Below are 52,722 nucleotides of genomic sequence, written 5' to 3'. Positions count from 1 at the left end.
GTTATGCTTTACTGTGTTACATGCTATGCTAAACAAACTAATGCTATGTTACGCAGTGCTAAGCAATGCTACACGCTATGTTTTCTTTAATGTCACATCATGCTATGTTCTTATTAAGCTATGTTGTTATTATGCTATGTTGTTATGCTATGCTATGTTATTATGCTATGCTATGCTAAACAAACTAATGCTATGTTATGCAATGCTACACGCTATGTTTTCTTTAATGTCACATCATGCTATGTTATTATCATGCTATGTTGTTATCATGCTATCTTATTATGCTATGTTGTTATCATGCTATGTTGTTATTATGCTATGTTATCATGCTATGTTGTTATCATGCTATGCTAAACAAACTAATGCAATGCTTAGCAATGCTACACGCTATGTTTTCTTTAATGTTACATCATTATATCATGCTATGTTGTTATCATGCTATGTTATCATGCTATGTTGTTATCATGCTATGCTATGCTAAACAAACTAATGCTATGTTGTTATCATGCTACAGTATGTTGTTATCATGCTATGTTGTTATTATGCTATGTTGTTATCATGCTATGTTGTGCGGTTATGTTATTTATCTGTGTTGTTTTTTTGTTGTCGTGCTATGAAATGTTATGTCACATTATATTTATGTTATGTAATGTTGTTATATTATCCATGTTGTTGCTGTTATATTTTCATGTTGTTTTGTGTTATGTTATATTATATTCTTTACCTATCATTTACCTATGCATGTTATCTTATTGTTATTTTATGTTATGTTATGTTACATCACATTATGTTATGTTGTGTTGTTATTTCAGGTTATGTTTTTACGTACATGTTCATCCATGTTATGTATATTATGTTACATCACATTATGTTATGTTGTGTTGCATTATGTTACGTTATATTACTTTCTTATGTATGTATTGTGTTTTGTTATTTTGTTATTTTATGTTATGTTACATTACGTTACATGATGTCTTGTTATACTATGCTACTGTATGTTCTGTTATTTCAGGTTATGTTTTTACGTAAGCGTTCATTCATGTTCTTATGTATGTATTTTATGTACGTAGTGTTACATTATGTCATGTTACGTAACGTTATGTCATGTGACACCATCTTATGTTACATTACGTTGCATTGTGTTGTGTTATATTACGTTCTTACACATGAGTCTGTGTAATCCTATTTTGTTATGCTATGTTGTGTTACGGTATGCTACATTATGTTATGTTACTTTATGTTACATTACATGATGTCATGTTATACTATGCTATGTTGTTATTTCGGGTTTTGTTTTTACGTACATGTTCATACGTCTTCTTATATATGTATTTTATGTATGTTGAGTTACATCACGTTGTAATATTATGTAACATTGGTACGTTAAGTTGTGTTGTGTAGCATTATGTTACGTTATGTTATGTTCTTATGTATCGTGTTATGTTATTTTGTTATTTTATGTTATGTTACATGATGTCATGTTATTTCAGGTCACGTTGTTATATATGTATCTATGTTCTTATGTTATATTGTGTTACATTACATCATATTACGTTATGTGACGTTACGTTATGTTATGATAGGCTACGTTATGTTACGTTATGTTAAGTTGTGTTGTGTTGCATTTTGTTACGTTAGGCTATGTTATGTTGTGTTACGTTATGTTACATTACGTTATGTTATGTTATGTTATGTTATGTTCTTATGCATGTATCTGTGTTATTAGGGCCCGAACAACGACGGTGTGAAAGCCCTCTTGTTCCTAAAGATGTTATTCGTCTTCTGGCTGGAATATTGCTCTTTTGGCAGCCAGGTAACTCATGGCACTGTGCACACACACGAAAAATGTAATATTTTATGGGTTGTGCAAAAAGGTGGGACAAAACGTCTCGACAGTATGACCTACAAAATTCCTGGGGGGGTCGGGGGGGCGGGGGGGTAGTCTCACAGCGAATTTCATTGTCTTGCCATGGAATTTCAAGTCTTATCACTTGACTCCACATAGTCCAGTCTTTTCCAAATTCACTATGCTTGTTAAGAATCCCAACCTGCTGAAAAAACAGCTTTGACCAGCCCGACCAGTCTTGCTGGGCTTAGCTGGTTTGGTTAGCTGGTCTAAAGGGGTTTTGGACACTTTAGCTGGTCAGGCTGGTTGACCAGCCTTGTTGAGCAGCCTTGGTCCAGTCTTTTCACTAAATTCACTAAGCTTGTTAAGAGTCCCGGTCTGAAGATATGCACAGGCCCATATTCAGTAACAGCCATAGCGCCACCTACTTGCAGCAGTGAGCAACTTTAACAGACCAAATGTCTCATCATAAGAGTCCCGTCCTGAACACATCTATGCTTCAATATTGTCTCTTAGTCATAGCACCACCTACTGGACACAGGAAGTCAGTCTCGTGACACACATCAGCCTGTTTACATGACATGCACATGGTGTGTCTTCCACATCATACGCTACAACAGCCGTGTGAGTAGTGAGTTACTTAATGGGTTTACTCTAGCACCACATAGTAGACACAGGAAGTGTTATGTCTGAAGACTTCTATGTTCCCGTGATGCGAGCCCTCCGACTGCGCCACAGCCCGACATGTGTGCCTGTTCATCGCTGCTTGCAGCTTTAATTATTATTGTTGTTATGAAGTGATAAGACTTGGTAGTATACTTACTTGAAAATGTGCAGCTGATTTTAGAATTTTGTTCATGATATCGTTCCTTAGATGATAGTGTTCATTTATTTTTATTTAAGAGGTCAATTTATATTTAAGTTATGTTATGTTATTCATTCATATTAAGAGGATTTTCCATTTTACCATTAAGATTACATTTAGACTGTGAAAGACAGTGTAAAGCACATTACTTATAGAGGATATCAGCTTGCATCAAACTATGAATTCAGCTGCATGCAGAATGTTGCATGATTTCTTTTTTTTGCTGATATCCAATATGCTGAGAGTGAAAGTGGAATATAACACAATATGCCTCTAAGTTCACCTCAATAGTTCAAGCACTTTATTCAAAACTCAAACACTTTTCAAAACCTTAAAAAGCATAACCTTACTCTAACCCTTAACTTGACTACCTGTTGCCAGGAATTTCAGTCATCCAACGATGATAAAATCCAATCTAAAAAACAGTTTCAATGTTCAAATTGACACGTTGTTATTGTTTGAACACGTACTGGAAAAAAACATGATGGTATCTTTGCATGCCAAATCATAGAGTGACAAATGAATGAGGAAACTGTCAGTCAGTGGAATGTGTCACGATATATCTTCTTTTTAAAGGTTTAGTTTTGGGGCTTTTCATGCCTTTATTTTAGTAAGTAACTGGCAGAGAGGCTGACAGGAATCAGGGAGAGAGAGAGAGAGAGAGAGAGAGGAATGACCTGCAGCATCGGTGCCTGGCCAGATTCGAACCAGGGAAGCTGCGATTATGTGGCGCTCTAACCACTTGACCACCGGGGTGTGCCACGATACAGCTTTGATGATCATCCAAACCAAATAGTTTTCACTGCCAAGTATCTTTTGTACTTTTTGTCCTTTGGAAATTTTAAGAGATGTCAAATAAGAATGAGGATATTAGTTTTTAATTTAAAGTATTGTTGTATTTTGAAGAAACAATTCCAAAATATATATAATCATTAATCCCAGTAAACCTGTGGAAAATGTGACACTTTCCAATAGTATCTTTAACTTTCTCATACAGTACAACTTAAAGTTCCAAACTAAGGATGAATGATATGAGATCTTTTTGCTGATATCCAATATGTTGGTATTTTCCAGCTCATTTTCACAGATATTTGATACCAATGCAGATACCAATATGCACATATATTTTTTTTCCCACCAGGCTGAGGAGACTTTACTGATTGTATACTATCCAGTACAAATCAGTATGTTGTTACTCTGTATGCTCTGGTTGTTTTTCACTTTATTACAAAAATACTTAAACATAATTAAACAAAATAATGCTTAATGTCCAAAAGTGTAGAATAAAGAATATTAAATAATTTACTGTTCCATACTGGTCTTTTGTTGTGTAACCATTTTTGTCTCTTCTTCTGTATAAAACTTGCACAATCCCGATTGCTCTGTGTGTGTGTGTGTGTGTGTGTGTGTGTGTGTGTGTGTGTGTGTGTGTGTGTGTGCGTACGTGTGTGTGTGTGAAGTCCTTTGTAGTGTAGTGTTTCTCGTCTGTCCAGTTTACATGCATATGATCCATGACTGTCAAAATAGTTTAATAATCCACTTACTCAGACGTGCAGAACAATAATAATGTCCACCCAGAGTTTCACCCATTTACCCATTTACCTAGCTTTAGCATGCTAACAGTCTAGAGGCATAGGACCTATATCAATAATTATATATAAATAAATCATATTTTTACCAACACCTTAGAAATGATGCATTCCAAGTTCACTTCAAATTGTATCCAGTGCACACTTTTTTAATCATGGCGCCCTGGATGGTGCAAACCACTGCAGGGTACAATCCTAATCCCTCCTAGCCCTCCTCTTCAGGGGCCAAGCCCCATGTGCATGCATATGTGTTTCAAGCACTTTAACTTAATCCTTTAACTTGGCTACCTGTTACCAAGAAGTTCAATCATCGGGCGTTACCCACCAATGATAAAATCTAAGGAGCAGCAATTAAAAAACAAAAACCAGTTTCAGTGTCTTTATGATTTATTGCTTTAACACATACTTTAAAACACATAACAACATATTTGCAAGTCAGGTCATAGTGATCTTTGATGATCATCCAAACCAAATAGTTTTCACTGCCAAGTATCTTTTGTACTTTTTGTCCTTTGGAAACTTTAAGAATGAGGATATTATGTCATGGCAATTAAAACATTGATGAACCTGCCAAGTGGATCTTTGTTGAACACACCAAGAACTCAACAAACAAGCTGCTCTCAGTGTATTGCATGTAACACTTGTTGTCTTTGATCAATTGTTGCTTTATCTCCTATAATAATACAGTTGTTGAAAGACAAGTGCTTCATGCAGAGCAATGAGTTTCAGTGTTCACAACCAAATGCGTATGTGTTAACTAAATTTCAGTTTCACTTTATTCAAAACTCTAGCACTTTTCAAAGTTTAAATAGCATAATATACAAGTTAAATCAAAGTGTTTCAATGTTAAATTGAGTAAATCCTTTAACTCTTTCATACTGTTCATATTCTGACTCATAATTAGTCTCTACACCAATTCACATTCATAAATTCCCCATCAGTCATTAATATATGTTTGTCCTTCTATTTGATTCATCTTATGGAAAGAGAAAATGTTATGATCCAGGAGAACACTTAATTTTTTCTTCTTCTATTTTTGTATACTGGGCATTAGGATTATGTTTTACAGTGTTTTTTTTACAGCTCTCAAATGCAAAGAAATGGGTCAAATGTGACCCTGAACAGTATGTAAGGGTTAACTTGACTACCTGTTGCCAAGAAGTTCAATCAAGTTAGAGTGGAATGTGTCACAATAACCCTCGTCCCTCATGGCCTCCTCTTGAAGTGGCTAAGCTTATAACTACTGGCAAATGGTAAGTACAAGACGCACCATCTAGAGCTGTGAGTTCACATCTGTGCCACAGGATTTACCATGGCTTCCCCATTAGCAGGTATATCATTGTCAGGAACCATGTACTTTCCATGTATTCCTCCTTTATGTGCGCTACAAGACAACGGATCAGGGGACTAAGCAAAGCACAAAGGAGAGCTTTGGGCCACAATCGCTGAGCGAAGGCATCCACTCCCAGTAGAGAGTCATTTTGTGTGTTAATGGAGAACCATAACACACACTGTGTATCTCCTTGTAAGGCAAACAGATCCACCTCCACTCTCCTGAATTTGTGTGGGATTCAATCTCCACACTTATGTGGGACCTCCCAAATGACATTCAGCCCATTTCTGTTGGGAGCCAACAGCCAAGCTGAGAGAATACTGCCTGATTCAGATGCACCATTGTTGTCATGTTGTCTATCCTCAGCACCACATGCTTGTCTATCAGCAGTGGGGCAAAGTCTTTCAGCACCATGAACAGCTCCAGCAGTTTATATGGAAAGATGGCAACTCTCACTACCCCTCGGTGTAAAATTCATGATACAGGTCTGGTTTCTGGCAAGTTTGCAAATACATATTCAATGTAGTTAATATTTTGCAGTCATGCTCTTTATGTGCATGCGTATGTGCATACGAATGAGAAAAGAGTGCACGTACACAACTATTTGTAACATGATTGATTGATTGATTTTTTTTTATTAACAGCACCAGTGCCCAGCCCAAATGGTACAATGTACAATGTAAGCCATTGTAACAATGTATTTTTCCTTCCAAAGATAAATCAAACCAACACCCTTGATTGGTGTAAAACATTTGCGTGTCAAAAATGACCATGTTCTGGGAGAAAACCAGTTTGTGCAAATAAAGACACAATGAGACTTTGTCTCAGGGCTGGGGTGTGGACATTCAGAAAAAGGATAAAAGAGTGAAAGAGCAGTTTCGTCCTTGCAGACACCCGAAGAAGAAGAGTCTGATGAAGAGCTGAAGCATCACCAGAGAAACCCTGAAATCAAGTATCTCCTCTAGAGGTAGGTGAACCTGCACACTCCTCTTTTTAAATCTTAGATGAATTGGTTAAAGTGGGCTGCTCCTCTCTAGACTCAATTTGCTGTAGCTGCTGGCTCTGTCTAAACCACCTGAAGTTGTGCCCTGTTCCTTATTTGGGGTATTTCAGAATCTCGATGTGTCATTTAGTTAATTCTTTAGTTTATTGTTTAGACAGCGCTTTATTATTTTATCTAATCTAATGTTCTTGTAATATTTTTAATACCTGAAAACAATACAGGGTGAGTTCTAGTTTGGATGGATTTCTGTTAATTTTTTTATTTCAAATTATTTGGCCGAGTTAGCCAAAATGCTAGTTTTCATCAGTGTTCCCTTTGTTAGGCATCCAAAGATAAAAAAATAAGACAATATACAATAGTTAAGAACATACTACATTATGATAAAAACTGAAAATCAATTGGCATAAATAAATACACTTGTACACACAGTTAATTGTTTCAGATTTCCATTTTTATCTTTGAAAAGATTTAAAATTATGGAAGTGTATCTGCACCTTCAAACAACTGGCAATGCATTCTGTCCAGAAGTGTCCCTCACTTTCAAGTGTCCTCTGGAAACACATTGTTTGCAGTGTGATTCTGTAATGTGTTGCATTAAGACATGTGTGTTGTCTTCTTTAACAGGTCTGTGTCCTCCATGTTGTCCATAATGGGGATGCCTGGGGGTTTATTGTTGATCCTCATTTTGCAGATTAATACAGGAAGCACCTCAGGTAAACCATCTGACATCTTATCATCTTGAGTTACACATCATGACACATATTCACTGTGTAATTTTTTAATTTACATAGATTCGTTACATTTCTCCTACTTTTGTGTCACACATGAATTTACTTCTAATCTAGATGTCTTCAACATAATTTCACACATACTATTATTATGTACTGTTTTTTATATTATTTTGAAAACTAGAATTTAATATGTTCAATGAGCCTGAGAAATGATTTGTTACTTATTGAAAAGGCCTTCATGAATCAGTGTAAATTTACTCTCAGAATACACAAAAATAACACAAAACAGCGTGCATCAAACTATTCTGTTGCTTTTCACAGGGGCAGTTGTCTGTGGACATAATGTTTGTCCCTTAGGTATGGACTGCATTAATGGGATTAGTTGTGCCGACCCCTGTGACCACTACACTGCACTACATGATGAGTGGCGTTCAACTAATTATACAGTGTATCAGGGCAACCACTGTGACAGAAATGTTAACTGGCAAGGCTGGTATCGCCTGTTCCTGGGGCAAACCAGTGCTCATATTCCAGAGAGATGTGTGGCTGATCGCAGATGTGGAACCTATGCTCCTATGTGGATAACAGAACCTCATCCCACACAGTCAAATGAAATTGTAAGTCGCACTGTGTGCCCTTCCTGGAGCGGCAACTGCTGCTATGTTCGCTCATACATCATCCAGGTCAAGCTCTGCTATGGAAACTATTATGTCTACAAACTTGTGAAGCCATCAATTTGCAATCTTGCATACTGTGCAGGTATTGTTCAATTTTCAAACATCTTTTCACTGATGCAAAATAATCAATCTGCTCACCTAGTCCATTCATTTAAGTGTTTAACTATTTATGACTTATTTCATTGTTTCAGAGGTTAACCGAACAGAGCCTGCAGTTGCTTCAACCACATCTGATCCAAGACCACAAAGCTCCACCATCACTCATCCTCCCACCAGCACAGGTATTGTTCAATTTGAAACATCTTTTCACTGATGTAAAAATGTAATTTGCTGGTTTATGGAGGTTATATTATATACTATTTTATTCTTTAGTCCAGCATCTTCCACACCAGCCATCACAACTCATTTGTGGCCGTGATAAACTTCAAGTAGGCCTGGATTTGGCTAGCATGACGTCCTCTGGCTTGAATCCGTTCACTGGCAACCTGGCAGCCCGCAACTGCTCCTCAGTCAGAGTACTTGATGGTGTAGTTTGGTACGAAGTGGAGGCCCAGGCAGGACCCTGTGGAAACACACTGACGGTAAAGTAAAACCTGACCTAACCTGACATATCATTGTCCTCTCTGCTGTGTTATGTACTGTATATGTTGTTCAGGTTTAAACCCAGAGAGCTAGCATAGTACTAGCTCCCAAATTAACATGAGCTGGTTGGAGATACAGCAGAAGGTGAACTGCTACAAAAGTGTGTAGAGACATTGCAACTTTAAGAAAATGAAGCATCGTATTAGTTCATGCAGGACACGGAAGTCATACGCCCCAGCTGTAATCAGGTGACAGCCGCTGATTGAATCAGCATACCTTATCAGTCACACACCAATCACAGCCATTCTCACAACAAGGCAGACCATTTAAATATGACTCACCTACACTGATCTTGCAAGGGTCTATCTGAAATTCATGTCTTGCTTTCAGGCCACTTTGCATTGCGCTTCCTGTTTTGGCTCAGCATGCTGCTGGCTAATCCAGGGAGCATTAAAGTGGAGCATTCAGCACCAAGCAAAACTGTATTTCCATTTTTTCGCAATCAATGGTTTGATCTATGACAAGAGTGTTCCTGACTGATATACAATTACTTAACATTTGTAGCCTTCATGTCTGCCAATGTTGTACTTGCACATCTTGTGGTGCATATGGACACAGTCAGTAATGTAAGCTGGGGTCATCGAGTGTTTCAGGTTTTTCAACATCAGACACCATTGTCCAGACATCAAACAAAAGGTTGGGTGGACTGTGGAGGACAAAAAATAATGATTTTTGAGTAAGCTGGGGAAGATTTTGGGACATCAAGCATGTTATTTCTGAAAGACGAGATAATAAATTATGCATCACTGGTGTATGGGGCATAAATGGTGAAATAATGGTACTGAATATGTTTGTGATACCTATATGTTAGTCTATCCTAATATTACAATAATTAAGACCGGTTTTCATGTCAGCAGGTTTTACCAATAGCACACCCAATCACTCAACTGACTCATAATTTATCATCTTCTGTTCTTCAGACCAACAACACACATGCCATCTACTCCAACACTTTATTCATCTATCCAATGGACAACACATCCTTCGCTGTTCCTGTGAGTCTTCCCTTCTCCTGTGCCTATCCTTTGGACACAAGCACCAGCCTGAATGTGTCCATCAGACCATTCCTGGAGTGAGTAGTCTTTTATTAAAGGGCACTATGGCATCATTCACCATCTACAGTTGTAATAATAGAAAAGTGTGACATGATTGTACACATTTTCAAATTATGTTGACATGGCATCACAAAACTTCAGGCAAACCTGGTGAAAGTAGGTCTTCTAACAGTGCTGCAGTGGCCTCTAGTGGTGACCATAAATAGACTATACTGCTGCACGTAATAAATACAAGGCTGTAAATCGTGTTTTCTTGACAGACTGGCAGGTGGCATTTCAGGCTCAGGTGCCAAAGCCAGAGCCTCCATGTTTCTGTTCCGCAACTCCACCTACACAGAGACTTATCCAGCAGGCCAAGTCACCCTGCCGGTGGGCTCGCCGCTGTACGTGGGGGTCTCTGTGGATGAGAGGGATACAAACTTTGCAGCTGTTCTGAAGGACTGCTACGCCACTCACTCTTCAAACCCTGACGATCCCGTGCGATACTCTCTCATCCAGAACAAGTACGTCTCTGTCAGCAGTAGGGTTGCAAAAGGCTGGGAAATTTCTGAAACTTTCCATGGAAATTATGGGAAAATATGGGAATTATTTTGGAATTAATTGGAAATTTGGGGTAAACTTTATGTTGTCTTTGGGTTCAAATGTGTGGATTCAATAGTCCAGGGTTGTAAAAATCTTTGTGTGTATGTGATGGAGGAATGCACAGTGCATGTAGGCGGTGTGGCCCTGCAGTAAGTAATGTGCTATGTCCATGTGATTGAAGAATAGGGTAGATATTCACCTGTATTTGCATTAAATCTGGTTGTTTTATGCAAGGTTATGCTACACGATGATTACATTTAAGTTTGCAGTTATAGGCTAACATGCAACTCTGTAAATGTCCAGTTTATTTCCTTTAATTCCCATATATTCCCGTTAAATCCCATATATTCCCTATGTAAAGTATAATGAAAATGGGGAAAACATTGACTGTTTAGCAATGTGAAATGACTCGTTCCATCCTCTCCACCAGGTGTCCCACTGACCGCCGACAGGTGTCTGTGGTTGAGAGTGGCTCATCTCGAAGGGCTCGTTTCTCTGCCCTGTTCTTCCTGCCGCAGGGTGAATACAGAGACGTTTTCCTTCACTGCAGCCTCAGATTGTGTGACCAGAGGAGCTCCTCATGTGTTCCAGTGAGTAACACGTCACTTTATCGATAGCGATGTCAATCAATAATCAGGCGGGGAGCTCCAGTCCTCTGAAATGAGGCCAACACGGAAGTAACTTAGAGCTGCATTCTATCAAAAGGCCACCAGGGGGCGACCGTCTCTATACAAGTCAATGGAGAATTCACCAACTTCTCACTTGATTTCTAACCTCAGTAAACATTTTCAAAATGTGTTTATGGTCTCAATCGCTATTTTAAAGCCTTCTTCAATGCAGTCTGGTGTTCATTTGTGACATTTTGGCCGCCCTGATTTTATATTTGACGATAAAGCAGGGTATGCATTAGGGCGTGGCTACGTCGTGATTGACAGGTTGATTGATTCACAGGTTCAGGAGGGCCGACAGATAGACTGTAAGTAGCCATGAACTTGTTCCACACCGACAGTTTTCTCCGATACTATTGGCCTCAAAACACCAGTTTTGTCCATTATATATACAGTCTATGTCAATAATCAATGTTGCTCAAACACTGGGTTTTAATGGTAATGTTTATTTTTTCCCTTTCTCACCACGAAGTCTTGCACAAGAAGAGCACGTCGTTCCCTTTCAACCTCTGCCCCTATGAAGCCACTTACTATTGGACCAATCATGTGTGAGTAAAAATTACAATCTGGTCTCATCTGATGTCTCAACACAATAAATTTAATAACCCAGTTTTCTCTTTTTCTTCATTTTTAGGGGACAAGTCACCGGAGTGAGCTGGTTACATACAGCAACAACACACAAACGTGTTGTACTGTGATATTATTTTGTTTCAAGATGTTTTTTTAATTCATATTAATCAATCATTATCTCACAATACTTTAATTATTATTCTATTCTACAATCTATTAGAATAAAAAAACTGAAGGTGCGTGACAAATCAAGATATTTTTTTTTATTCGTATTAATCAATCATTAAATCTCACCATACTTCTATATTATAATTCAATTCTACAATCTATTAGTATCAAATGAAGAGACATGACAAATCAAAATTGTTTTTTAATTCATATTGATTAATAGGGTTAGGGTTAGTTTATTATTCTATAATTTTCTACATCTATAAGAATTAAAAAAGGAAGGTACATGATCATTAATAATACTTTTCTGTTACTCTGTGTTTATTTTCAGTACAGCCAAATCTGTGAAGCATAACATGATAATTGTGTGGGAAAAATTAATATTAAAAGCAACATTTTTGCATCACTAGTGCTTTGACTCTATTATTTTATGTCATCTTCTTTAAGGGTTATTTATAATAAGTTTTCCATAATAATAAAAACTATGGTGTGTAGTTATCAATACTTTTCTTTTCTTTTTAAAGTTTTTCTTGCATTTGTTTACGATGCATTTCCCCTCTTTTATCTTTCTAAACAATAGCATGGATTCTTCTTTAGATCCAGTAACTGATCTTCCATACTGCCGTTTTTCTGCACGTAACTCCTCCCGCAACTTTGAGAAAACCCCAACAATATATAGGCTACATCAAAACGTGCGGCTCAATTGGGGGAGGGGTGCTATGACTTTTGGTGTTGAAATTTCAATTTTCCCCAAAGTTATTCCCAAAAAACTGGGAGATTTCTCCATTGGAAATGAATGGATTTTTTTTTTTAAACCACAAAAATTCACCTTTTTTCAGATTCACCTAACTCTCTCATACCTGCACGTAGAAACGTGATTCAAACTTTAAATACCAAACTATTTTCACATAACATGTAAACTTTTCAAACTATGAGCAGTCAAACGAGGAGTGGAAATCACTTTTTCGTCAAAGTTAGAGTGGAAGCGGCAGTTAGCTTGAGTGAAAGAAGCAGTAAAAAACAACATTAATTTTTGTTTTTAACTCGAGCTCACGGCCAAACCGTAAAAAGGAGACAAATAATTTTTTGTCAAAATGTAGACATAGGTGTTGGGATTCATAAAATCTGACCTTCGCAGGCAGGATCTGCACAAAATTTAAACGGGGGGGCCGAGACCGGCTGCAATACCTGTCTCACTCCCGATTGACCCTAATGTAATCGTCTTCTTTTTTCAAAAGAATCTCACTCTGTCTTCACACTGAGCTTACTCGCTCATTTTAAGGAATATTTGAATAAAATAAACACTGTCAGAATATGCCGGCTTCTGTGTCTCTCACAGTGTTTTCGGTTTTTGGACAGGAGTTACGGTTTTCTCACATTTTGAAATTGTTCGGGACCTTGTCAGAAGCTAAATTCTTCAGAATTTTGAGAATTTTTTCCAAGCAGATTCTCAAATCGCCATAGCAACCGCAGGGCCTTAGCTGCCCTTAGCAACCGTAGAGCCTTAGCTGACCTTAGCAACCTGTCGCTGGGCAGAAACTGATCTACCTTTTTGTGATTGGCTAACTCTACCTGTCTGTCTGTTTTGCCAGTTAACTGAGCTAATTCATTTGAATGGAGTGATTAATTCATGTTTACTGTGGACAAAATAAATAGTTGTGTACTGTTTTGTATTGTAGTTGTATGATTTGTGGTATATAAAAAGATTCAACATTTATCAATAGAAGATGAACAAAATGTATATAATATAATTTCATACAACTAAGTAATTTAAAATATAAAGTATGATAAAATCTACTCTCTAAATGATTTGAAGATTTACTTAATAATTTCATAACAGTGATGTTCCTGTCTGTGGAAAAAATGAAGTAGACTTTAATTAATAAGTTTAAATAAATATTATTTATGCTTAAATTTGATTAACATTAACTTAATATTTTCAGGGATGTTAAGTTGAAAATAAAGTACATTCATGAAGAAAATTGTGTACTCGTCCCGGCAGTGGCCCCGTGGCACTCAAAATTTCCCTGGAATTTTCTAGTTGTTATTATAATTATAATAATAATGATAAAACTTCCTCAAGGAAGGAAAGGAGAAAGGAAGGAAGGAAGGGAGGGAGGAAGACGGACGGAAAGGAGGGAGGAAGGAATGAAGGAAAGGAGGGAGGAAGGAAGGGAGGAAAGGAGGGAGGAAGGAATGATGGAAGGGAGGAAAAAGGAAGGAAAGGGGGAAGGAAGGGAGGAAGGAAAGGAGAGAGGAAAGAAGGGAGCGGGGGCGTGGCCTCACAGCGAATTTCAGTGTCTTGCCATGGAATGTCACTGCCACTGTCTTATCACTTGACTCCACATAGTTCAGTCTTTTCCAAATTCACTATGCTTGTTAAGAGTCCCGGTCTGAAGATATGTACAGGCCCATATTCAGTAGCAGCCATAGCGCCACCTACCTGCAGCAGTAAGCAACTTTAACAGACATGTTCCCATCTGCACCAAATGTCTCATCATAAGAGTCCCGTCCTGAACACATCTATGCTTCAATATTGTCTCTTAGTCATAGCACCACCTACTGGACACAGGAAGTCAGCCTCGTGACACACATTAGCCCATTTACATGACATGCACATGGTGTGTCTTCCACATCATACGCTATAACAGCCGTGTGAGTAGTGAGTTACTTAGTGGGTTTACTCTAGCACCACATAGTAGACACAGCAAGTGTTATGTCTGAAGACTTCTATGTTCCCGTGATGCGAGTCCTCCGACTGCGCCACAGCCCGACATGCGTGCCTGTTCATCGCTGCTTGCAGCTTTAATTATTATTGTTGTTATGAAGTGATAAGACTTGGTAGCATAACCTAACCCTAACCCTTAACTTGACTACCTGTTGCCAGGAATTTCAGTCATCAGGCGTTATCCAACGATGATAAAATCTAATCTAAAAAACAGTTTCAATGTTCAATGTTTGTTGTGTAACCATTTTTGTCTCTTCTTCTGTATAAAACTTGCACAATCCTGATTGCTCTCTGTGTGTGTGTGTGTGTGTGTGTGTGCGCGTGCGTGCGTGTGTGTTTGTGAAGTCCTTTGTAGTGTAGTGTTTCTCGTCTGTTCAGTTTACATGTATATGATCCATGACTGTCAAAATAGTTTAATAATCCACTTACTCAGACGTGCAGAACAATAATGTCCACCCAGAGTTTCACCCATTTACCCATTTACCCATCTAGCTTTAGCATGCTATCAGTCTAGAGGCATAGGACCTATATCACTAATTATATATAAATAAATCATATTTTTACCAAGACGTTAGAAATGATGCATTCCAAGTTCACTTCAAATTGTATCCAGTGCACACTTTTTTAATCATGGTGCCCTGGATGGTGCAAACCACTGCAGGGTACAATCCTAATCCCTCCTAGCCCTCCTCTTCAGGGGCCAAGCCCCATGTGCATGCATATGTGTTAACTAAATTTCAAGCGCTGTAATTTTAACTTGACTACCTGTTACCAAGAAGTTCAATCATCGGGCATTACCCAACAATGATAAAATCTAAGGAGCAGCAATTAAAAAACAAAAACCAGTTTCAGTGTCTTTATTATTTATTGCTTTAACACATACTTGAAAACACATGACAACATATTTGCAAGTCAGGTCATAGTGATCTTTGATGGTCATCCAAACCAAATAGTTTTCACTGCCAAGTATCTTTTGTACTTTTTGTCCTTTGGAAACTTTAAGACCCTTTAAGAATGAGGATATTATGTCAAGGCAATTAAAACATTGATGAACCTACCAAGTGGATCTTTGCTGAACACGCCAAGAACTCAACAAACAAGCTGCTCTCAGTGTATTGCATGTAACACTTGTTGTCTTTGATCAATTGTTGCTTTATCTCCTATAATAATACAGTTGTTGAAAGACAAGTGCTTCATGCAGAGCAGTGAGTTTCAGTGTTCACAACCAAATGCGTATGTGTTAACTAAATTTCAGTTTCACTTTATTCAAAACTCTAGCACTTTTCAAAGCTTAAATAGCATAATATACAAGTTAAATCAAAGTGTTTCAATGTTAAATTGAGTAAATCCTTTAACTCTTTCATACTGTTCATATTCTGACTCATAATTAGTCTCTACACCAATTCACATTCATAAATTCCCCATCAGTCATTAATACATGTTTGTCCTTCTATTTGATTCATCTTATGGAAAGAGAAAATGTTATGATCCAGGAGAACACTTAATTTTTTCTTCTTCTATTTTTGTATACTGTGGGTTGCATTAGCATTAGGTTTTACAGTGTTTTTTTACAGCTCTCAAATGCAAAGAAATGGGTCAAATGTGACCCTGAACAGTATGTAAGGGTTAACTTGACTACCTGTTGCCAAGAAGTTCAATCAAGTTAGAGTGGAATGTGTCACAATAACCCTCGTCCCTCATGCCCTCCTCTTGAAGTGGCTAAGCTTATAACTACTGGCAAATGGTAAGTATAAGACGCACCATCTAGAGCTGTGAGTTCACATCTGTGCCACAGGATTTACCATGGCTTCCCCATTAGCAGGAACCATGAACTTTCCATGTATTCCTCCTTTATGTGCGCTACAAGACAACGGATTGGGGGACTAAGCAAAGCATAAAGGAGAGCTTTGGGCCACAATCGCTGAGCGAAGGCATCCACTCCCAGTAGAGAGTCATTTTGTGTGTTAATGGAGAACCATAACACACACTGTGTATCTCCTTGTAAGGCAAACAGATCCACCTCCACTCTCCTGAATTTGTGTGGGATTCAATCTCCACACTTATGTGGGACCTCCCAAATGACATTCAGCCCATTTCTGTTGGGAGCCAACAGCCAAGCTGAGAGAATACTGCCTGATTCATATGCACCATTGTTGTCATGTTGTCTATCCTCAGCACCACATGCTTGTCTATCAGCAGTGGGGCCAAGTGTTTTCAGCACCATGAACAGCTCCAGCAGTTTATATGGAAAGATGGCAACTCTCACTACCCCTCGGTGTAAAATTCATGATACAGGTCTGGTTTCTGGCAAGTTTGCAAATACATATTCAATAAAGTTAACATTTTGCAGTCATGCTCTTTATGTGCATGCGTATGTGCATATGAATGAGAAAAGAGTGCACGTACACAACTATTAGTAACTATTTATTTTTCCTTCCAAAGATAAAATCAAACCAACACCCTTGATTGGTGTAAAACATTTGCGTGTCAAAAATGATCTTAGAAATGTTCTGGGAGAAAACCAGTTTGTGCAAACAAAGACACAATGAGAATCTGACTTTGTCACAACAGGGCTGGGGTGTGGACATTCAGAAAAAGGATAAAAGAGTGAAAGAGCGGTTTCATCCTCGCAGACACCCGAAGAAGAAGAGTCTGATGAAGAGCTGAAGCATCACCAGAGAAACCCTGAAATCAAGTATCTCCTCTAGAGGTAGGTGAACCTGCACACTCCTCTTTTTAAATCTAAGATGAATTGGTTAAAGTGGGCTGCTCCTCTCTAGACTCAATTTGCTCTTCATTTAAAGGAATCATTTTATTAAATTATCTGTAGCTGCTGGCTCTGTCTAAACCACCTGAAGTTGCGCTCTATTCATTTTTCTGGGCTATTTCAGAATCTCGATGTGTCATTTAGATAATTCTTTAGTTTATTGTTTTAGACAGCGCTTTATTATTTTATCTAATCTCATCATCTTCTTGTAACATTTTTAATACCTGAAAACAATACAGGATGAGTTTGATCTTCTAAACTACAAAGGGTATGGAGGTTTGGATGGATTTATGTTAATTTTTTAAAGACACTTAAAAGTTGTGACATTTATTGCAGTAAATATCAAATCCACATCATTTTTCAGAAACATGATATACATATGATTTACAATATGTAATTAAATATGCAAAGTAGCCTTAGTACAGTTTGATGATCTCAATGCAAATAATGAATGAACATTTAATTAATTAAATTCCATAATTGCCATGGTATTCTTGCACCTTTATTTAAATGGAAATTCATTTTGCAAAACTGAAATTCAATGTGCAATTAAGTCATGCAATTTGAAAAAATATTTAGCATTTGACAGTTTAATACACAAAATGGCAATCTTCACATCACTTTGTATTTTTCAGGTTAAAAAATACAATGCTTATTGGATTGCATTTTTGCCGAACGCTTTATCTGCACCAAAATTCAGTTGAGGATGCTGAAATCTGTCAGTTCTCTCATGAAGTCGAGTCTTCCTTACCGATGTTCCTTCTGTGACTTCTCAGCTGTGGAAGAGAGTTACAGGATTGCTCCATAGTGTTAAAAGGAGTTTCATTTCTAATTTATAAGATGATATCATTCCTTCCAGCACTTGGAAGCTTTATTTTATTGATAAAGTTGATTATGTTGTCAATAAATGTATGTACAGTAGCTACCTGTATCTACCTGCTCAAATTATTTAACCCCAATGCCTTCAATAATATCTTAATCACGTGATCACAACGTTAAAATAAACCAAAAACACTTTCATTTTACAATACCACTGACAGATATCTGACTTCAAGAACAACCGTGGTTACAACGAGTGTATCCAGACGTGTCCCTCACTTTCAAGTGTCCTCTGGAAACACATTTATCGTTTGGTGTTATTGCAGTATGATTCTGTAATGTGTTGCATTAAGACATGTGTGTTGTCTTCTTTAACAGGTTTGTGTCCTCCATGTTGTCCATAATGGGGATGCCTGGGGGTTTATTGTTGATCCTCATTTTGCAGATTAATACAGGAAGCACCTCAGGTAAACCATCTGACATCTTATCGTCTTGAGTTACACTTTGTGACACATATTCACTGTGTATTTTTTTAATTTACATAGATTTGTTACATTTCTCCTTCTTTTGTGTCACACATGAATTGACTTCTATTAAAAGACTTTAATCAAATGGTGCCTTGAATTTGCTTCTCCACACATAACTGTCACATTTTCTTGGTACATTATCTTAGGTATATTTTGAAGCTATACTTTTTTCACACTGACTTAGATCTCAACATGTAAGATGGGTTGTTTTTTTTTTTGTTTTTTTACAACTGCCCTATTACATCAAATGGAAAATCTAGATGTCTTCAACATCATTTCAAACATACTATTATTATATACTGTTTTTTTATATTATTAGTGCCACGGGTGCGCAGCTTCTCCATACTTAATCTTTTTTTTCTTCCGCCAAATTTCGGCGCATAACTTCTACCGGAGCTTTGAGAAAACCCCGACAATATATACATCAAAACGTGCGGCTTGATTGGGAAAGAGGTGCTATGACTTTTCCCAACGTTATTCCCAAAAAAACAGGAGATTTCTCCATTGGAAATGAATGGGAATTTTTTGAAAAAACCCCACCCCTCACCTTTTTTCAGAGTCACCTAGCTCTCTCATACCTGCACGTAGAAACGTGATTCAAACTTTAAAACGTAGGAAAACTTGTGCTCTCTGGAAAAATACCAAACTATTTTTACATAAAATGTTAACTTTTCAAACTATGAGCAGTCAAACGAGGAGTGGAAATCACTTTTTCGTCAAAGTTAGAGTGGAAGCGGCAGTTAGCTTGAGTGTGAGAAGCAGTAAAAAATAACCTTAATTTTTATTTTTAACTTGAGTTCACGGCCAAACCGTAAAAAGGAGACAAATAATTTTTTGTCAAAATGTAGACATGGGTGTTGGAATTCATGATATGTGACTTTGACAGGCGGGATCTGCACAAAATTTAAACGAGGGGGCTGAGACCGGCGGCAATACCTGTCTCGCTCTCCATTGACCCTAATGTAATCGTCTTTAGAAAAAAAAAAAAGAATCTCTCTCTCTCTCTGTTTTCGCACTGAGCCTACGCGCTCATTTTAAGGAATGTCTGAATAAAATAAACGCTGTCAGAATCTGCCGGCTTCTGTGTTTCTCACTGTGTTTTCGGTTTTCGGACAGGAATTACATTTTTCTCACAGTTTGCAATTGTTCGGGACCTTGTCAGAAGCCAAATTCTGGGGGGATTTTGAGAATTTCCAAGCAGATTCTCAAATCACCGTAGCAACCGTAGGGCCTTAGCTGACCTTAGCAACCTGTCGCTGGGCAGAAACTGAGCTACCTTTTTGTGATTGGCTAATTCCTGTCTTTTTTGCCAGTTAACCGAGTTACCGGCCGAGCCAGTATAGATACTCTCTCCATATATGTATGAATTATTATATTGATACTCTCCCCCTCTCTCAATATATGAATTATATTGACACTTTTACTGCTCAAATGCAGGCAAGTATAGTGTGTGTGTGTTTGTACTCACTGTGTTGTGTGCTAACACAAGTTATGTGTGAAGCGTAAAGTACTGTAGTGAAGTGCTTAGAGTTTGCGCATGTTGCTACTGCCTTGTGCTCTGTGTGCTACTCTCTGCTTACATCTACTGTTACACTTGATACTGACTAGTAAGATGTACTAGTGTTAGTGCAATTCTTGAAACCAGAATATGATCGGGGTGACTTTTGAACACTGGAAATAAATTGCGTACTCATCCAGGCAGCAGCCCCGTGGCACATAAAATTTCCCTGGAATTTTCTAGTTATTATTATTATTTTGAAAACTTGAATTTAATATGTTCAATGAGCCTGAGAAATGATTTGTTACTCAATATACCTTTCTAATAATAACAATCCACCCTGAGACAGGTGCAGTATTTCATTCACTAGTGATTGTTGATGTAAAAGACGGCAATCACATGACTAGCTTCAGTTTATGAGGAGATTTGAAAAGGCCTTCATGAATCAGTGTAAATTTACTCTCAGAATACACAAAAATAACACAAAACAGTGTGCATCAAACTATTCTGTTGCTTTTCACAGGGGCAGTTGTCTGTGGACATAATGTTTGTCCCTTAGGTATGGATTGCATTAATGGGACTAGTTGTGCCGACCCCTGTGACAACTACACTGCACTACATGATGAGTGGCGTTCAACTAATAATACAATGAATCAGGTCCTACACTGTGACAGAAATGTTAACTGGCAAGGCTGGTATCGCCTGTTCCTGGGGCAAACCAGTGCTCATATTCCAGAAAGATGTGTGGCTGAGAACAGATGTGGAACCCATGCTCCTCTGTGGATAACAGAACCTCATCCCACACAGTCAAATGAAATTGTAAATCGCACTGTGTGCAATGCCTGGAGCGGCAGCTGCTGCCTATTTCCCTCACACATCATCCAGGTCAAGCTCTGCTATGGAAACTACTATGTCTACAAACTTGTGAAGCCATCAGTTTGCCATCTTGCATACTGCGCAGGTATTGTTAAATTTGAAACATCTTTTCACTGATGCAAAATAATCAATCTGCTCGTCTAGTCCATTCATTTAAGTGTTTTAGACTAATAAAGACTCCACTGTCAACTTGTTCGTAGATTAACTATTTATTACTTGTTTCATTGTTTCAGAGGTTAACCGAACAGAACCTGCAGTTGCTTCAACCACATCTGATCCAAGACCACAAAGCTCCACCACCGCTCATCCTCCCACCAGCACCAGATCAGTCCCCTCTTCCCAGACTGTCCAGTTCAACTGTGAACATAATGTTTGTCCCTTAGGTATGGACTGCATTAATGGTACTAGTTGTGCCGACCCCTGTGACAACTACACTGCACTACATGATGAGTGGCGTTCAACTAATAATACAATGAATCCGGGCCAATACTGTGACAGAAATGTTAACTGGCAAGGCTGGTATCGCCTGTTCCTGGGGCAAACCAGTGCTCATATTCCAGAGAGATGTGTGGCTGAGAACAGATGTGGAACCCATGCTCCTATGTGGATAACAGAACCTCATCCCACACAGTCAAATGAAATTGTAAATCGCACTGTGTGCAGTTCCTGGGCGAGCAACTGCTGCAGATTTCGCACACACATCATCCACGTCAAGCTCTGCTATGGAAACTACTATGTCTACAAACTTGTGAAGCCGATTGGATGCTCTTTTGCATACTGTGCAGGTATTGTTCAATTTGAAACATCTTTTCACTGATGCGAAATCATCAATCTGCTCGTCTAGTCCATTCATTTAAGTGTTTTAGACTAATAAAGACTCCACTGTCCACTTGTTCTTAGATTAACTATTTATGACTTATTTCATTGTTTCAGAGGTTAACCGAACAGAACCTGCAGTTGCTTCAACCACATCTGATCCAAGACCGCAAAGCTCCACCATCGCTCATCCTCCCACCAGCACCAGATCAGTCCCCTCTTCCCAGACTGTCCAGTTCAACTGTGAACATAATGTTTGTCCCTTAGGTATGGACTGCATTAATGGGACTAGTTGTGCCGACCCCTGTGACCACTACACTGCACTACATGATGAGTGGCGTTCAACTAATTATACAGTGTATCAGGGCAACCACTGTGACCGATATGTTAATTGGCAAGGCTGGTATCGCCTGTTCCTGGGGCAAACCAGTGCTCATATTCCAGAGAGATGTGTGGCTGAGCGCAGATGTGGAACCTATGCTCCTATGTGGATAACAGAACCTCATCCTACACAGTCAAATGAAATTGTAAATCGCACTGTGTGCAGTTCCTGGAGCGGCAGCTGCTGCTATTTTCGCTCATACATCATCCAGGTCAAGCTCTGCTATGGAAACTACTATGTCTACAAACTTGTGAAGCCATCAGTTTGCAATCTTGCATACTGTGCAGGTATTGTTAAATTTGAAACATCTTTTCACTGATGCAAAATAATCAATCTGCTCGTCTAGTTCATTCATTTAAGTGTTTTAGACTAATAAAGACTCCATTGTCCACTTGTTCTTAGATTAACTATTTATGACTTATTTCATTGTTTCAGAGGTTAACCGAACAGAGCCTGCAGTTGTTTCAACCACATCTGATCCAAGACCGCAAAGCTCCACCACCGCTCATTCTCCCACCAGCACCAGATCAGTCCCCTCTTCCCAGACTGTCCAGTTCAACTGTGAACATAATGTTTGCCCCTTAGGTATGGACTGCATTAATGGGATTAGTTGTGCCGACCCCTGTGACCACTACACTGCACTACATGATGAGTGGCGTTCAACTAATAAGCATAAGGGCCTACACTGTGACAGAAATGTTAACTGGCAAGGCTGGTATCGCCTGTTCCTGGGGCAAACCAGTGCTCATATTCCAGAGAGATGTGTGGCTGAGAACAGATGTGGAACCCGTGCTCCTCTGTGGATAACAGAACCTCATCCTACACAGTCAAATGAAATTGTAAATCGCACTGTGTGCAATGCCTGGAGCGGCAGCTGCTGCAGATTTCGCTCACACGTCATCCAGGTCAAGCTCTGCTATGGAAACTACTATGTCTACAAACTTGTGAAGCCATCCACATGCCATCTTGCATACTGCGCAGGTATTGTTCAATTTGAAACATCTTTTCACTGATGCAAAATCATCAATCTGCTCGTCTAGTCCATTCATTTAAGTGTTATAGACTAATAAAGACTCCACTGTCAACTAGTAGATTAACTATTTATGACTTATTTCATTGTTTCAGAGGTTAACCGAACAGAGCCTGCAGTTGCTTCAACCACATCTGATCCAAGACCGCAAAGCTCCACCACCGCTCATTCTCCCACCAGCACCAGATCAGTCCCCTCTTCCGAGACTGTCCAGTTCAACTGTGAACATAGTGTTTGTCCCTTAGGTATGGACTGCATTAATGGGACTAGTTGTGCCGACCCCTGTGACCACTACACTGCACTACATGATGAGTGGCGTTCAACTGATTATACAGTGTATCAGGGCAACCACTGTGACCGATATGTTAATTGGCAAGGCTGGTATCGCCTGTTCCTGGGGCAAACCAGTGCTCATATTCCAGAGAGATGTGTGGCTGAGCGCAGATGTGGAACCTATGCTCCTATGTGGATAACAGGACCTCATCCTACACAGTCAAATGAAATTGTAAATCGCACTGTGTGCAGTTCCTGGAGCGGCAGCTGCTGCTATTTTCGCTCATACATCATCCAGGTCAAGCTCTGCTATGGAAACTACTATGTCTACAAACTTGTGAAGCCATCAGTTTGCAATCTTGCATACTGTGCAGGTATTGTTCAATTTGAAACATTTTTTCACTGATGCAAAATAATCAATCTGCTCATCTAGTCCATTCATTTAAGTGTTTTTGACTAATAAAGACTCCACTGTCCACTTGTTCTTAGATTAACTATTTACGACTTATTTCATTGTTTCAGAGGTTAACCGAACAGAGCCTGCAGTTGCTTCAACCACATCTGATCCAAGACCGCAAAGCTCCACCACCGCTCATTCTCCCACCAGCACCAGATCAGTCCCCTCTTCCCAGACTGTCCAGTTCAACTGTGAACATAATGTTTGCCCCTTAGGTATGGACTGCATTAATGGGATTAGTTGTGCCGACCCCTGTGACCACTACACTGCACTACATGATGAGTGGCGTTCAACTAATAAGCATAAGGGCCTACACTGTGACAGAAATGTTAACTGGCAAGGCTGGTATCGCCTGTTCCTGGGGCAAACCAGTGCTCATATTCCAGAGAGATGTGTGGCTGAGAACAGATGTGGAACCCGTGCTCCTCTGTGGATAACAGAACCTCATCCTACACAGTCAAATGAAATTGTAAATCGCACTGTGTGCAATGCCTGGAGCGGCAGCTGCTGCAGATTTCGCTCACACGTCATCCAGGTCAAGCTCTGCTATGGAAACTACTATGTCTACAAACTTGTGAAGCCATCCACATGCCATCTTGCATACTGCGCAGGTATTGTTCAATTTGAAACATCTTTTAACTGATGTAAAAATTCAATTTCCTGGTTTATGGAGGTTCTCATCGTGTGTATAGTATTTACTGTCTCAACTTCTTCTTCTCAAACTTATTTGTTGTCTTTGTATTTTATTCTTTAGTCCAGCATTCTCCACTCCAGCCATCACAACTCATTTGTGGCCGTGATAAACTTCAAGTAGGCCTGGATGTGGCTAGCATGACGTCCTCTGGCTTGAATCCGTTCACTGGCAACCTGGCAGCCCGCAACTGCTCCTCAGTCAGAGTACTTGATGGTGTAGTTTGGTACAAAGTGGAGGCCCAGGCAGGAGCCTGTGGAAACACACTGACGGTAAAGTAAAACCTTACCTAATCTGACATATCATTGTACTCTTTGCTGTGTTATGTACTGTATATGTTGTTCAGGATTAAAGCCAGAGGGCTACCATAGTACTAGCTACAATGGTCATCATCCCAAATTAACATGAGCTGGTTGGAGATACAGCAGAAGATGAACTGCTACAAAAGTGTGTAGAGACATTGCAACTTTAAGAAAATGAAGCATCATGTTAGTTCATGCAGGACACGGAAGTCATACGCCCCAGCTGTAATCAGGTGACAGCCGCTGATTGAATCAGCATACCTTATCAGTCACACATCAATCACCCTTCAACTAATCACCTAACCCTTCTCACAACAAGGCAGACCATTTAAATATGACTCCCACCTACACTGATCTTGCAAGGGTCTATCTGAAATTCATGTCTTGCTTTCAGGCCACTTTGCATTGCGCTTCCTGTTTTGGCTCAGCAGGCTGCTGGCTAATCCAGGGAGCATCTTAGAGTGGAGCATTCAGCACCAAGTAAAACTGTATTTCCATTTTTTCGCAATCAATGGTTTGATCTATGACAAAGGTGTTCCTGACTGATATACAATTACTTAACATTTGTAGCCTTCATGTCTGCCAATGTTGTAGTTGCACATCTTGTGGTGCATATGGACACAGTCAGTAATGTAAGCCTGGGTCATCGAGTGTTTCAGACATTTTCAGACATTCTGAAAATCAACTGCTTCACTGGTGTATCGGGCATAAATGGTGAAATAATGGTACTGAATATGTTTGTGATGCCTGTATGTGAGTCCATCCTAATATTACAATAATTAAGACTGGTTTTCATGTCAGCAGGTTTTGCCAATAGTACACCCGATCACTCAACTGACTGATAATTTATCATCTTCTGTTCTTCAGACCAACAACACACATGCCATCTACTCCAACACTTTATTCATCTATCCAATGGACAACACATCCTTCGCTGTTCCTGTGAGTCTTCCCTTCTCCTGTGCCTATCCTTTGGACACAAGCACCAGCCTGAATGTGGCCATCAGACCATTCCTGGAGTGAGTAGTCTTTTATTAAAGGGCACTATGGCATCATTCACCATGTACAGTTGTAATAATAGAAAAGTGTAACATGATTGTACACATTTTCAAATTATGTTGACATCGCATCACAAAACTTCAGGCAAACCTGGTGAAAGTTGGTCTTCTAACAGTGCTGCAGTGGCCTCTAGTGGTGACCATAAATAGACTATACTGCTGCACGTAATAAAATATATACAAGGCTGTAAATCGTGTTTTCTTGTCAGACTGGCAGGTGGCATTTCAGGCTCAGGTGCCAAAGCCAGAGCCTCCATGTTTCTGTTCCGCAACTCCACCTACACAGAGACTTATCCAGCAGGCCAAGTCACCCTGCCGGTGGGCTCGCCGCTGTACGTGGGGGTCTCTGTGGATGAGAGGGATACAAACTTTGCAGCTGTTCTGGAAGACTGCTACGCCACTCACTCTTCAAACCCTGACGATCCCGTGCGATACTCTCTCATCCAGAACAAGTACGTCTCCGTCAGCAGTAGGGTTGCAAGAGGGTGGGAAATTTTTGAACCTTTCCATGGGAATTATGGGAAAATATGGGAATTATTTTGGAATTAATTGGAAATTTGGGGTAAACTTTATGTTGCTATTGGGTTCAAATGTGTGAATTCAATAGTCTAGGGTTGTATAAATCTTTGTGTGTATGTGATGGAAGAATGCACAGTGCATGTAGGCGGTGTGGCCCTGCAGTAAGTAATGTGCTATGTCCATGGTATTGAAGAATAGGGTAGATATTCACCTGTATTTGCATTAATTCTGGTTGTTTTATGCAAGGTTATGGTACAAGTTGTTTACATTTAAGTTTCCAGTGATAGGCTAACATGCAACTCTGTAAATGTCCAGTTTATTTCCGTTAATTCCCATATATTCCCGTTAAATCCCATATATTCCCTATGTAAAGTATAATGAAAATGGGGAAAACATTGACTGTTTAGCAATGTGAAATGACTCGTTCCATCCTCTCCACCAGGTGTCCCACTGACCGCCGACAGGTGTCTGTGATTGAGAGCGGCTCATCTCGAAGGGCTCGTTTCTCTGCCCTGTTCTTCCTGCCGCAGGGTGAATACAGAGACGTTTTCCTTCACTGCAGCCTCAGATTGTGTGACCAGAGGAGCTCCTCATGTGTTCCAGTGAGTAACAAATCACTTTATCAATAGCAATGTCAATCAATAATCAGGCGGGGAGCTCCGGTCCTCTGAAATGAGGCCAACACGGAAGTAACTTAGAACTGCATTCTATCAAAAGGCCACCAGGGGGCGACCGTCTCTATACAAGTCAATGGAGAATTCACCAACTTCTCACTTGATTTCTAACCTCAGTACACGTTTTCAAAATGTGTTTATGGTCTCAATCGCTAGTTTAAAGCCTTCTTCAATGCAGTATGATGTTCATTTGGGACATTTTGGCCTCCCTGATTTTATATTTGACGATAAAGCAGGGTATGCATTAGGGCGTGGCTACGTCGTGATTGACAGGTTGATTGATTCACAGGTTCAGGAGGGCCGACAGATAGACTGTAAATAGCCATGAACTTGTTCCACACCAACAGTTTTCTCCGATACTATTGGCCTCAAAACAGCAGTTTCGTCCATTATATATACAGTTTATGTCAATAACCAATGTTGCTCAAACACTGGGTTTTAATGGTAATGTTTATTTTTTCCCTTTCTCACCACGCAGTCTTGCACAAGAAGAGCACGTCGTTCCCTTTCAACCTCTGCTCCTATGAAGCCACTGACTATTGGACCAATCATGTGTGAGTAAGAATTACAATCTGGTTTCATCTGATGTCTCAACACAATAAACGTAATAATAACCCGGTTTTCTCTTTTTCTTCATTTTTAGGGGACAAGTCACCGGAGTGAGCTGGTTACATACAGCAACAACACACAAACGTGTTGTACTGTGATATTATTTTGTTTCAAGATGTTTTATTAATTCATTCATTCATAATCAATCATTATCTCACAATACTTAATTATTATTCTATTCTACAATCTATTAGAATAAAAAAACTGAAGGTGCGTGACAAATCAAGATGGTTTTTTTTATTCGTATTAATCAATCATTAAATCTCACCATACTTCTATATTATAATTCAATTCTACAATCTATTAGTATCAAATGAAGAGACATGACAAATCAAAATTGTTTTTTAATTCATATTGATTAATAGGGTTAGGGTTAGGTTATTATTCTATAATTTTACAATCTATAAGAATTTTAAAAAGGAAGGTACATGATTATTAATAATACTTTTCTGTTACTCTGTGTTTATTTTCAGTACAGCCAAATCTGTCAAGCATAACATGATAATGGTGTGGGAAAAATTAATATTAAAAGCAACATTTTTGCATCACTAGTGCTTTGACTCTATTATTTTGTTGTCATCTTCTTTAAGGGTTATTTATAATGAGTTTTCCATAATAATAAAAACTTTGGTGTGTAGTTATCAACACTTTTCTTTCCTTTTGAAAGTTTTTCTTGCATTTGTTTACAATGCATTTCCCCTGTTTTATCTTTCTAAACAATAGCATGGATTCTTCTTTAGATCCAGTAACTGATCTTCCATACTATAGAGTAAATTGTCACTTTTTCTTTATTAATAATATAATACTTATTGTTATTATAATTCTAATAATAATGATAATAAACTTAATTTCTGTTGCACCTTTCCAACCCGTAGTTACAAGGTGCTTCACACAATGCATGTTAAGGGAATAACAAACACAAAACACAATAAAAGCAATAACCAAGCATAAATAGACTTTAACCCTCCTGTTGTCCTCGAGTCAAGGAAGGAAGGGAGGGAGAAAAGAAGGAAAGGAATGGAGAAGGAAGGAAAGGAGGAAGGAAGGAAGGAAGGAGGGAGGAAAGGAATGAAGGAAGGTAGGAGGGAGGCAGGGAGGGAGAAAGGAAAGGAGGAGGGGGGGGAAGAAGGACAGAGGAAGGAATGAAGGAGGAAAGGAGGAAGGAAAGACAAGGGAAGAAAGAGAGGAAGAAAAGAAAGAAGGAGGGAGGGAGGAAGAAGGAAGGAAAGGGGGAAGGAAGAAGAAAGGAAAGGAGGGAGGAAAGAAGGAAAGGAGGAAGGAAGAAGGAAGGAAAGGAAAGAAGGAAGGGAGGAATGTAGGGGGGAGGAAGAAGGAAGGAAAGGGGGGAGGAAGAAGGAAGGGAGGAAGGTAGGGGGGAGGAAGAAGGAAGGAAAGGGGGAAGGAAGAAGAAAGGAAAGGAGGGAGGAAAGAAGGAAAAGAAAGAAGGAAGGGAAGAAGGGAGGGGGGAGGAAAGAAAGAGAGAAGGAGGGAGGGAGGAAAGAAGGACAGAGGAAGGAAGGAATGAATGAAGGAGGAAGGGAGGAAGGAAAGGCAGAAGGGAGGAAAGAGAGAGGAAGAAAAGAAAGAGAGAAGTAGGGAGGAAAGAAGGAAAGAAGGAAGGGAGGAAGGACAGATGGAAGGAAAGAAGGAACAGTCAAAACAGAAGGCAACAGAAGGTCAAGTGGGTCTTTAAAAGCTTTGTAAAATGAGGCACCGACTTTTATGTTATCTTACATTATTTTTTGTCATGTTATGTAATTTTTTGTTAAGTTATTTCATGTTATGTAATTTTATGTCATCTCTGTCATTATTTTACCAGATTATCGTGGTCGATGATGATGATGTCTAGGTTGAGTACTGTAGTGTAAAATAGATTAAGCTACATTACATCACACATTGTAATGAAGCACTGCATCATCTCTTATATTGCCATGTTACCTTTTATACCTTTCATTACATTAAGTGACTCCAGTATCCGGTTAGGATGGGTAAAAATAACACTGTGATTTGCTTTGCTGCGTTATGTTGCAATATTTAGCTGTTACTCTCAGTCCCAGTTGCACACACACAGAAACATACACCACCCACATCACTGTGTTGTGTCACCTTGTGCCCATGGGCAGCCCTGGAGTAAACAGTAAAGAGTGAATCTTGATGCTGGTATTAAAATGCACTGACAGTTACAGCTCAGTGCTCATACAGCCTTAAAACTAAAACACTAAAATAGCACAGAATTGTTATGTGGATATAATATTGTATGAGAAAATTACACAGTCTACATATGGAAATTAATTCCCTTCATGTCTGTCAGTCATCCGGCAGGTGACTCAAACAGCTCTGAGGTGTTCATCCTGTCAGTCACGCAGACGCACCAGACAGGAAATCAGCTGTCGGAGCCGCACATCTATTGTTGGTAAGAGCGCTCAGGCCTCATCGCTGCTTCACTGCACATGGAGATCTGGCTTCGGCAGATACGGCACGTCAGGTTTGAACCCTGCTCTTTGGAGACAAGTGAACCAGGATAATCAGTTGGACTGAGCAACACACTGTGCTGAATGTGTCCGTACTTTAAAATAATCCTGGAGGGCCTATTAACGGTGCATTTTCCATTTATCGCACAAAATTGGAACATGCAGTCATGTTTCTTTGTACTTTCAACCCATCGTTTCTCCCTCATCTGCATCGCCTTCATTTAAATGTATTTTTTCCTTCAGTGTCTGTGAATCAGCCTTCAGGGAACAAGTGGTCGCAGACTGTGTGTGTTTATGTAAATTCAGACTAGATTGTCTTAAGACCTATAATATTCCCAGGCTGTCAACCACCATCATTTATCAGCTTTTTATTCTTTCCCCTGAATGCTGTGACAAAAAATATCCCGCCAACCTTCCCATCAACTTGCCCTGGGAGCATTTCAGCTGTGTTTGAGCTGTCAGGCTGTCGATCAGTGTTTCTGCTGCAGAGCCTGTTTATCCTTTTATTATCACAGCGACTGACTCTCGGTTGTCGTGCATCTCTGTTATGGTAATCATAATGCGTTTCAGGGTGAAGGGGTCATTTTTGTGAAATATGAAAAATTCAAAAACTAAATCACTATTTAAATTAAATGAAGAAGTTTGGGGGAATTGGGAAGAAATTTAGTTTTTTGCTGCAAACCAAATGTGAGTCTTGAAAGCCAAGTCATATATGTAGTTTAGAACAACAAAGCCTGATTTTTTTTAAAAGGAAGGGAAGCTGCACACTCTGATGAATTTATTTAACAGATAAAGATCAAAGTTTCAGCAAACAGCTTTTACCCTGAAGAAGGATGTTGGCCAAAACAAAGATTTTTATCAAAAAATACAACACATTGTTAATAATTAAACCAGTGGTTTCCAACCTTTTTGGCTTTTGATGTCTTACAAAAAGCAGTTTGTAGTCGGCTCACATTTCAGATGTTTATGAGTTAACAGCTCCACCAAATAGTGATTATTTCCTCTAAACTTCTCACATGCTTTCATTTCAATAAATGTTCAAATGATGATTAGAGAAAAAGTCTAAAAACTGAAAACACATTTGTATATCAGGACTTTGTTTTTTCTTCTTTCCTCTCACCAGCCCTCACATTTATCTGCTGACCCTTTGGAGGCGCCCCACCCCTAGGTTGGGAACCACTGGACTAAACTAGCTAACTGTATATAAAGTAGTATAAACTAGCTAACTGTATATATAGTAGTATAAACTAGCTAACTGTATATAAAGTAGTGTAAACTAGCTAACTGTAATACTACATACTATATCACTCATAATACTGCAGTACTTTTATTTAAGTAGGATTTTTTTAGTTATCTAATAGTAGTTAGCCAGCTACAGCTAAATAATTTTAAAGATTGTCTCTGTTCGACTTTTTCACATTTCTAGGTTAAAAATAGGTTAATACATAATAATGTAAAATAGTTTATTTGAATCTAAATCTTGTTGTAATAGCAATCTTAAATATGCACTTTAATGGCTTCCTACATGAAATCATGCCAAAAGACTTGAGGGTAAGCTAGCAGATTTCACATAAGGAAGTAACATTATTCTTGCAGTGTATCTAGAGCTTGTTTGTCCAAGTATTATAGAAATGAAAGATAACTGTTTGTCTGCTTAGCTTACATACATACCTGTACATACATATGATGTACGCCCCCAAATCCAATAAAGAGTTATGCTAGTGCAGACAAACGCATTGTTTAATTCATCATTTATATGTTTGTTGTGGTTACAACAGAAAAAAAAATCCAAATTGCAACCCACTTCAGGGTTTCTTCTACGTTATCTCAGATAAACAGCATGACACGGTTTGATTTTCTTTATTTTTAGTCACCTGAAACATATGAAAAAGTCTCATCTTACATCATGTTATATAAAAACCGAATAGTGAGTGTCGGTGGGGGAGTCTTGGCATTAAAAGCATTTGGGATCCACTTGTGTCAAACAACAGAGCAAAATAAAATATTCAAGAATAAAAAGAAAGGAAAAGTCAACATGCAGATGGCAGGAGAATGTCAGCTACATTTATTTTCTTTTCGTTTTCTTTGTGGTTGGATTTCGGCGGTGTGACTCATTCTGTTTTCAGCTGTCGACGCTCAGGGGAGAGCAGAGAAAAAAAACAGGTAAGATGAGTTTTTATACATCAGCTGTCAGTGGCGGTTTTATGAATACTGGTTTTGAGAAAGTAGGAAAGGAAAGCTATAGAAGATATGATGACTTGCAGAGAGAGGGAGAATGACAAAGAGAAAAAGGGGGGGGGTAGTGGGCAGGGAGAAGAAAGTGAAGGCATGACATGAAAAGAAAGTAGAGAGAGGGAACATGGAGTCAATTGGAGACATTTGTGAAAAAATAAATAATAAAAAAAAAAAAATATATATATATATATATATATATATATATATATATATATATATATATAGGGAGAGTGGGAACATTTTATATTTGCAAATGTGTCGTTCACACCTGAATTTCACATGTTGCATCCAGGCAGGGAGTTCTGGTCCTCTAAAATGAGGCCAACGCCGAAGTAACTTAGAACTGCATTCTAGCAAAAGGCCACCAGGGGGCGACCATTTTGGTGTCAAAAGGACTTCCATCTCAATACAAGTCAATGGAGAATTCACCAACTTCTCACTTGATTTCTAACCTCAGTAAACGTTTTCAAAATGTGTTTATGGTCTCAATCGCTAGTTTAAAGCCTTCTTCAATGCAGTATGATGTTCATTTGGGACATTTTGGCCTCCCTGATTTTGTATTTGATGATAAAGCAGGGTATGCATTAGGGCGTGGCTACTTAAGTCCATCCTCTGGGGACTCTGTTCACCTGGGCACTCAGCTGCACCTCATCTGTAATCAACCCAGCATATATACCCTTGTGGTCCACTGACTCTTTGCCAGATCGTCATTGACAATTGCTTCATGCCAGACCTTCCGCCACTTATTCACGGACTGTTTTCCTGGTTTCGACCCTGCTTGTTTTTGACCTCCTCTCCTCATGTCTTCCCCAGTAAACGCACCAGCCTTCTGTCCCTGGCCTCAAGTATCGCCTGTTCCTGTTTGCCTGTGGCTGTGTGGCGTCCTCCGGCTTCGATCCTGTCACGAGAGCACAGAACTTCCAGCTTGGTCAACCTCATGTCCGTGAGTACTACTGGCACAGTCTTATCTGCTGCCAACTGTCTTTGATGAACCTGAGCGCTGCCTGTTGCCCTGCCTGTTGCCCTACACATTCTGTCTGTACCTGTTCAGTTACCTTGCGGACTAAAATAAAGACATTGCTGCTCACTGGTGTTCTGTGCTGCAACTGGGTCCTACCACCTCCACCAGTCACTTTCCCTAACCCTAACATAAGTGGTTGTTGTATCTAACCCTTACCAGACATTAACCCACAGCATTGTTGCATCATAAAACATAATTATTACCTAATAACGGCCGACATTAAAACAGATATTCAACGTTTCTGGTTTTTAGAAATGTACAATGCCAACCTTTTATTCTGGTGATTGGGCTGCTATTTGTAGTAATATTATTGGTAATTTATTCAAACACTGAAAACATGCTATGTTAACTTTCTCCTGACATGTGACTGCTTGTAATGAGCTGCTTAGCATATGGAAGCCCTGTCTCCTATAGGTTTAAACTGTCTGTGGGCATAATCCTGCCTGGATTATGTCTGCAAGTGACATTTTCCCAAAGGAATGACATTTATATACTGTGCTGCAGTCGTAAGGAGGGAGAACGAGGCCTGTGTGTGATAAAGTTAAGGCAAATACAATTTTTAATTTACCTCAATCAAAGAGTGCTAACTTTGATTGTTGTTGGAGCCATTATTTGTCTGCTTATTTTCAGTCTGTTTATTTTCACTGGGTGGCAGTGCAGATTAGGGTGGTGGTTTGGGTCAACGTCATAATGGATGCAACTATTATTTAGGCTCAGGTGTAATGGGGCGGCCAATTAATGCATGGGTGACAGGGAGACTGCACGGTTTATACCGGTTTTCTACCAGCCAGAACCATCACAATTAGTCAACTCACTCCATAAACCTTTTGCTAATAATCCTGCTTGAATGTGACGGTAATAAATGGGAACCTCACCCGACCGTGGACGTCACTGTGGACATTCATTCCTCCATCCATCCATCCATTCATTCATTCATCCATCCAGTAAGTCCCATCCCGCACCCAGCCGAGTGGCTAATTGGTTGCCAGGATAGTCGCTATAATTGTATTTTAAATGAATTAACATGTGCTCGAAGCCACTATTGACTTTTTTTTGTATTGAATCAACTACAATCTCTCCCTAACCTTAACCAGTGCTGCCAGTGCCTGAACATAAACATGCAACTGTTTAATAATGGTGTAAATAAACACTGCAGTGCAAGATTGAATATTATAACAGGAAGAAAATGAAATGCATTGTCATTGAACATTCAGTATCAACATTTTTGTGACTCTCCCTGATGTCCTGATGTGTTAATCAACATTTTTTTGTCATTTTTTTTGCATTAAGTTTTGTTAAAAACATCACTGCTGTTACAAACAATTATAAGACAGGATTGCATGTGGGTAGTTTTGAAGGGCAATGAGAAATGCAATATTTTGGTCTTTTTACTCTGATGTGCAAAACCAACATTTGTTCTGTCTTCAGAGCAGCTTTGCATGAGAATTGTCTGAATGATGAAAGATATTGAATCAGCCTCATTTCCAACTAATAGAAATCTATGTGAGCTGTTGTCAGAGAGCCGAAGTCACATGTAATAATAACTGATGCTGTGCTGCAAGCTAGGACGGGAATATTTATGCAATATAACAAGTTTACTTTACCAGCAGTCAGATAGTTTTGCTTCTGCATGGAGGTCTAAAAATAATTCCTACATAAATCTACCTAAAAAAAAAAAAACCGAACCTTGAATCATAACGAAAACCAGGAGTCCAATGATGTGTTAATAACTCTGCAAACCTCCTGCAGGCTCAGTCAGCAGATTCAGACTTTGTTGGGAAAAAACAGTCAATTCATCAAGGATTGTTTTTGTTTTTTTAACCAAAATTAACTTATCAGTAAAAAGCATAAAGGGAGAGACAAGAGGAAGGCCACAGGAAGGTTTGCTGTTGTCAAAAGAGCTTTACTCGAATATGTTTAAGGCAAACCCCCCACTGAACACACACACACACACACACACACACACACACTCGAGTACATACTGCACACGTACACAAAATAACCCCCCACAGAAATCCAGAGCTGTGGGTTTTCTTCACAGAGCAAGGTCACAGATGGCTACTAATGCCTCGATCACAAAAACATCAACCTCTATCTTCATCTACGCAACGACATCCTCCCCCAACACACACACACACACACACACACACACACACACATACCTTCACTCCTCCACTCTGCCTTTTTTTTTATAGAATAAATGAACCTTAACAGACATTTTTTTCTCACCTCTCCTGTCATGTGTTGCTCCCATGTTGCAGCATAAAACACTGTCAGTAAAAACAGATTCATATGGAAGTACGCGCCGTAGAAAATGCATTATGTAATACGTTAGCGAGTTGTCAGTCACTCACGTGTTTAGTCTACTATATATGTGTGTTTATCAGATCCATGCAAAAAAATAATTATCAGAGAACAAGAGTAGATAGCAGATTGTTTTTCTTCTTTGTTCATTTGTGAAGCAAAATTAGTAACAAATTAAGCAATTTGTGGATATTGCACATAAATTAGAATTAATATCTTGTGCATGAATAAATAATCAGTTTGTGAGGAATGTATTTTGGCCACTGGGAGCAGAAGAAACTAAACAAGTTAACAGACACACTCGAGGACATTGGTCAATCAACCTGTCAATCAGGACGTAGCCACGCCCTAATGCATACCCTGCTTTATCATCACATATAAAATCAGGGAGGCCAAAATGTCCCAAATGAACATCATACTGCATTGAAGAAGGCTTTAAACTAGCGATTGAGACCATAAACACATTTTGAAAACGTTTACTGAGGTTAGAAATCAAGTGAGAAGTTGGTGAATTCTCCATTGACTTGTATAGAGACGGTCGCCCCCTGGTGGCCTTTTGATAGAATGCAGCTCTAAGTTACTTCCGCGTTGGCCTCATTTCAGAGGACCAGAACTCCCCGCCTGGTTTCAACCACAGAAACACATCTCAGGCTTTTAAGAAATTTAACACCTTGTTTATTCACTCCATCATCTTTCTCAGAGTCGAGTCTCACTCCAATTGGCACGTCCTATACGCCACAGATAACGAACATCCTGACTGAGACAGATGTAATAGGTGAAATCAACAAGGGACTGTGGCTTTTGCACCTGTACTCACCTGTTAGATCTGTTTCATTGAAAAAGCTTAAACGTCTTATCTGCAAGAGAGATACAAACCCCCCCCCCCAACTCTCAGCTCTTTTGTCATATATATATGTATACATCCTGTGTCCTATGTTTCATTTATTCATTGAAAGTGGCGTTTGACATCACAGGTCTGCTTTCAAAGACCTGTTCCCTGTTTAGAGGTTGAACCGCCTCGCTGCTGCGTGGTGCAAACATCAAACGTACGTTGAGTCTCAGATGTATTTTTATCCCCCCCACACACTCCCCTTGTCTGCAGTGAATAGACCCTTTAAAAGGATTTTGTCTGACCACTTCCTTTATTCTCCCCGCTGAAAGCTAATTGAGGCTGTGCAAATTAACAGAGGGAGCTGTCAGACGGCGGGAGGCTGAGGGGTTAGAGGGGGGTATGAGTGGGGGTTGTGATGGGGAGGGGCAGGGCAAGGGGGGTTGGAAATGGATGGCGGCGAAAATAAGCGCTTCCTCCCCAGTGGTTCCCGAAATAAACCGCGCCCCCGTGGCTTGATCACCCCATTCCTGAGGACCGGGTATCCCAGCTGTGAGACAGGCTGTCAGAGTCTCTCTCTCTCTCTCTCTCTCTCTCTCTCTCTCTCTCTCTCTCTCTCTCTCTCTCTCTCTCTCTCTCTCTCTCTCTCTCTCTCTCTCTCTCTCTCTCTCTCTCTCTCTCTCTCTCTCTCTCTCTCTCTCTCTCTCTCTCTCTCTCTCTCCCCCCCTCTCTCTGAAGCTCTCTCACACACACACACTCTCCCCTTAATAAAACAATACAGATGCACTTCCTCCATGGCTTATTTAGTGCTTTCATCTTTATATTATTACTTTTTTACTTTGCTGCTAACAACAAACCCTCTAATATTTCCATTTATCTACACTACATATCCATAAGTATGTGGACGCCTGAACGCATCGCCCCTATGTGACAGTCGAACACTTCATTACAGAAACATGAGCATTACTGTAATTTGCAGCTATAAACGCCTCCACTCTTCTGGGGATTCGCTCCTGTTCTGACACATGAGTGCAAGCGAGGTCCAAAGCTGATGTTGGTTAATTTGTTCTGGCAGTGTTCATCCCAAAGGTGTTGGATGGAGTTACAGTCAGGATTACTTGTGTCAGTCAACATGAAACTGGGAAAACCTTTAAAAAATAAAGACTAAAGGAAAAAAGTCGTTTAACCCTCCTGTTGTCCTCAGGTCAAGGAAGGACAGGAGGAAGGAAGGAAGGAGGAAAAGAGGAAGGAAGTAAGGCGAAAAGGAAGGGAGGAAGGAAAGGAGTAAGGAGGGAGGGAGGAAAGAAGGGAGGAAGAAAGGGAGGGAGGAAGGAAAGGAGGAAAAGAGGAAGGAAGGAAAGGAGTAAGGACTAAAAGAGGAAGGAATTTGGGAGAGAAAGAAGGGAGGGAGGAAGGAAAAGAGGAAGGAAGGAAGGAAGGAAAGAAAGAAGAGAGGAAGGAAGGAAGGAAAGAAAGAAAGGAGTAGGAAGGAAGGATGGAAGTGAGGAAAGAAGTATGGAAGAAGGAGGGAGCAAAGAGAGAGGGAAGGAGGAAGGAAGGAAAGAAGGAACAGTCAAAAGATGACAGGACGACAGGAGGGTTAAATTCAATTAGGCGGTTAAAATGAGGCAGGTTAGTAAAACATTGTGGCTTAAAGTGGCTATAATATATATTTACAATATTACAATAAATGACTGTGATGTTTTGCATGTGTCTCATAGTGATGAACCTTCAGAGGATTATTAGAGGCTCCTCTCAGCTTTATGGAGCTTTATAGTGAGTTTCAGCTCATTGTTTAGCTGTCTGGCTGCAACTTTATTGTTTCGGTTCAGTCTCAGCGCTCTTATAGTGTCATTTTCGGGCCACGGCAGGCAGCTGATATCAGAGAAAAAGCTGTAAAAAGACACTATACACTACCTGCTCAGCACCAAACAGGCAAACAGATATAATGGAGCATTTAGCAGCTAAAGAGCCAGATATTTCCACTCAGGAGTTGGAGCTAAAAGACAGTGAATATTGGACTTTACATTCAGCAAGTGGACAGAAACAAGACACTTAATGAATGATAATGTTGATCAGTAACTGCGGGATGTGGGAATAAGTTCAATATATCAACTTAAAAGGTGATGATGTCAGTTTTTTTATGAGTTCACTGTTGAAAGGAAGTGGCCAAAATATGTGTGAATGCAAGTTGGTGACAAGGGGACCTTCGTTGTCATGGTTACAATTATGTTACATGATGTGAAGCTTGTGGCTTTATCATGACTAATCGTTTCCTTTGCTTTATAATTACAACATTACACACGTTCATAAAGGGCTGACCCGCTCTCTTTTGTTGTTTAAAGTAATGTCTAAAATCTCACTATACGCTCTGGAATTAAGGGACCAAAGCATGAAGAACAGCCACAGACCAAAAACAAGTGAAATCAGGATAGGCACAAGCTGGTTCGTAAGGTTGAGGGAGCTCCCATCATAGATACCTGAAATATTAAATGAAATCAACCTGGAAAGAAATTGAAACAGGGAAATCTGATTGCTAAATCAGCCGCAGGCTTAAAAAGAAAGAGAAGCCGGATTGCCGGAGAAGATGAGGAAAGAACTGAGACAGAGAATAAAGCTTTTTACTTCTTTTAGCCGGGGTCGAGATGCCCTTGAACAGTGCACTTAAATCCAAAAACACAGTAGGAGCTGAAGTAGAGACATACAAGACAAATAAGAAACCATAATATGTCCTGTGAATCTCCCCAGGATGAATATATATTTTTAAAATCTACCAAATCTGAATAATTTAAAACTCCCGATGCAGATTTCTATGAATGACTGCAGGGTGAAAGTCACGCTCCGCCTGCTGTGAGAGCGGCCTCAGGTGACGCTGTGAGCTCCGTAACACACCTGGCCGGCTCTGCCAGCATATGGACGCCACCGGGGGAGGAAATATAAGCCGACACGGGGGGTTATTACAGGTCACATGACCCTCATATCCATTATCTGTGTCTTTATGTTTATTTGGAACAAAGATATCAAGCTAATGACCCTCATTTAACCCTCCTGTTGTCCTCGAGTCAAGGAAGGAAAGGAGGAAGGGAAGGACGGAGGAAGGAAGGGAGGGAGGAAGGGAGGAAGAAGGACGGAAGGGAGGGAGGAAGGAAGGATGGAAAGGAGGGAGGAAGGAAAGGAGGGAGGGAGGGAGGAACGGAGGACGCAAGGGAGGGAAGAAGGAAGGGAGGAAGAAGGAAGGAAGGATGGAAAGGAGGGAGGAAGGAAGGTAGGAAAGGAAAGGAGGGAGGGAGGAAGGAAGGAAGAAAGAAGAAAGGAAAGGAGGGAGGAAAGGAAAAAAGGAAGGAAGGAAGGTAGGGGGGAGGGAGAGAGAAAGGAAAAGAGGGAGGGAGGAAATAAGGAAGGTAATGGGGAGGAAACAAAGAGAGAAGGACGAAGGAAGGAAGGAAGGAAGGAAGGAAGGAAGGAAAGAAAGAAGAAAGGGTTAATTTCCTGCAGTGTAGATTGTCTCTTGCCACTGTTACAGGCTCCCACAGTAAAGATGAAAGCTCTTTAAGCTCTTTAGATGCTCAAGGTGAGATGAGACGAACATAGTGGAGGAAACTGTTGACTGTAAAAATAACCCAACGGACGTCATGAAAGAAGCTCTCCTTCAAACTGGTTCGCTCTTCAGAGGCACACACAAGAGATTTAATCAACTTTGTGACATTCAGTGAGTTTCACTTTTTGTACTTTGATCAAATTTCTCAAGTTCAGAGCTTTCGTATGTTGTTCCCAGTATCATCTCACCTTGACTGTTCCTTCTTTCCTCCCTTCCTTCCTTCCTTCCTTCTTCCTTCCTCCCTCCTTACTCCTTTTCTTCCGTCTTCCTTCCTTCCTCCCTCTTTCCTCCCTCCTTTCCTTCCATCCCTCTCTCCCTCCTTTCCTTCCTTCTTCCTTCCTTCCTCCCTCCTTTCCTTCCTCCTTCCTTCCTTCCTCCCTCCTTTCCTTCCTTCCTTCCATCCCTCTCTCCCTCCTTTCCTTCCTTCTTCCTTCCTTCCTCCCTTCTGTCCTTCCTTCCTCATTCCTTCCTTCTTTCCTTCCTTCCTTCCTTTCTTTTTTTTTGTTTAACCTTTGTGTCGTTCTCCCGGGTCAAATTGACCCATGTCTGTTTTGACTGTTCCTTCTTTCTTCCCTCCTCCCTCCTTTCCTTCTTTCTTCCTTCCTTCCTTCCTCCCTCCTTTCCTTCCTTCTTCCTTCCTTCCTCCCTTCCTTCCTTCCTTCCTTCCTTCCCTTTCTTCCTTCCTAGACCTGAGGACAACAGGAGGGTGAAGAATTGAGTGAAATACCCTTTAAAAAGATAAATAATCTCTTAAATTAAAGGCTGCAGGGAGACTCACGTTGCTTTCACCAACAGATAAAATGAGCACCTTCTGGTCCTGAAGCAGTTGTGGATGACAGATATTAATTCAGACCAGAAGGGACGAGACCCTCGCATGCAGTAATGAGCCGAACGGAGGCAGAGCTCACGTCAACAAATGTGACAAGCGTGCATGCATTTAAATCTAAAACGGTCTCTTTTGAAGGGAAATACTCTGAGCACAGACTGCACTGCCACGGACGGAAATACTCTGTGACATTACCTCAATTAAGACGACGCTCTGAATGAGAGGAAGCCACGTAAACTGCATCCTTGATTAGCCGCTACAACAGAGAGAGAGACGATTTTGACAGCTTTAGTCAGAATACTGTAGGGCATTTTAAACATGTTAATACATTAATGGAAAATAGGGACATCACAGAAGAACATTTTCATACTGTTATCCTAAACCTCTGACTTTTTTCAGTCTGTTTTCACTCTTCCACCTTCCTCCCTTCCTTCCTTGTGTCTGTCCTTCCTTCCTCCCTACTTCTTTCCTTCCCTCCTTAATTCTTTCCTTCCTTCTTTTCCTTCCTCACTCCTTCTTTCCTTCCCTCCTTCCTTTATTCTTTCCTTCCTTCCTTCCTTCCTCCCTCCTTCTCTCTTTCTTTTCTTCTTCCCTTCCTCCTTCTTTCTTTCCTTCCTTCCTTCCTTCCTTCCTCTGTCCTTCTTTCTTTTCTTCCTCCCTCCCACCTCCCTTCCTTCCTCCCTTCCTTCCCCCTTTCCTTCCTTCTTCCTCCCTTCCATCACTCCTTCCTCCCTCCCTCCTTTCCTTCCTTTCCTTCCTTCTTCCTCCCTCCCTTCCTTCCTTGACTTGAGGACAACAGGAGGGTTAATGCCCTCTGTGCATGAGATTTGATCTTTATCATTATGAACACCCCTAAAATTGCCTGCAGCAGCCAAAGGCGGGGAGGGACAGGACAAGCCCTGGTAGGGTTAGGGTTAGGGTCGGCGACGTCATGAATAAATCTCACTCACAGGTCAGTCTCTAAATGTTATGCTAATAGAGATTGAGGGCCATTTATTTATTGCACATGAAGAAAAATAAATAAATAAAATAAAATACAAGAAAAATAATACATGCAGATTTTTTTTTGTTTTTGAGATTAAGAAAAGAAAACAATAACGGACACAATAGAAATATGCAGAAGGAGCCAATAAAACTCATATAACTCACTGGTTCAAGCAGAGACATGCAGTTCACTACAGAGGAGAATAGAGCATCATTTCCAGTCAGGCAGGCAAAACGTACTATTATCTTGACAAAAATCTAGGTTTGATAGTAGCTTTTCTAGCATTTACTGTTCATTTAGAAATCCTCAGACTTCAGTAGGCGAAGATCTTTTGATTGTCTCGTATCCGAAGACTAGTGTACATCAAGAGCGGCTTCACACTGCGACAGAAAAAAGAGGGAAAAGCTTTGACATGAAGTTAGATGCTGAAAAAAAAATGTATCTCTCTAAAGTAAGACGCTCAGTGATGTGAGGATATTAACCCTCCTGTTGTCCTCGAGTCAAGGAAGGAAGGAAGGAAAGAGGGAAGGAAGAAGGAAGGAAGGACAGAAGGAAGGAAGGAGGAAGGGAGGGAGGAAGGAAGGAAGGAAGGAAAGAAGGAAGGAAGGACAGAAGGAAGGAAGGAGGAAGGAAGGAAGGAAGGAAGGAGAGAAGGAAGGAAGGAAGCAAGGAAGGAAGGAAAGGAGGGAGGGATGGAGGAAAAGAGGAAGGAAGGAAGGAGAGAAGGAAGGGATGAAGGAAGGAAGGAAGGAAGGAAGGAAGGAAGGACGGATGGACGGAAGGAAGGAAGGAACAGTCAAAAGAGATGGGGTCAATTTGACCCGGGAGGAGGAAATAAAAAAAGGAGGTAGGAAATAAATCACACCAAGACATTTAGTCAGGATGTCATCAGATACATTGAAAGTTAAATGTTCATTATTGATGTTGGACACACTTACTGCCTGGATTCTTGTTTCTTTCATTTTTCAGCATCTATTCAGACACAGACATCCTTTACAGAGCCGTTTCCTCCGCAGCTCAGGAAATAAATGATGAAGCATCCAAAGCAGCGGGTCACACAGCGCTGCTCTACATCACCCAGCTCCCTCGGGAAACTCTGGGTTACCTCGTTGCCAGATGGCTTTGGGAAGAATCAGCTGCATGAGTCGCCTCCTTCTCGCTCGTGGGTTTCCCAAAATGAAACACCTGAAGCGTGACGTGAAGCTTTCAGCACACATTAAAGCAGAAGGACAGACAGATATTGTTCTCTGTCGTCATCGCTCTGGGACTCCCGCTCCTCTCAGGTGTTATCCAATGGTTGCACTGGGATTTCTTTACATTATTTAAACCTCTTCACCTGTGTGTGTCTCCCTTATGCCTGTGGCTAGGTTTCCATCCAAATCATGACAAACATCTGTTGGAGCTATTTTTCCAGTGAGGACCATTAAATGATTTCAGAGGGAGAGGGTGGAGCAAGTGATGAAATTAAAAGAGAGATAGTTGAACAAACAAACTGAGAGAAATAATTTAGAAAAACATGATTTTATGGTTCAATTGTTCCAAGCAGATCTGATGTTTTCGGCTCCTCAGTGGACATTTAACCCTCCTGTTGTCCTCTGGTTGGTTTTGAGCCAAGAGGACAACAGGCATTAAATAAAAAATTATCATTTAATTTAAATGAAATTTAAAAAAATTCCAAAAATATGTGTATATGTGTATATGTGTGTATTTCTTATATATAGTCTATGGTAAAACCTGTGGTAATAAGTTGGGATGAAGATGGCTAAAAAAGTCTAACACAGATTTGGGTAATAATTTACACTTTATGCTTTATAAACAGTCAACCTGCAGATGTAATTCTGGTATAATACATCAAATGGAAACTTTTATGTTTAATATTGTACATGGTCCCTTTACAAATAAATTAAATAAATCCAAAGCAAACTGGGTCAAATTTGATTTAGCGTCATACGTCATACACCGTTGGGAACCTCAGACTATTGGCTAAAAGGTTATCAACGTCATTTCACCGAATATTTCCATTGGATGGCACAGCTGTCAATCAAAGCCATGTTGTCGTTGTCGTCGGTCACATGTCCTAATTGGCTTTGGAGGCACGTGCTGCCTAGTTCGAAGCACCGATTGGCTGGTGTGTGGTGTCGTCAGAAGCAGGAGAGGCTAACGGTCGTAAACATCTAGTCACGTGTACTCTGAGATGGACGTGTCGGTCCGGAAATGACGTAAACGGGCCGTATATGGTTTGTTCCTTATGTTACTACGTTACGTGTTGGACTAAATACATGTTGACATCTTGAGGAAAGTATTTCGGTTTTATGGAAACGGATTTCATATTTCACAAGAATGGATACTTGGCGAGCTGTACAGAAAGTCCTGAGTCATAAGATGATCGTTGTGGATAAAGGGAAGACTTTGAAGGTATGTAGCATTAGAGCTGTTCTTACTTTAGCTGAGTGGCTAGCCGAGCTAATTGCTAATACTATTACGGCTGTGAGCAACCATGTAAGTCGTGAGTGGTCTTGAATGAATCGGGGCAATCTAAGCTTTCTAACAATGTACGGCATGAATATATATGTGTAAGGGTTGGTGTTTAAAACATTCAGAAGAACTTGTGGCAACCTCCCAACTTCCGACCCGTCCCTTAGGCGGAACAGCGTGCGTTAAGAGGTTAAGTCATTACATCGGTTTAATCATACAGTCTGTGGTGTGAATATGGAGATGCAGCAGCAAAAGTTTCATTGTCAAAGTAAAAAAAAAAAATCAAATAGGACAACAAAAACATGACATGGACTTGGAGGAGGACTTCATGATTAGAAACACGATTAGAGTTTGTGTACAGTGAAGTGAACAAATCAAGAAGTTTGCAGTGATGAAAGCCAGAAGAGAGAAAGATAAGATAATGTGTTCTCTTTATAGCGGTTCTTTCCTTCCTTCCTTCCTCCCTCCTTCTCTCTTTATTTCCTCCCCATTACCTTCCTTCTTTCCTCTCATCTTTTCCTTTCTCTCTCCCTCCCTCCTTCCTTCTTTCCTTCCCTCCTTCCTTCATCCCTTCTTTCCTCCCTCCCTCCCTCCTTCTTTCCTTCCTTCCTTCTTTCCTCCCTCCCTCCTACCTTCCTTCTTTCCTTCCCTCCCTCCCTCCTTCTTTCCTTCCTTCCTTCCTTCCTTCCTTGTGATATTTGTCTTTTTGGCTGATAACCTCTAGCTTTGTCTTGACATATTGTGTATCCTGTCTTATTTTGCACATATAAGTTTAATATTCTATCTACTGTAGAGGAAACTTCATTTACTGTGGAGTAGTGACATTTGATGGGTGGAGGTCACATGTTCTTCTCATATCTGCGTGGGTTTCACCATCAAAAACATGTATGTTAGCGTTAATCCTCCTGTCTTTGCCTCTGACCTCCTGCACTCGCAGAAAAGAGCCGGAGTCGGTCCCCAGTTACTGTGTTTGGGGAGCTGCTCCCTGTTTTGGGATGGATCACATGCAGAGGAGTTCATTGAGATTTAAGTGCTGAATTTATATTTCATTATTTCATTTAGCACTGATCTTTTTTTACTACTGCTGACTTTTAATTGTTCTTATGTGTTTCTTAACCCTCCTGTTGTCCTCGAGTCAAGTATGGAAGGAAGAAAGGAAGGGAGAAGGAAGGAAGGCAGGAGGAGGGAAGGGAGAAGGATGGAAGGCAGGAAGAAGGAAAGGAGGGAGGATGGAAGGAAGGAAAGGAGGGAGGAAGGGAAGGAAGGACGGAGGATAAAAGGAAGTAAGGAGGAAGGGAGGAGGAAGGAAAAAAGGAAGGGAGGAAGGTAGGGGGAGGAAAGAAAGAGAGAAGGAGGGAGGAAGGAAGGGAGGGGGGAAAGGAAAGAAGGGAGGATGGAGGAAGGAAGGAAGGAAGGAAGGTAGGAGGGAGGAAAGAAGGAAGGAAGGGGGGAGGGAGCGAGAAAGGAAAAGAGGAAGGGAGGAGGAAGGAAGGACAGAAGGAAGGGAGGAAGGAAGGAAGGGAAGAAAGAAGGAACAGTCAAAACACGGTCAATTTGACCCGGGAGGACGACACGAAGGTCAAGTGCGTGTAGTTGATTTATTCTAATTTTTCTGCACTTTGGTCCGGAGAAAAGCAGTTTGGTTCCACTGAGATATGGGTAGGAATGACAAATAAATTAACTTTAACTTGAAGACTGATCTTCTTGTTTTGCCGCTGTGCAGACTGATGTAAGCTTGTCCTGACTTCTCGTTGATGTGTTGTCTCCTATTGATGGGTTTCGTTGTTCCATTTCCTGTATGTTGCTGTGCATTGATGGAGAGAGCTGAATTAATGTTTCCGTGACTGTGTTGGCGGGCAGAAAGGTGGGCGGCGATTCCAAAACATCCATATAGCCCTCAGGCCTCAAAGTAAAGTTAAGACTCTCTTGCTCTTTATTGTGGAGTTTTACCAATTCTCCAGTGACCTTTGTGTTTGTGTCATGGATGGATGCACGTCTACTTTCCAAATGTTTCCCTCTCTTCTCCTGTCAGTCTCTGTTGTGTTGTCATGTGTGTCAGGCTGCTGGCGTGGGCGCGTCCTTCTCCACTCTCTGGTTTCTGGCTCCAGCTTCAGTTCACCTGAATCACTTTCCGCTCCCAGTCAGTCATACTCACCTGATCACTCAATGGTCCTCATCAGCTCATCAAGCGGCTGTATATCGACCCGGATCTCCAACCATTCATCACCACATTGTTCTTAACTTACCTCTTAGGACACTTTGTGATTTTAATTTTGCTGCTATATGCAATGCTTCTGAGCTAAGCTTCGTTGTATTGTTTTATCAATGCAATGACAAAAAGTATCTATTCTATTCTTAAACTAGTATCTCCTTTAGCTTCAGGATCATTTGCACACTGTCTGCCAGCAACCAGAGCAGTTCTCCAGCATCCACCAGAGTCTCAAGCTTCACTACATTACATTACTACGTCTGCCACCTCTCCTTGCAGTTGTCAGTCAAAGCCAAAGCCTAATCTCTAAACTGTAGATTTGTGCAATCAAAGGGGTAAAAGCTTTAACCCTTACATACTGTTTTGAACCACAGATGTGTTTAGAAAGCATCAATAGTCGATCTGACTGATCAATAAATGTGATTAAAACTTGATTCATGTTAGAGAGCAGAGATAGTGTATTTTTTAGGTTTTACACAGGCGGGGAGCTCCGGTCCTCTGAAATGAGGACAACACGGAAGTAACTTAGAACTGCATTCTATCAAAAGGCCACCAGGGGGCGACCGTCTCTATACAAGTCAATGGAGAATTCACCAACTTCTCACTTGATTTCTAACCTCAGTAAACGTTTTCAAAATGTGTTTATGGTCTCAATCGCTAGTTTAAAGCCTTCTTCAATGCAGTATGATGTTCATTTGGGACATTTTGGCCTCCCTGATTTTATATGTGACGATAAAGCAGGGTATGCATTAGGGCGTGGCTACGTCGTGATTGACAGGTTGACCCATGTCCTCGAGATCCAGCCCTCGCAACCATAGCAACCTCCTCGCTCCGCCCATGGCTCCGCCTCATGCCTATATTAGTAAAATCCGTGTTTTTATTTTTCCCAGCATGCACCTGAAATTTTCAAGATGGCGCTGCCCAGATTCGAAACTATTGGCTTCTGAGCAGCAGTCCACAAACCAATGGGTGACGTCACAGATGTTACGTCCATTTCTTTTATACAGTCTATGGTTTTACACCACTTAATTTTGGAGAAAAAACAGCTACTATCAAACAATATCATGTAAATATAACATAGCAATAATTTATTTAAATGTATTTTATAACTTTATGGAGCTGTGAGGTTTATTGTTTAACCATTAGAGCCATCAGTCTTCACTGCTACATCATAAAAAGAAGAAATCCTCATAACTACTATCTTATTAAAACTATTAACTATTCATTTAACTAAAAGCCAGGTCAATAGATACGGCGATAATTTGATCAAGAACATATAACAAGTCACTACATTTCAGAATAAAAGTCATTTGTGGTGTTTTTACAGCTGTCAAAATGGGTCGAATTTGACCTGAACAGTATGTAAGGGTCAAGTATTTTGCATTCTTACAATGTTCTTGGAGTCTATAGTCAGAGGTGTAGCGTTGCAGGTAAACAACATGCACCACCTCTGGGCAGAGAGATTCATACGAGCGTGAGGGAGATACTTCCTGTCGGCTCTCCACCTCTCAGTGCCACCAGGGGAACGCAGCAGCCCCGCAGGAGGGGTCATGAGAGGTTGAAGATTAAAATGCTGTGACAATGGGAGTTGGATAGACGTTAAATAATGCATGCAGTGTCATCAGCTCTGTGTCGTGTGGACGGGCCAAAGATGAAGAGAGTCTGTTCAGCCTGAGAGGCCTCCAGGCTCTCCGTGACCGGGTGCGTCTCCAGGGGGCTCCGAGTGGGTCGTGAAGCAAAATGAGGAGCAGTTCAATTTCAATAAGGTGGTATTTACCTCACAGCAAAATGACAAGTAGCATCCAGAGAATAGCTTTGTAAATGTCTCCTCTTTATGACTGCGGCAGGTTTCATAGGTAGAATCAACAGAGGAGGGAGATTACATTTAACCAAGGACGAGGGGGGGGGGGGGATACACTCAGCTCACCAGACCAGACACCATATTGGGTTCATGACATCGAGACGAGACTTTCACTCCATTTTTAAGAAAACTTCAATGAAGAAATAAATGACTGTTCTTTTATTTGAAATTCACAAAATGGAAATTGAAATGTTTTAACTAATCATCTTGTAATGAATCATTTTTAGTTCTACTTTCTAAATATATAATTATCATATGCAGCATGCAGCTCTGTAAAAGGTTTCCACATATAGATATTTTATAGATTTTGGTATTTATGGAAATAACAACCATAAATACAAAAGTTAGATACAATCACAAATACTAAAAAGTAAACTAGAAGATTCCAGGGAAATTTTGAGTGCCACGGGGCTACTCCCGGGACGAGTACGGGATGTACTTTATTCTCAATTTAACATCCCTTCCTTCCTTCCTTCCTTCCTTCTTTCCTCCATCCTTCATTCCTTCCTTCCTTCCACCTTCCTCTTTTCCTTTCTCCCTCCCTCCTTCCCTCCTTCCTTCCTTCTTTCCTCCGTCCTTCCTTCCTTCCTTCTTTCTTTCCTCCGTCCTTCCTTTCCTTCCTCCCTTCCTTCCTCTCTCCTTTTCTTCCTCCTTCCTTCCTTCCTTCCTTCTTTCCTTTCCTCCCTTCCTTCCTCTCTACTTTTCTTCCCTCCTACCTTCCCTCCTCCCATCCCTTCCTTCCTCCTTCTTCCCTCTGTCCTTCTTTCCTCCATCCTTCCTTCCTTTCCTTCCTCCCTCCTTTTCTTCCTTCATCCTTCCTCCCTTCTGTCTTTCCTTTCCTTCCTTCCCCTTCCTCCCTCCCTCCTTCCTTCCTTCCTTCCTTCCTTCCTTCCTTCCTTCCTTCCTTGACTCGACGCCAACAGGAGGGTTAATCTATGATCTGGGTCAGCGTGATGCGGAGCAGCGAGAGACGCGCTCCATCTGCAGTTTGTTTTTGTTGTGTTGCCGTGCTGTGACTCCCAGAAGGGAAAATAATACAGTCTTTTTCTTGATTGCCCCCCGCCCCCCTCCTACCCCACCCCCCACCACCCTATTGTCTGCAGTCGTGTGTTTGCCATTCAAGTGAAATTGCCGGGGTAAGGTATTGCTGTATTATTAGACACAGAAAGTAAAGAGGAGATATTTCGTGAGCTGGATTTGACTCCTGAGCCATCGCTGATATGAGCCAGCGTCATCCACCGAGCCAGCAGGGCAACATCCAGAGGCTCATTTTAATCTTTTTATTCAGGATTATGGAACAAAATGATACTAAAATATAACTCTTTACTTTTCCTCATTAGTTTCCATTCAAACTACACCCGGCCTATCGTATGTTTGCATTTGCTGCACATTAATCTTAGTGTCGTCCTGCCGGGTCAAATTGACCCTGTCTGTTTTGACTGTTCCTTCTTTCCTTCCTTCTTTCCTTCCCTCCTTCTTGACTCCTCCCTGACTTTCTCCTTTTTTCCTCCCTCCTTTCCTTCCTTTCTGTCATTCCTTCCTTCCTTGCTTCCTCCCTTCCTGTCCTTCCCTCATTCCTTCCCTCTTTCCTTCCTTCCTTTTTTCTTTCCTGCTTTCCTCCATCCTCCCTTCCTTCTTTCCTCCATCCTTCCTTCCTTCCCTCATTCCTTCTCTCTTTCCTTCCCTCCTCCTGCTTTCCTCCATCCTCCTTTCCTTCTTTCCTTCCTCCCTCCTTTCCTTCCCTCTTTCCTTTCTCCCTTCCTTCCTCCCTCTCTCCTTCCTTTATTTCCTCCCTCCCTCCTTTCCTTCCTTCTTCCTCCCTCCCTTCCTCCCTCCTTTCCTTCCTTCCTTCCTCCCTCCCTCCCTTCCTCCCTCCTTTCCTTCCTTCTTCCTTCCTCCCTCCTTGACTCCCTAACCCTAACCCTAACAGGAGGGTTAAAGGACTCTAACTAAGATCCGTATATTGACTAATCTTTTATTTAATAGGTGTGATTTGTGTGAACTGTAACTACATGTCTGTTATTTTAAGAGGGAAGCTGACACTTTTGAGGTATATTTTGTCAAATATAGGTGACACGGCACGGACAATATTCAATTTGAACATTTTTGAGGCGAATATTTTGGCAATTGAAAGTATTTAATGGAATCAATTAATAGTCGGCTCGGCTCAGAGCTGTTTACCTCACAGAGCTTTTATAAAACACATCTGGTGTACAGTAGGCGGAGGCGCACTCAAGCCAGAAAGGAAGGGAGGAGGAGGGAAGGAAAGGAAGGGAAGAAGGAAGGAAGGGAAGAAGAAAGGAAAGGAGGGAGGAAGGGAAGAAGGAAGGAAAGGAGGGAGGGAGGAAGGAAGGAAAGGAGGGGGAAAGGAAGCTATTTACCTGACAGAGCTTTTATAAAACACATCTGGTGTACAGTAGGCGGAGGCGCACTCAAGCCAGCAGCAGCTAACAACCTCTTTTCCTCTTTTCCTCTCTTCCTCCTCCCTAACCGCTGCAAGCTCCACCTGCAGAGCCGCCCTATCTAAAATTGATTACAGTGACATTTACTATTCATAGAAAAGGTTACTAGAGTAACCCGGTGCTGTGCGGCATGTTTGAGTGGAACATTATTCCCAAACAAATGAAGAGGCGCTCTTCACTGAACCACCGTGGACCGGAGCTGAATGATAAACTGGTTGTTGTGTAATTATGAATAATATGCATATCGGCAGCATGCATTCGGTCAGGATGTTGAATTATTTCCCCCCACTGGTTTTATATTCTGAAAAAGGTAAGAAAGACACGCAGATTGTTGAAGTCATTACTGTAAATTTAGCATTTTGCTGTTTTCATAAAGCTTTTTTTTTAAGTTAAAAGGTGATCACTTTTTTTGACCTCATGACCTCACCAGGTTTCTCATTGCCTTAAATTAGGGGCGTCAAAAATGCGGCCGGCGGGCCAGAACCGGCCCATCTAGGGGTGCAATCCGGCCCACTTTCCTTCCTGTGTTCTTTTCCTTCCTTCTTTCCTTCCTTCCTTCCTTCCTTCCTTTCTTCCATCTGTCCTTCCTCCTTACCTTCCTTTTTTCCTTCCATCTGTCCTTCCTTCCTCCTTTCCTTCTATTTGTCTTTCCTTCCTTCTGTCTGTCTGTCCATCCTTCCTCCCTTCCTTCCTTCCTTCCTTCCTTCCTTCCTTCCTTCCTTCCTTCCTTCCTTCCTTCCTTCCTTCCATCCGGTATGTGGCCCTTGAATGAAAATTAGTTTGACACCTCTGCCTTACATGTATGAGAGCCTGAGCTTTAGTTAAGAGTTTTAGTTAACAGCTTACCTACTGTTATTAATAAGTGCTTTTAAAAAAGGTGGTTTATTAACCTGCAGGTAACCATAGCAACGATACTTCTAGCCTCTACCTCTTAACTCGCTGTGGTGAATCAAACTAGCTACAGTAAAAAAACAAGCAAATTTATTCAATTTTTTTTATTTTTTATATTTCCTTCCCCTCCGGAGCTGTAAGTGGCCTTGTTATAAGCACAATAACGCACTCAGAAGTGTCCCAGTTACTATTCCACTGTGTGTCGGCTTCTACCTGGTTTAAAAAATGTTAAATACAAGTCCAGCAACGTTTTCTTCCTCCCTTCCTTCCTTCCCTCCTCCCTCCCTCCTTCCTTCCTTCCTTCCTTCCTTCCTTCCTTCCTTCCTTCCTCCTTTCCTTCCGTCCACCTGTCCTTCCTTCCTCCCTCCTTTCCTTCCTTCCTCCTGTCCTCCCTCCCTCCCTTCGTTCCTTCCCTCCTCCCTCCCTCTCTTCCTTCCTTCCTCCTTTCCTTCCTTCGTCCTTCCTTTCCTTCCTTCCTTCCTTCCTCCTTTCCTTCCTTCCTTCCTCCTTTCCTTACTTCCTTCCTCCCTCCCTCCCTCCCTCCCTCCCTCCCTCCCTCCTTTCCCTCCTTTCCTTCCTTCCTTCCTTCCTTCCTTCCTTCCTTCCTTCCTTCCTTCCTTCCTTCCTTCCTTCCTCCTTTCCTTCCTTTCCTTCATTTCTGTTTTTAGTCCAAAACCATATCAGTGATTTTATGATTTTATTGTTTGTTGTTTATTATTATTATTGTACAGAAGGAAAAAACATCTTCAGTGATTAATAGAAATGTTGTTTTTAGTACTCAGGGTCAGCCAATCAGAGGC

General features: G+C 40.6%; 3 protein-coding genes across 3 annotated transcripts in view; all 3 read left to right on the top strand.

Moving 5' to 3' along the window:
- The first annotated feature begins 7,285 nt into the window (after positions 1–7,285).
- LOC128375819 (uromodulin-like) lies at positions 7,286–11,645 on the top strand. The gene is made up of 9 exons (XM_053336235.1): positions 7,286–7,349; positions 7,689–8,126; positions 8,236–8,325; positions 8,417–8,625; positions 9,607–9,758; positions 10,002–10,244; positions 10,754–10,913; positions 11,464–11,539; positions 11,626–11,645. The coding sequence occupies exons 1-9, from the start codon at positions 7,286–7,288 to the stop codon at positions 11,643–11,645; spliced, it is 1,452 nt and encodes a 483-aa protein (XP_053192210.1).
- An 8,984-nt stretch (positions 11,646–20,629) lies between these two features.
- On the top strand, positions 20,630–27,809 carry LOC128375818 (uncharacterized). Its single transcript, XM_053336234.1, is given in 12 exon segments — positions 20,630–21,029; positions 21,178–21,729; positions 21,878–22,429; positions 22,578–23,123; positions 23,268–23,819; positions 23,968–24,584; positions 24,677–24,865; positions 25,763–25,914; positions 26,163–26,405; positions 26,915–27,074; positions 27,625–27,700; positions 27,790–27,809. Coding segments are annotated over 12 exon segments (4,059 nt in total).
- Positions 27,810–37,064: 9,255 nt separating this feature from the next.
- Positions 37,065–52,722, top strand: part of mark3a (MAP/microtubule affinity-regulating kinase 3a) — a 16,845-nt gene continuing 1,187 nt past the window's right edge. Inside the window, 2 exon segments of the mRNA XM_053336233.1 lie at positions 37,065–37,167; positions 40,139–40,186. Coding sequence (XP_053192208.1) covers positions 37,065–37,167; positions 40,139–40,186 — 151 coding nt within the window.

Source organism: Scomber japonicus, chromosome 16, assembly GCF_027409825.1.
Source record: "Scomber japonicus isolate fScoJap1 chromosome 16, fScoJap1.pri, whole genome shotgun sequence".
Lineage (NCBI taxonomy): Eukaryota > Metazoa > Chordata > Actinopteri > Scombriformes > Scombridae > Scomber > Scomber japonicus.
Note: the sequence above shows the minus strand (reverse complement) of the source record. Positions and strands in the feature narration are given on the sequence as shown.

Excerpts from the sequence above, each read along its gene's own strand:
- LOC128375819 (XM_053336235.1), top strand. The coding sequence starts at position 7,286 with ATGGGGATGCCTGGGGGTTTATTGTTGATCCTCATTTTGCAGATTAAT. Across the intron at positions 10,914-11,463 it reads GGAGCTCCTCATGTGTTCCA|TCTTGCACAAGAAGAGCACG; the intron begins GTGAGTAACACG and ends CTCACCACGAAG. Across the intron at positions 11,540-11,625 it reads TACTATTGGACCAATCATGT|GGGACAAGTCACCGGAGTGA; the intron begins GTGAGTAAAAAT and ends CTTCATTTTTAG.